Source organism: Schistosoma haematobium, chromosome ZW (genome assembly GCF_000699445.3).
Source record: "Schistosoma haematobium chromosome ZW, whole genome shotgun sequence".
Taxonomy (NCBI): domain Eukaryota; kingdom Metazoa; phylum Platyhelminthes; class Trematoda; order Strigeidida; family Schistosomatidae; genus Schistosoma; species Schistosoma haematobium.
The window spans coordinates 36,075,882-36,144,158 of NC_067195.1; the positions used below are offsets into that span (position 1 = coordinate 36,075,882).

Consider the following 68,277-nt stretch of genomic DNA (forward strand, 5'->3'; position numbering starts at 1 on the left):
AGCTCTGTTGTATGGAGCTGAAACTCGGGGAACTACTACATCAACCATCAAAAAATGCATGTATTTATAAACAATTGTCTACGTAAGATGCTCAACATCCGTTGGCCGTATACCATCCACAACAGCCTACTGTGGAAGAGGACAAAGCAGCATCCAGCTGAGAAGGAAATCAAAAAAAGACTTTGGAACTGGTTAGGATAAACATTACGGAAATCACCAAACTGCATCACGAGGCAAGCCGTAACTTGGATTCCTGCTGGGAGACGGAAAAGAGGAAGGCCAAAGAACACATTACGTCGGGAAATAGAAGCAAACGTGAAAAGGATGAATAGCAACTGGGAAGAACTGTAAAGGATTGCCCAGGACGGAGTTGGAAGGAGAATGCTGGTGAGCAGTCTATGTTCCTCCAGTTGAAGTAACAAGCGTAAGTAAGAAGTTTATTTCCTCTTCATAAATTAATGCAGAGTTAGTATGTGAATTCACAGTTATTTATTTGTTTGGTAAAACTATTGATGAGTAGTCGAATGACTCATGGTTTATTGGTTATGTTGAAGTTTACTTATCCATTGACTCATAAATTTTAGTCAGTTTTTTTTACAACGTAACCGCACCAAATGAGTTTCCATTTGGTATTCCAGCAAATGCTTTATTACACAAATGTCACTTACTCTAATTTGCTGTCAGACCCAAGAATAAGCCTAATTAGTACTCGACAATCATAGTTATGTATATTGATTCATCAGAATATTTCGGTCGCGCTCTAGAATATATCATTATTCTAATACACCAGCAATTAAAATGAATTTGAAAGCTACTGTGGCATTAGTTTTTCAAAATCCACTTTCTACTGGTTCATCTTTCAAAAAATCCAGATTCTTACAGAGATTGTCATGATAATTGTCGAATGATAAATGTTACTTTTATTAGGAAAAGAAAGGTCATCAAACTACCAACAACTCACCTCTCGGTCCAAACAGCGTATTATAACAAGGTTCAGTACAATATAGTTTTCCATCACGCTGAAATGTAAATATGATGTCGTCAGGATTATTAGTCTTTGGGATGGTTTGTTATCGTATGATATTGGTTACTACTGGTTTAGATTATGTTGTTGTTGAAATGTAAATCATTACTAAGCAGTCTTAATAAATCATTCAAACATCTTTGTTTATTCATTTTGAAACTTAATCATCTTACTCTTAATCTAGCCAGTTACAAATACTGAAATTCTTGAACTCAGTCCTCTGTACCCTACTTTATACATGTATACAGTGTCTTCAGTTTTCTCCAGTTCATTGAGAAACGTAGTCGGAAACTTTCATCGAATCCAAACTATGGCTTGAGAGAACATGTTACTAAACATCATCAATGGTGTGCTTATGTTATTTATTTCGTGTCGAGAACCAATTCAGTATCCATGTCAATTAAAAAATAAGTTATTAAAAAGCGTAAGTAAATACTATGACTACGTAAAGTGAATCATAAAACTGGTTTGAATCCCATTAGCGAAATCATACTACTCTTGAAACGAAACGGTCTATGTCGTTATAAGAAATCTAGCCAAACCACTCAATCGTCAAATGAATGCAACATTAGCTAGTACAATGTGAATAACTGTTTCAAACACGCTTCATTTAAATATAATTCACCAAACAATACTTTAGATACAATTTCGTTAGTTAAAGCAAATATTTAATAATTCACTTACTTCTAGGCCACAACCGGGAAGCATGGTTTTACTACATCTGCTGCACTTTAAGCATTGGCGATGCCAGTCACAACCGAATGAGCTTACCCGCTCAGCTGTTTAAATAATATTTAAAGTATTGTGCTCACCAAAGTAAACTTCTCTATCACATCCAGGACACCTCATAGTTTCAGATGGCAGATGCTTCTAAAATTAATCAAGAAAGCTATTGAACTGATTTCTATTTATGACAATTTACAGCTTGAACATTACTTCTGTTTGACGGTTTTATTACTTGTCTGAGGAATTGATTTGAATATTCTGTCATATGTCCCAACACTTATTGTCATTTAGAGTACCAATTGCCAATAAACTTCTTGTCTGTATAGCATGGTAATCCAATAAGATAATCACAACTACCAATAAAAATTAGGAGGAGGGGTGGATAATTAGGTCCTTCTCAAATGGTTTGGTTGAAATTCTCATTAACTACTAAAGTATACCTCACGTGCTACAAATGGGTGGTATAGAAAATTGAGAAACATGAGAATAGGCAGAAGTCGTGTGAAAAAATCACAAGAACTACAACAAACGGCCCACTAGTTTACACATGTCAGCTGACCTGATGAAAAATGAAAATGTTCTGGATTATTATGTCGAATTTCAAAATAGATCCATGGTTCAAGAATGGGCTATGAAACCTGGTTAATTTTGACTTATTTCTATTTCTTTCTGTTGAACCGATTTGTTAGGTCCATGATAAATTTGCTTTGTCTTTTAAATAAATGACTGACTGACGTTTCTCATCACAGAGAAGAGAAAAATGTTTGTTAGCTGAATAGAGGTGAGAATAAACTATGAGTCAACATCCAACAGGTATGGTTATAGCGGCTTGATCGTCTTCCCATCACATATTTTTGATAAGAGGTAATTAAGTTTATCAAAAGAAATAATAAATCCAAAATAACGTAATTGATACCATTGCCTCTATTTAGTCAATTGAGCATACATCTGACATTACCTTACGAACACGAAGCATTAATTATCACAAACTGGCTAGAGTTTAGTAGAGTCATAAATAATCGGTCTACGTAGACTAGTACATGAAGTGTTGTAAGCTAACCTTGGATATATGATATACATGCTTATATCATCCCAGTAATGTCTAAGCAGTAAATGGGCTGATATTTTTATTTCTGAAAACCAAATCGTTGGTAAACGCCATTAGGGCTTAACTAAGCCTATTTTTGTTCATTTATTAGATTTTATTCAAGTTTTAAGTTGGATTTGTAGAACAGCTTACTATATGTTAGACTAAAACTCCTAGTTTTCGTCTTTTAGTTAATAGTTAATCTTTTTAGGCCTTTCGGTACACCAACCATGTGACCTTCTCAATAAAGAACTTGATCTTCATTTCCATGGCGTTATATTGGTCAGTGTTAATGAGCTTGAACTTGCGGTTAGAACTCCACATTGATTAGGTTTTTACAATCAAACATCATACTTCTATTGTAGCTATGTAGTTTTCATCGTATGAAAAATCAAATCGTGCATATAGTTTAACCGGTCAAAATAATAATCGATGGTGAAGTCGGTAGGAGCATCAGGTATACTCTTGTGGATATCGTCTACCCTGTGTTTATGATCTGTCATTCCAGATGATGCTATAATGTCTCACAATATTTCATCTAGCCAAAGTATTTATCATCTATCACTAGACAACCGGCCACATTAACCACAAACGATAACTCAGATGTACTGCCAAGAACCTATGATATCGCTAGTTTGTTCAAAAGTTACCTATTATTAAAACAACAAATGAAAGTTGCCAGTGTTCAAATCTCATGTTCCTTTTAGTTTTGAAATCCAAATGACTCCCACTAACATGTACCAACAATGCTAAATTCAGAATCGGCAAAATTATTTACAGACGAAGCTATGAAATACCAGGGACCAATTCACAAATTAGTATATTAGCCGATAGCCTCATGGCTAGTCTAGATAACAGTAGGCTGAACTATGTAATAATACAAACTGACCTACTTCATAAGTCTCTTCAACAATGTAAACATTCAGTTTATGATACAGTAACAAACCTGATCTCTAATTAGCTACTTCTACGGTAGGGTAGGCGTTCCAGTAGTGGTGACATAAAGTGAACAATAATAATTGCTAGTCAAAACACACTCTTGCAGAAAGAACAGAATGTGTTCAAGTGATGAGCGAGTATTATCATAAATCAATATGTATTCTCTTCTTGTTTCCTATAGCTGATCCTACCACTCTGAGTGTATCTAAAGCATGATTATCACAAAAGAATAAATTTTAGGAAAGATTTTGAAAACACATGAGAGACCCTAGACATAAATCTTGCAAAGTTAATACTTGAAACCTTTAATAAAGTTTACCTTAAAATCAGATTTACAGTGAAATGTAATAGGAATTATGCGTTCTATTTCCTGCATCTAGATATTTCCCGACGGAATGATGTGACTTGACAGAGGCACATAAATAAGAAACTCGGGGCAGGCAGTGTATAAACTTTTGTCGCTTCTTTCTTATGAGCTATCAATATCGTCCAATGCAAACATTCTAACACAACCAGAGATTTATGTTTAACATGAAAGATAAAAAAGAGTATGAAGTGATAAATAATTGTCTTGGATTAAACGTCTATCCGCACTTATAATCAAATGTATTGTTGAATACCAAAGACTGAATACACTTTTAAAAAGTACACTTGAAGCAACTAAATACCTCGATGCTCAATAATACAAAAAAAGTAGATAAATATCTGTCAAACTTTAATGAAAAGTTAGGAAGACGGATATCTGCACGTTTTGTTAATCATATTCTCAAGAAGCAACGTCTTAGGGTACAAGACGGTTGATAACATGCCACATCCTGGAAACAGGACATTAAGTGAATTCAATAAATCCATTCAACAACAAGGGATACATCTTTTTTATTGAGACTCCTAGGACCCATAGGAATTAGAAGGGTTAAGCCTATCGTGGAGCACAGGACTCTTCTCTTTTCGCCTTCAGGATTCCAAGTTTGGGCTTGCTTCGTGATTCAGTTTGGTGATTTCTGAAATGTGAGTCCTATCCACCCCCAGTGTCTTCGTAGTTTCCTCTTCAGCTGGAAGTTAGTATGTTCTCTACCGCAGTAGGTTATTGTTGTTGTTGATGATGATCATGATTGTATTAGTTCTCCAAGTTTCAGCTCCGCAAAATAGGATTGTTCTGACATATGTATTGAAAATTCTGACCTTGGTGTTGGTTGACAGTGGTTTTGAGTTCCATCTGTTCTTCAACTGAGGGAATTCCGCCATTGTTTTGTAAACCAGTGCCTTTACATCTAAATCAGATCCTCCTTGTACACCAATGATGCTGTCCAGGTACGTGAAAGCTTCCACTCGTTTCAGAGTTTATCCATCAATTGTGATTAGGTTGGTGCTCACTGTGTTATATTTTAGGATGTTGTATCCCCCTTGTACATGTTGAGGCCTACTGCTGCAGAGGATGCTGTCACATTGTCTGTCTTCACTTGCATTTGTTGGTGTGTATGGGATAGAGGAACCAGGTCATTTACGAAATCCTAATTGTTTAGCTTCATCCAAGGTGTTCACTGTATTCCGTGCTTTCCCTCAGATGTGGCGATCATCAGTATTCAGCTAATTACCAGAAGAAAGAGGAAAGGTGAAGGTGAGTAGCCTTGTCTGACATCAGTCTTCACTTTCAATATATTTGGGAGCAAGCCCCGATGCACGACTTTGCAGTGTAGTCTGTCTCATGAATTCCGTGTGATATTGACGATCTTCGCAGGTACATTATAATGTCGAAGATGGTTCCATAAGTTTCGCCTATCCACTCTGTTAAATACTTGATCGCAGTCGAGGAAGTTGATGTATAGTGATGAGTTCCATTCAATTGATTGCTCAACGATGATCCATAGTGTCACAACTTGGTCTGTGAACGACCGATCCTTACGGAATCCATCTCGTTGATTTCAAAGTTGGGCATCCACGGAGTCTTTCATTCGGCTCATCAACACTGTGGAAAACCTTTCCTGGTACTGATAGTAGTGTGATGCCTGAGTATTCCTCACACTTGCAGAGATCTCCTTTCTTTGGTATCTTGATGACGTATCCTTTTTCCAGTATGTTGGCACTTGTCTTTCTTCCCAAATCCTTCTGAATAGAATATGTAGCATCGCAGTTACTTCTGTCTGATTTCAGTGCTTCAGATGGTATGTTGTCTGACCCTGCTGTTTCCTCACTCTTAGCTTGTCTTACGGCCACACTGATTTCTTCCAATGTTGGTAAGTTAATAACTTTGGGGAGGTGTGTACGTGTTGTTTTGATGTCCAGTGGGTTCAATGGAGCTGACCTATTCAAGAGTTACACAAAGTGTTCTATCCATCTGTTCCTCTACTCTTAAATCTCAGTGATTCGCTTACCTTCGTCCTTGACTGGTCTCTTTGGTTTACCATATTTCCTGTCAGTTTATTCGTTATATCATATAACTGTCTCATATTTCCTTCCATTACAGCTTTTTCCACTGTCGATGCTAGATCTTCTACGTATTTCTGCTTGTCAGCTCTAATGCTTCTCTTCACATGCTTGTTTGCTTTTGTGTATTCAGCTTGTGCCTTGACTTTCTCTGCTCTTATCCGACTGTTGTTAATTGATATCTTCTTGTTCTTCCTTTCTTGAATCTTGTCCAGGGTTTCGATAGAGATCCGTTCCTTATCATGTTGCTTGTTGCGGCTCAGCACCTTCTGACACGTTGAAGTTATTGCCTTTTTGATCTCATTCTAGTTGTCCTCTATCTTAGTTCCTTCTTTGAGTAGTTCTTGTAAGGTTTGGAACCTGTTGTTGAGAGTTATCTTGAATTCGTTGAGTTTGCCTGTATATCGAAGGAAGGCTGTAATGAACCTTTGTTATGATATTTCTTCAGTTGTACAATGTTTCTCCGGCTTTAGTTTCATCTTGACCATCACCGGGTGGTGATCGGAAGTTGTGTCATCTTTATTTGTTCTTCCATCTTCCATCGGGCTTAACTTTTTATTGATGCATGTGTGATCGATCTTGTTCTCTGTAGTATGGTCTGATGAAACCCAAACGGCTTTCTGTATGCATTTCTGGGAAATATTGTACCACATATAACCACTTTGCTGATTGCAAATCTCTCACCATTCACTTTGCTTTCTCCCATAGTTAATGATAGTTAAATTATCGTAACTGTGTTTGGTTGTCAAACACTACTTGTACTTTACTTGCATTTGTTATTATTTAGAATAAATTTAATGTAAATAACCTCTTTTCTATATTGTTCATTGTAATTCCTAATTCTCTCGCTTAGTAATTCAGTATTTTCCTTCTCATCTATTTATTTTTTACCTTCAGTATCTAGCTAAACGACAATTTCAACGACCCAAATCTTTATTCACTACATTATTTGCATCTGTAGCGTCAAATGGACAACCATATCGTCGAATTACTGGCATGGCTGTACCATTTCAATATTCTATTGGTAATAATGATTTGTCACCGCCGTCATCATCTATACATTATAAGCCTGCATATGTAAGTGTAAGCTTACATGAAGGCAGCGTTGAAGCGGACGACCCAAAATTGAAGAATGTGCACCAAACGGAAATACTTGTAGAATTAAAACAATCAATTCAGTTGGTATGTCAACTAATATTCTTTATATCGTTCTTATTATTTATCATATTTTTTAACGTACGTATACTGCTTGTAACATCTATAATTATCAGTGTTTCATCTGTTTGTGTACAATGTCATAGTGAATTGCTTTTAGATGCCAGTAGTATGATTCCGTTTTTTTATAGTTTACTTACCTTACAGTTTAGTGTAGACAGATACATGACTGGTGAGTTACATTCATTCAGTTAGGTTCCTTGTACTTCTGACGGTAGATACTTTACATCATTGTGCCTATGTCAAGACTTAATGCGGTCTAATTGTTCATGTATTACATTACCAAATGCCGTGGTACGGCCGAGAGTGGGGAGAGTCCGCTCTCCCCCTCCAAATGCTCTCACATGGTGTCACAACTTGGTCTGTGAACGACCGATCCTTACGGAATCCACCCCGTTGACGGATTTATTCCCATGTCACCCAGCTTCACAGTCAGACACGTTACCACTAAGCGACTGATATCCTGTAGGACTAAGATGTATTTACAATCGTCCGATCGCTGGGTAGTGATCAGTGTCATGTGTGTCAGTTCTTTCTCAAGGAGTATCGATTCCCTTAAGATTGCAGGTATACCATGCTGACGAGTGCCAAGTAGCACGAAACCTAGGTCCAGGGTTTCTTGTTGACTACCTTCAACCACCATCTTATCTCAACGTAGTGCACGAAATGTCGAGTCACCTAGACCAGTGGCCATATTGTATTTTGGTCGATAGGATTCTATGTGCACTAAGAAGGACCAGACACACACGACATTGATCACCACTCAGTGATAAATCAACTGTAAATAAATCCCCTATTTAGTAAAAGAGATAAATTTAGTTCTTTGTTTGCCTTTGTCTTCTTAGTTTTAGTTAGTTTGAACTACTGACCAAAGCTTACTGGATATTCAAATTAATTTTAAAGTAATATATTTTAGAATTGTGGCTATTAATAAGTATTTACGAGAGTTTTAAGTAGTCCCCAACTAAAAAAGTGTGATGTGAAGGGCACATGATGTCGGATGTACGGCTGAATATTTCGATTATGTAGTTTATCAAATGTTCACGTCGCTAATACCTACACAAGTTTCTTCAATTTTCGTCGATGAAACAACGTAAATAATGTGTAATTGTTGTTTAAGGAGCTCATCGATATCCCAAGACGTTATCTTCACAAATTAGCATTACATCTACTTGCTTTTGGGTGCCCCAAATCTTTCACCTTGATGATTCTGAAAAACTAGTTCCATTTTAATATACTGTCAATCTTTTCGGCTTACAGCCAATTTGCGTAAATAGATTAACCAAGGAGGTTTGGTTGAGGAAGTCTACGGTAGTTTTAATACTTATGAATTTTGAAGTTGTTCTTAAGATTTTGCTGGTGAGACAACATTTTTCGATGACAAATATTTGTTATTTACAGATATTTCTTGTAAGGAGAATAAATTGCTTATTGCCAAGCTATGCGATTACATTAAAATCTACTAAGTAAGCATGTAGAATCCTATTATTGTGTGTCTGAATTAACCAATATTATACTACTTATCCACAACCATGACTTTCTGCGTAATATGTTTCAAATGAATCTTTTATAAATGAAAGAGGCCGGGGCTGATGAAGGTACTGAAGATTATGAGGAGACGCTGGTAGTTAAAAGTCAGATCTTAGAAATAAATATCAAATAACCATCATTCTCATGGGTGACTTTAATTGCAGCATACATTTGAAGAATGAAATCTTTTTAAATGGTCGGTGATCTTCTAAATAAGACCAAGAGGTCAAATATCGGTACAAAAAGGTTTCGCACAAGATTGAGTCCATCGTGTGTGGTAATTTTAAAGTGGCCCTTATTAAGTTGTTCATTCATTGTTGGTTCAGTAAATCAATAATATCGTGTTTTAGGAAGTATCTCGGGGATATCAGTAAAACAGAATACTTTGAAGTGATGAACACAGAAAAATCATTAATAGTGAGGCATTACATTGATCGAGCGTTTTCACTAATTAACTGGAACTTCCTAGATTTGAGGCAGTTGAAATATATTCACATTACCAGCAAATAATTAGCATACATCTAAATGCTATTTTATTAGAAAAAATATCTTGAATGACCAAAATATTTGTTAAAATATAGAGTTCCAAACACGTAAAAAAGAACCGTTGTGTAGACCAGTGAATTCTGTAATGAGTTTAGCATTGTATCAAAGAAAATACATATGAATGTAACAGATAAATAGAGCATAAACAATATTCGTTAATGATATGTTACCGATTTCATTTTCAGGTGATAATCCTCATGAAACGAAACTACACATTTTTATCTAATTAAAAATCTCAAAATGATCAGATGATTTAAATGAAAAATACGTTTTGCCAGAAAATTATTTGAAATAATTTTTTTTAAATTTCAATCTCATATCTATTCTCATGGAGCTAGCAATAAATTAATAAGGTACTTTAAGAATAGATGGGGAAATACTTGGTTAGTTTTCTTGCATACAATATGTCTTCACTGTTAAATGTATATTTTAAGGCAAATAGCTAAGAAAACTCCTAGGATAAACAGTTAGTTCAGTATGAACAAATCACCTAATTTACACAAAAAGTATGTGTTATAACCCGACGGGAACTATAAGTGGTAGATTTTGAGAACTATTTATGGACCAATATGATGCATATATTTTTATTGTATAGTTGTTATGTAACTAAACTATACATATTCGATTTCCTCCTATTATAAGCTTTGTCTTGACCCATAGACTATTATTATGCGATTTACTGTTCTTGAGTTATGCTCAGTCTATTAATTACAATCTCCCACATTCACAGCCACTTTTGGCCAGATCTTGTACAAATATTGTTTTCTATTTTGTGGTGAGATGTGGTCTGTTTGGTTTGTATATAAATACAGTATGTTTGAAATACATGACTCATATTTTAGAGGCTGAGATTGGTGTTTTGGACTCAACAGGCATTGCTAGGCAGGGAGACGGTCTGATAAGGATTCTAGACCACTCGTACGGGTTTACGCGTCATTGGTCTGGTCGATAAGTCGCTGTTCTCTAATTGGTGCTATCATTACGTTATATATTAATAGAACACAAGTTATAACTTTATTAGTGCACTCTCCAGAATATTTCGAAAATAAGACGAATTTTTACCACCCCGTGAAGATTTAATTATTTTACTTATTTTTAATAAATTATATATGGCATGCCTAATGGAAGAAATGAACTATCTGAACAAATCAGCTACACAAGAAAGATTAGCGTTATTATTTGGTTCAGTCAATACTGAATTACAAGCTGCAAAAACTACTTTTCTTAACCACAGAGAAACCTGCTGATACGTTCAGTTCTCAGCAATGTCGACGTAGTATGTAAGGAATTCTCAAGCAACCTAACAAATTATTCAACGGTTTAAAATTGAATTCAATGATGATTATTATTATTTTTGACGAAAATGATGATTACGAATGCGAGTCTCAATCAAACTTGGATCCCTGTTAGGAAGTATGATTAAACAGATATATGTATTACACAATATTTGTTGAATTCAACCTCAAAATTTCCAACACTAGTTCAAATATTTTATACTACCATACTTTAGTATGTTTTACTCAGTGTTCACAGCCGATGGAAAAAAATCGGAAGCGATGTCTGAGCTTCAAAACTAATAAACTACTATTTGAGATGTTATGGCTGTTAAACAGGGAAAATACAGGAAAGTTCAGGAACTCTGTCGTAGATATTGTAACTACATATTTGCTATATTGAGTACTATTTTTTGAAGTTTGAAAAGTGATTGCTACAACAACTGATTCCTGTACGATTATGTTAAGTCTAGATATACCTAAATAGTAATAAAATTTCAATATTAATATTGATAAAGTATATGATAGAAACTAACAGAAGATCAATGTTACCCGATCCTATGTAAGACCATAACATGATGCTAATGCTAACAGATGGATACTAGGAAAACATAAGTTACATTGCAATTCATAAACCAATGGAAAGGCTGTAAAATGTTGAGACATGCTACGCATTTAGCACCAACCTGCATCACCCTACTAAAATAGTCTTATGGTGAGACTGTGGTTCATATCACCTACAAACAGAACTTTCTCATCATAACTGGAAAACAATCTTTATTTTTCATCAAAACTCCATAACCGCATGTAAACGATTACATCATATTCCTAATGTGTGTGCAGCTAAACATACATAAAGGAGCAATCGTAGTGTGCAAGTTAGTGAAATCTGGTTGCAAAAACAAATAAATTCAAATAATCCGATAAAGCAGGATGATGCGAAACCACTCTTTTCTGCTACTAAATATACGGTTGAAACAATAGAACCGATCGAAGCTCAGCCTTCATAGTATTGTATAAAAATTGTGTGAGAATACTTTGATCTGTTGAAGTCGTAGGCATATAAAAATTCGATCTACCTTAGTGTATCGAAGATCACTTTGTTTGCTAAACCTATCCTGATTTCAATTTAACATCTAGAATAGTGTGGTCAGTGCTTTTTCCTTATAGCCCTTATCGTTCTTATGTTAGGATTTATCTAGTTTGATCGATTTATTTCTTATTTATATGTTCCACTAATTAATATCCAGTTAGATTATTCTAAATATATTGCTCTACTACATCCCATAGTTATGATAAACTTCGTTTTCTGACTGAATTGCCTAACGCAGTGAGTGAGCATCCTGCTGACCAATCACATTTTTGTAGCTTGGATACGGTAAGTTTACCATTCATATGTCCATGATAAGGTGGCATCAAAAATTTAACAAATCACAGACTCCTAATACGACTATAGGAGTGCCTTATATACACACCCAGTGTAAACTGTGATTCATTTTGACGGCTTGAGGAACTACTGAGAAGCTGCTCCTTAGAAGCTAAAAGCTGGGTGGTTCTTTTAATTTTCATCTGTTAACTTATAATAGAAAAAACTGCGTCACAGTTATTCAGGAGATCAAGGTTTGTTTTCTTATCCTCAAAGTTGAAACATCGACTAATGAAAAACAGTTTTTGGATGCTAAAAACATTTATATCGGTTTACAAAAGGTAGAAAAATGTAACACAATCATATTTAATTATTTAATTGAATCCGCAACTGATTTGTTAATGCTCATATCTTTCTTCATCCGACGACGACATCGAGTACGTTCCCAACGTTTGGTAATCGCCTGTAGTTTCGATAGTTCATTTATACGATTCAAGTATTCTATTGGTGCGCCTACCATCGGATCCATATAACCTTTCACATTGGTACCTGAAAAATACAGTGAATAGATGTTTTTGTTGAAGTAAGCAATAAATATTAATATTTCCATAATTATTTGACAATGAAGTACTTTCATATTGTGTATGTTTACTATGAAATGGAAAAAACTATTTATGTGTATAATGGTATTTACTTAACAAATATACATCATTATTGGTTTGACATCACAAATGTGTAAAACTGCAGCTCAACCTGAAAAATCATGTAATTTGTAAGAGATTCAATGTATGTCACCTGCTCAAAACAACGTGCACTTTTACTTGTGCTGTATTTTTTTATTGAAAAAATTGTTTGAAGAATGATAGACGTTTATGAATTACCTGTCAATCTGAGAAAAAGTATGATGATACAAGAGACTGAATAGGATGCCTACAAGATTATCAACATTCATGAAATTGTGTTAACAATGAACAGTAATAAAACAAGGTGTAATCTCTAAATACTTTTATTTTAAATTCTATTGTTACACCATATTATTGTATGAATGTAATGACTGATGTAGGTTTTATTTATGACCAAGTTCTTGTTGTTGTCTTCAAAGTCATTCTTCACTTTCTGGTCATTTTTTCTCAACATCAAGATAAATTATCGAAGATAAAACCATGTCTACTTCGATGAAACTATTAGCATTATAAACGAACAATATTCTTTTCAGTACATGTTCTACAGTTTTAAATCTGTATTAATGTCCCATAGTGATAGGCAAGTTCTAGGCAAATACATCTTAGAAAAGTTAAAGCATTTAAACGTTATCCACTGAACCAGACTAATTTATTTAATTCTGATATACTGATCATAGAAATGAATATTACTCGCAGAAAATTCGCTGTTGAGAGGCTTACAGATGGCTTTAAGAATCCGTTCATAGACCTCATTACAAAAGTGACTAGATAAAAAGCAGATAAAAAGCTTATCCAGTTATTCAAAAGCGTGGAAAATCAACCAGTTGGAAACAAATTCGCAACGGAACCTAAAAGGTATACTCGTAGTTTTTCGACTACTGAACTAAATAAATAAAGAAAAAATTGAAGTATTAACTTTAAGTATGAAATTTGTGGTATTCCTAACCATTTACAACATTTAGATCCAGATATTCAGTTTGAGAACCTGTTTGGTCAAATATTAGATCTTGTTCCGACTTTTGATGAAGAATATGAACGGCTAAGATCAAATCTAGTTGACCGTTGCTGTTAATTTAACAATAAATATAATTACCGAAGCATTTTAACCAAAAAAAACTTAAGGAACCTATCAATGGACTTATTAAAAAAGAAAAATTAATTATTACGAGACCATATAAAAGTAAGTTTTTTTTATAAAAGCCAAAATGTTTTTAAACTCATTGGGTATCTCGTACCTACTGTTTTACGTTGTTATACGACAAACCACATGATGATGTTGCGTTAATTATTCTTAATAGGCTGACTTACAAACTACATGTCGGGTTATAAGTTTAATTAGACTGTCAGATATCGTCTACATGGCACGCTTTTATAACCCAGGACTGATCTTTAGATCACTACTAGATGAATATAAAATGCAATCTGTCAGTAATTCAAAAAAAAATTGTTTCAACCTTCCTGGACACATTTATTCATCTTAATTTTTGTGGTAAGTCATTAAAGGAATATGGTTTAACAGTCTAAAAGTTTAAAACATATTATTGAGACTAAAAAATTACAGTAGATGATGGATTTCAGTAGAATGAAGATTCCATAGGATTGTATGGCAAATATATTCATTTACAAAAGGTTTTTCTGGAGAACAAATACAAGGGTTTGGAGATGGCAGAAGGAAAAGATTAGGTAAGTAAATCTCTCATGAAGTCTCTTTTAAAATAACAGTGTTTGTCGGTGATTTATATCAAAATGAAGAATTTATTTCTCTCATAAAGAGTTATTTTCAATAATAATACTGATAATAACAATAATTATTATTATTGTAATTATAATTATAATCGTATTACCACTCAAGTATGAATGTATATCCTAGCTGTTTTTTTATTGTTTCCCAGTTAGTTTAGTAAAGTGTATACCAGTTCTGACATAGTATCATAAACATTCTACGATAAAAAGGATTAATCTGATTTCAATTCATAGAACTACAGTTCAAAAAAATTTATCGTTTCACTGTTTTTTAAACATCATAAAGTGATTACTGTTTTTCAAATGTAAAACTACTTTTTTTCTTGCTCTTTCGACCTTAATTGGTTATTTTAACGCGTTATGGGTTATTACCAGGATAACTAATCATAAACTATCTTTTCGTGAATAAACGTGAAGCAAGTGTCCCATACACATATATATGGCACGTTTTTTAATAACGATTACACGTATACATTAATTAAATCTTTTTGAACTCATGACAAAAATCGTGACATTAAAGTAAGGGAAGTAATTATAATCAACTAACACATGTTGATGCTCAAAGAAATTGTCACATGAATCTAATTCTTTGGAAAATAATGATCACTTTTGATGTTCGATTACTTAAATGTACGCAAATCTGTGGTAATGCGAATAGATTACAATTAAGTGAACGCTTGATCAGGTTGGTTAGATCTTTTAATCCAGTTGATTAAACATAAGGGGAATGAGTTAAATTTCTTGGTCAAGTCATTTGTTGAGACTCAAGATTTCTTGAGACCTATCAATTCATCACAGTATCTATATACCGTAATACCATCAGAAAATATGGGTATTATTGGTGCCGATAAAATTAAAATCTAAGAACGAGGCAATAAGAATTGAGATATCGACTTTTGGGGTTCTTTTGAGCAAACTTCAAGGCGTACGTAAAATAAGCTTTAACCTTTGTATAGTACCGAGAACACGTAAATGGAAAACAAGAAATTATTTTCTGTTAAAATACAATAAAAATGACAGCTTTGGACGCATCAGGTCCTCAATTATTTCTTCGTAGATTTTATAAAACATGCAAATCAACACTGTTTCTAAATCAGAACTCTTAATCATGAAACAAACATTTACCTGCTGGAACCAAACCTTCTAGAACAACGAATCAGATTTAAGAGAAAGCTTTGTGGATTTTTACACGAAATTCACTCGTCTATAAGGCTACAGAGCACTTTGAATTATAGCCTATGTCAGGCGATGATGAAAACCATAACCTCAAACCCTTAATCTTAACCCTAACAAAGAACAATGTAGGAATTCTGAGAATAAAAATAATCACAGAATAAATTCCCAGTGATGTCTAATATATATTTTGGAGACTAGGAAATGCAAGCAATGATTAGGTAGATGTATGTTGAATGTAATATAGCAGGTCCAATAATACATAATACCTAGATCTGTTAACTAGATATATTGATTCTGAGTGATTTTAAACTGACAAGGAATATCAGTGAAAATTACAATTCTCAACATTTTAAAAACCAATCATGGTGCTTAATTGGTTTGTAAGTATTATTACTATGGTTTGACTTGACAATTTCAAACAAATTGAGGATCTAGTAGATAGTTAGAATAAAAATTACGATAAACTCGTAGTATCACAATGAATAAAAAACTTAATCTCTGACGGTCTGCGTCATAATGAAAGCAATCCCGTTGAATAAATAAATGTTTAAATAAGAAATAAGAAACAAAGCAGAGTATCTCTAGTTTAATCAAAATGAGTTTGATCATTTTAATGCTATGTGATAAACAGTCCAGGTTGTATGAACAGTTAGACCTTTCTATCTAGACAGCACTAGGAATTAGTGATTTATAAAAAGCTGCAGCCACTCACCTTTCTTTATAGTTGAGAAAACATTTTCAAATTACTTTCATATTACTAATATTGATTTGATGGTTTTTGAGATTAGCATGTACTACAATGAAGGTTTGACTTAAAGGTCCTCGAGTGCCGCAGTATCATTGAGAAGTCCTTTTGTGTGGCTTAGATGTACCTTGGTTATAGCCACAACTTTAAAACATTGGTCTCCAACATAAAAAGCATCTGATTCGACACGTCCTGATATGTAGACACCATTGAATTGATGTGTAAAGGATTTTTTCTTTACTCGAACTAAAGCATTTCTAAGTGTTAGTTATTTTATAAAAACCTATAATTCGGTGTGATTTAATTTGTTGTAGTTATTCTGTTGTATCATGGGAGTGTTTTAAAAATACAGTACCAGCTCATGATATTTCATTTGAGTTTTAATTATTCAATAATAGATTATTTCGCCTTAGTAAATTTGAAATTATCTTCTTGGGAAAATTATCAAAACTCAAGTGTTGATGATATTCTTCTGTTCCACTTGTTTTACTCCTGGTGTAATAATTTCGGTGGCTTGTGTGCATGAATTTAGAGCCAGGGGAATTTTCGCATCAAATGGATGTGAAAAGTTGTGAACGATGAACCGAAGGGAATAAGTAGTTTTTCGGTAAATGATTAGATTTCTGTTAGAATTCCTTTTGACTAAGCAGTCTAAAAATGATAATTTACTTAGTACATGTTCCTTCTCGAAGGTGGATTTGATGTGATCTGAGAAAGTAGTAATTAAGTTTAAGAAAGTTTCAGACAGTACCTTAAGTGATGATAAATTTATCGTCTACATTTTAGAGGCGGATGAGTGGTCTGCAGACAATGCCAAAGATAAATGACAAATTAGGCTTGTAAACCAATAGATGTTAGCCCAGTGGTTTAAAAGCTAAGCTCTTGCTGCGAGAGCTGGCGGTTCCGGGTTCTTACTTAGTAAAAGTATTCTGCTTTGTTTCCTATTTACTATTTAAACTTGGCTACTTATTCTCTAAAAAAGCAACTGACACTAAGACTCGAACATCAAAAATTGAATTTTTTACTCATTGAGATATTATAAATGTATCGTCATTTTTGTTATTAATGAACTGGTTGTTGGTAGTACTGGGAGTAGAATACGTACCTCGCCTTCTTTGTTGTGTGAATAATGAAAGACAAATAATACACAATGTCTCAAAATTCTTACAGTACTTTAGTTTGGAATCTGCTAGAAACAAGTTTAAAATCTACAAACCGGATTAAATATAGTCACTTTGTATGCCTAATTTATAATTAAAATTATACATGGTTGCTTAATTTAATCTCACCACCTCAATTCACCTAAATTAAATTAGGTGAATAAATTTGTTGTTTTACCAAATAAGCCTAAACTACGTTACAAAAATTTGTAATTGCATTCTATCTGATACATTCTCCTGCAGTTTAGATGACGCATACATCTGATGGTTTTTGGTTATTATTGATTGAATCATCTTGTGCCAATCATGAGGAAAATGTGATAACGTCATATGAATTAATATGTAGCCTTTAGAAATATCTAATTCACATGTATATGTAATCATATTGTGTGCTAAGCCCTTATTTGTGAAACATTAGACCTTAGTAGAATTAACAAATATTCTTATATCAAGTAGGCATAAATGAGTAGAGAATATCTCAGATACTTTTAAGTGTGTCAAGTAGTTGTTGAGGCGTCATATTTCTATAGTGCTCAAGATGAGAGCACGTTGACTAATGTATTGGTTTGTTTGTACAACATCATATGATTGCATTCAGAAGATAATTATGGGGATCTTGAAATAGCTTAGTATTGCTACGCATAAGGATAGCTGGAAAAGTAATAAATAAATTAGGCTTATAAATAGATTTAAGTTTCGTACACTTTTTAATCGATTGATCATTTCAATTTATTCTGACAATATCTGAAATGTTTGTTCAGTATTCCAGGAATCATATAGTAGATAAATCCACGGAATATTCATTTAAGTGAGCATATAATTATTTTTATTGAAAATTCGTATTTTCATAAGTTATTGAATATTGTTAATAGTTGAATTCATGAGTCAACTGAAGCTAAACCATCATGGAAAACCTGAAAGCACTGGACGGCCGTTTCGTCAAAAAAGCCAGCAACACCATATGATCATGTATGATAAGTCAATTAATTGAGATTTTCAGTGATATAATTCAAAGTAGATGTCAACAATACATAAGTATATATTTGGAAATTCATTTCCTTCTCTTAACTCGTTTCTTCTGTACATTTTCCTTGTTTTTACTGCATTCAATAATATTTTAGGTCAGTACCAAAGGGCTATGAAAAAGAGCATTCATATTCTTTAAGAAGTCGGAAAACATATTTATCTTTGTTGAAAAATTCCTTATACTGGAAAAATAGGTTAATAGTATGGTATTTGCATTCTATATTTCATTGGTCATTAATCCATTTACTCCATTCACATAATACAAATCAAGAACATCTGGACAGAAATCACACTATAGATTCATCGTAATAAAAGATATATTAGGAATGTAAACAGTAAACTAATCATTACTCGAAACTAAAACAGCAGCTGGAAAATTTGCTGAAACTTTACATAGAACGTATACGGTTTATAGTGTTCAAGTAAATTTATAACACTTTCCATGCCTATGATAATTTCGACTGTGCCTGGGATTTAGACATGTTTGTATTTAGTATGCCTTCTAATGTCAAAGAGGAATTCCACATTAATTTGTGGATCTTCTTAGTTATGAGAATTATGTTTGATTACAGAAAATAAGCACATTCTAGACGTTATTCTTTAAGTAGGTTTCAATTAACGGTTTAATAAATCACGAGTTGAAATGGATATTTTCTATGTTTGACGGAGTTGAAACAATGTTTTATTCGGTTACACATTTACAGATCTAAAGATTATTCCCGTCTAAATCACTTCTTTACAAATATATTCACGTATTTTTAACTTAATTCATTTGCGGTTCTCTGTATGACAATTTCAATTGGTGTTCAGGTCAACAATCAAACAAATTACTTGCTAGTAGTATCAATTATTTTCGACAATATTTCAGGTTAGTTAACTACATTTGTATTACATTATTTCAATAGTTCAAGCGAACATAATTATGACTTCCTAACACGTTAATTTTTTTATCTTATCAAAATCATAGCACATTTATTTTCGAAAACATACTTTTCTTCAAATCTAATGTTTTAAACTGTAAATTATCTAGTAGTGTTACTTGTTATGATACTTTCCAGTAAATATGAAAATAAAGAATAATATAGGTAACTTTAGCATCCGTGTTATACCGAGCAAGCATTAACCGGGAAGGCAAGATGTATCCAATGTTGATAGCATATTATTACTTCTTGTTTATTGTATTAAAAATAATGTTCAATCAACACAAAATAGTGTTTGATGTTTTATACATATCAAACAAATAAGTTTTAGGCAACTAACAGTTTCTCGCAGTTTGATAAAAATCCACAATCTCGAGTTAAATGTAGATTTGAATCAGAATATGCTCGATCTTGAACATAATGAAACAAATTTATTTTATCATGGAAATTTAGTTTGTCTTAAAGTTACTGGCAAGTAACTTAATGTCTGATATTTGTGCACTAGTTGAAATAAAATTACATTAAAATGTCTGATCCATCAGAGAAATTGTAGTTGTCCTGATCATGTTTCTGTCTTCCCTTATCATCGTTTCATGAAACTTTAAAGATTGCATTACAGAGGCTTCTAAAACATTTTTTTAAACTTTCGAACTGCTTGAATTCTTCAAACAAAACAATTTCCAAAGAATGCTCTTTTATCAAAGAAGATTTCAGTTTTAGAACTGTCGAAAATCAGGACAAAATAGCTGAACAGTTCTAGGTTTTCAGTATCTCCCTAACTAAAGTCATTTCGTGATTTAAAGTTACGAAATTCAACAACATCCACAACTTCCCATACTAACAATTTACGAAGAGATTTTTATTCTTCAGATTTAATCAAAGATATTCTGTATCAATCTATGAAGTAAGAGCAATGTACATAAACATGGGCTATCTTTGTTTTATTTTTTCCGATCATCCAAAAAACTTTGCTAATCTTGTGAATATTGATTAATTTATCGGTTAACTTAGTTTCACGTTGTTTCAGAAACATGAATGAGATACAACCTAACATAGATAAAGCTAATTTTGACCTCTTACGACATAAACAAAAAATGTATTAGTAGAACTGCAAACTTTGATTGGTGACATAGCGTAGTTGTCGAGCCAAGAATTTGGGTTGATCATGAAAATAAGGTAGTTGGTTTTATATATAGTAAGATATTATGGACTCATTAAAACGGTGAACGAATATCGAGTTTGACGTAAACTATGGTTTCATTCAGCTATCTCTACTCATATGCCAAAGTAAGATACACTAATGGTTTAAACTTCTCTTTATAGTCTAACTTACCAGAATCAATTGATATTGTGCAGTTTTCTTCTTTTCTGATAAGAGACAGTTGTGCCAAAGTTTTTTCTTTGATATCTGGAGGTCTATTAACAGGATAAGAATTCCCCATTATGGTTAATTTATTTGAATTATCAGGGTGCATTAGGTGTACATCTCCATTTTTATGAAGATTATTAGAAAGTCTGGAATTATTTGTGTTACTATTATTATTGTTATTAATAACGGTAGTAACATTGTGACCAGCAAAATGAGTGTTCGACGCCCAATAACTGTTGGATGTCATATTCATCTGTGGTGAGAGCTTTTGGATTGTCTTCAATGTCAAATTACTACCCAGTTCTAGGAAATTTATATCAGGAAAGCTAATTTTATTTAGTTTTATACTGCTCGAAGCCTTGCTCAATCTACACTGAAGATGTTCGCAACCTTGTTCAGTATACCGTCTAGGTAACCATACAGTTAACTTTTGCTCTGGAAGGCCACTACGCCATAAATTTGACCATGAGTTTTCAACTGAACATCCGTTTGAACGAACTGAAGATGTAGTGGGATCAATAAATTCATAGTTGTTATCTGTTGAACTTTCGGAAAAAGGCAAAATAATGCGACGTGAATAATCAAATGATTTTGAAAAGTTTTGCTGCTTAATATTGACTGTAAAAATGTTGTCAGTTAACGGCGAACTGCCAATATTTTTCTTTAGAGATGACTTCAAATATGACTGGTCTGTGAAAAATTAAAATTAGAAATCGAAATATACTAAATTTTATTCTTCAGCTTAACCATAAAATACTGATAAACACTGATAACTAAAGGATCTAGTTAGAGAGGTCTATATGTACTGGCTGAAAATTTTCAGTGCCTAAATAAGTGAATCATGACATCAAGTTACCTAGCGTGATAGATCTTTTGACAAACAAATTATTGTATTGTTCGTAAGTCGGAGTAGATCAATGTACTTTTACAGTACATGATGTACAATAAAATAACAATCATTAGTACATAATATAGACAAATTACATAAATGAATTACCCTGCAATTATTACTATGAACACCACTGATTTATTCACTGTTGTATATTCTAAGATCAACTTAGTTCAAGGCTAAATGAGTTTCGTAGAAAAAGATTCAAATCAGCAGATTATATGGAAATTATGGTCAAAGGTGGGAAATCTGAACTACTAGCATTCAGTAAGACCAAATGCTAAATAATTTTCAGCAAACAAGAAATCGTCCTGTAAGCAATTTCATTCAGTGTTTTGGATGTGATGTCACATCTAACATTCTAATCGAGATGTACACCGATATCTTATTTAATTCACCTATCTGTAAGCATTTTTACCGAATGCTTGTACGGGAATCTTATTCCAAAAATGTAAGGAAATTTGAATGGTTATAATACTATAGTATTTATGTGGTAAAAATATAAAACACAGACCCAGATTAGTAATGCCTCCTTTTCTTAAAATGACGAACGAACTTTCAGTACTACTCAAACTGCGGTCATCAATAAAGGACAGTAACTATTCATAGCAATTTGCATACAAAGGTATAAGAATTAGTCAAGATCTCAGTGTCGTTTGACGTCACAGTACAACACTCAGTTGAGGAATCGGAGGTACATTCTACAACTGGAATTCCAGGACCCAGGTTCCGTGCTCTTTAACACTAGTCAGAATAAATTCTCTGCAATCCTGTAGAAATCGCTGTTGTCAATCAAATTCCGACCGTGTCATAACCTAGACCTTTATCACTAAATGATTTTAGCCCGATTGATTTCATGTGTGACTGATGCATTTACACTGATGGACCACTGACGAGTGTTAACCAACTAAAAATCTAGATCCAGGGATCCTAGCGAATTGTCGCCAATCAACTAACATTAAAGAGGACATATATATTCGTTACATGCAATCTCAAACAAACCAGTACTTATAATAAATCAAGGCTAGGCTACCGATGATGGGCTCCTCTATGTGTGTATATTACCGGGTAAATAATAGTGAGGTTAGACGCAGGGTATTAGGGAATGATGGTAAATCAGTTGATGAGGTTGTGAATCCTCATCGACTGAGATGGTTGGGCCACGTGTTACGTATGCCTGAACGCCAATTACCACGACGTGGAATGCTGACTAGTGTTGGGAATGGTTGGAAGAAAGTTAGGGATGGCCAAACCAAAACGTAGCATCAGTCATTGAAGTCACTAATTTCTAGTCTGAGCCATGTTGGTAGATGCAGACAACTTGGTTGGGGTCCACGTGACTATCGTAACAAATGGATGGAGACTCTGGGTGACATGGCTCAGAATCGATCGCAATGGCGTAAGTGTATACACCTTCTGTCTTCCCTTAAACAGTGAGATTAAAATTGCCTTATACCTTTATTTCTACGAACTAACTCTTTCTTCCTATATTATATCTTTATACACAATCTTTTATATATTACTACCATTGAAGTGACTACTTTTATGAATCCGGTGTTCATCTTGTTGTGTTAATGAGGTATGACAACTTGAACCGATGCATATATGTGCATGGTTCTACGTCGCAGCTGACTGACTGGGGCTTGTTACAACAGCCGTACTCAGAGGGCTTGATCCTTGAGAGCTTGTGAACATGTAATAAATATATTTTTTGTTATACCCCAAGGAGTAGAAAACAGCCGAATTAATTCGGTTATTTATTTACCCTGAAGAAGCAGTTTACATCAAGTTACGAAACGTCAGAAATACTATTTTTCTATTCTTTGGGATATAACAAAAAATATATTCATCATAAACTTTCTACCCAGTGCTCAATTTATTTGGAACTATCAAGTCTAACCACAGCATTAATATCTATGTACCATCATGGTTAGGGAAAGGAGTCACTAAATCCAGAAACAGTACCACTCCTTCTCGCTTGGTAGATAATAAACATCATATCGAAATAGATAATGCTTTTCCGCTTTGTGTCAAGTTCCAAATAATCTACCTAAAGGAGCTAGATTACTACTCCTCTGCATAAACGAAGCCATCTGCATCAACTCCAGAACCTCACTTATGTATTCAGAAGAGGTACATGCAGCCTCTGTGTTTACCTTGGTTCACAATTGGATCACTAGATACCTAAATTGGACATTATGAACCCTTTAATCCCCTCTTCCCAATTCCTTTTGTGTTTTTATCTTTCTGAATCTACATATTCCTCATTTTCAATTCACATGAATTTTTTATCATAATTACCTTGCAACACCCCCATTATAATATATTGTATTCACAAGTTATTATTGTTATTATTATCATTATTATAATTGCTATTATTATTACGTCGACTAATAAGACGAAATTCTCGTACTATGCATTTTATTGACACGATTTATTGTGTGATCATCATATTGATTATGACTTGACCCTTTACAATAAATTATTCTGACCTTTACTATATGACTATAAACAGAAATGGATGGTGGCTAGCAGTGGAATCCAGGACGTTCGTTTCGTCTTATTCGGGACTCGCCAGCTGGATGTACCTACATCTCTGAGTTGATGTCCGCTCCAGGACTCGAACCCAGCACCGTTCACTTCAAATGCCATCGCATTATCGATTTACTTACTCAATTCGGATAACCACTAGCTTATGCAATGGGGTGAAGTTTAGATTCACTTGGTATTGTTTGCTTGAGTCTTCCGAATGATGTTTAGGACTGCAATTGATGAGTCTTATTGGCATATGTACATCCAGCTGACGAGTCCCAAATAGGACGAAACGTGCGTCCTGGATTCCACTGTTAGCCACCATCCACCCTTGCTTATAATGCTTGTGACTTAAAGCAATATGGAGGCAATACACACAGTATGAACATATGAAAATAAGAGACTGATCAGTTGCAGTCCTAAACATCGATGGGAAGATTCAAGTAAACAATACTAAGTGAATTTATTAGATGACCTTCCTAATTTACAAATAGCACAATTTCGGGGTATATGTGTCGTAACAGATGCAAACGTTCACCATTTTTAACATATAACATTGTCGAATTCATTAATTCATATCTTATTTTGGCCTTTGTAATATATCACAATAATTATGGACTTATAACTGTAAAGCCTGATGATGAAGTTATTGAAAATAATTGTTCACCCTAGTATTCTTTGTTGTTAAATAACTATTAGTTAACATTAAAGCATTGTGGAGAGATTTTTGAATAAACTTACCTAATTTGTACATATTTTTAGATGAAGTAGAATTTTCACGATGAACACACTTTGTTCTCCTGCTACTATTACTCCCATTGATTTGTCTACTAAGATTTGAGGTAGACTGGGAGTTTTGATTTTTAAAATCCAATTTATTTACATGATCCTTTCTCGATTCACGCAATGAGTATTTAGAATTGATTAAATCACAGTGTTTTAATTTCTTCATGTAGACATAATATTTTGGCTTGCTCTTTATGTATTAAATTTTAGATTCTAATGTACTTGAATATGAGTCGGAACTACAGCAGTTTCTAGAATTGCACTAAATAATAAAGTCAGAATAGCAAATAACCAGTATTGCTTGTCTTATTATAGTGGGATCGAAAAATTCGCTGTTGTGTATCTGAGTTACTGTCAAGTGTCTGAAGATTTTCTTGTTCAACTAGATTAAAAACAGTTAAATAACAAAATTAAGATCACTTCAAATGTATGCAGGATTCTAATAAAAGATGAACGACAGGAAAAATGGAGAATTATATGAATCCATCAATCACTCAATAGACGATTAAATCGATTGCTAAATCGAGGGTTGGATCAGAGGAAGAATCTATTATCCACACAAACCATCAACCAACCAACCAACCAAATATTTATATTTTCGGATTATGCCAATGAAAAACTTTTGATGTGCATAGTCCGTATGACTGGTCCAAAAACCAGTTTTAGTTTGATACTTTTTTGTCTCTTCGAACTGACTTTGAATATTAGCTACATTTCATTTTATTCATGCTGCAAGTGCTTCGTAAACAAACAGCGGCATTTATATAACTGAATCGGTCCTTAATGCGTATACTGTGACATAAAGATCTGAATACGTAGATTCTCAGAGATCTTACGTAGACACTTTTCGCCTAATTAATTATCAACTACCAAAGAGAAATTCATATTAATTCGTTTTTCAGTGCAGTTAGGCAGTTTTACAATAAAGTGAAATACCTCTCTATAAATAACAAGTTTGCTTGGTCTGTCTTCGTTCATCAATCTTGAATTTTTAAAAATTGCTCAAAACTACTTACATAGCAATTGAGTAGCATCACATAACTTGAAAGTAGTTTTGGTAGCTGTAGATCCCTAGAGATACTCAACCCTCTTGGGAAAGAGGCCGCTGACCAGGCACCTTCAACAGGATCTATCCAGGACTCTCTTTTCAATTTTTTGCCATGTTATATTCATGCTTTTAATGTCCTTTGGTCTGCAACCTCTTCTGTTCCCCTAAGGATTCCAAGTTAGAGCTTGCTTTGCGCTGCAGTTGCTTGGTTTCCACGATGTATGTTTTATCTAATAATCCCCCAGTAGCTTTTCCTAATTACTCTCTCAACTGCCGACTGGTTTACTTTCTGTCCGAGTAGGTTATTGCTGATGGTCTCTGACCAATGGTTCTGGAGTATTTTTGGTAGACAGTTGTTTGTGAATACCTGTACCGTTTTGGTGATGGTGGTGGTGGTTCGCCAGGTTTCAGCTCCATACAATAGGACTTCGTCAGTGTTATTCCCAATAATTTTGAATTGATTTTGGTGCTGGTGTTGGTATCGAATGGATTCTTCTGAGCTCTAGATACACTTTAACTACAGTTACTCTGCCATTGTATGGCCGATTTGTGACTTGACACCTGTATCAGATCCTCCTTGTTTATCAACGATGCTGCCCAGGTACGTGACGGCTTCTACCACCTTGAGAGATACTACATCAATTGTGACTTGAATGGTGCTTTCTGTTTCGCACTTTATGACCTTATTTTTTTCTTTGTGAATATTCAGACCTACTTCTGAAGAGGCTGCTGCTATACTACCTATCTTCCCCTTCATTTGATGTTGTATGTGGGATAGATGGACTGGGTCATCTGCAAAGTTCAAGTCGTCCATCTGCATCCAGGGCGTTCACTGTATTACATGTACCTCCTGAGATTTGAAGGTCTTCATTATCAAGTCAACAGCGAAAACTAACAGGAAAGGAGAGAGTGAGCAGCCTTGTCTCGCATCAGTCTTCACATGGAATGAATCTGTAAACTACACTCCATGCATGACTTTGCAATTTAGCCCCTGATGGGAGTCCCATAAGATGGTGGTGATCATCCTAGATACTTAGTAGTGTCGATTCCACAAGATTTTTCTATGCATATTGTCGAATGATTCCTCATAATGAAGGAAGTTGATCTACAGAAATAAGTTTCATTGGATTAACGGTTCAACAATGATCCATAGCGTTTGGATTTCGTTGGCACGCGATCAACTTATATGAAGGCCAGCTTGCTAATCCCTAAGTTTGGAATCTACTGGATATTTCTCTTCCTTCAGCAACATTCCGTTGAAGAGTTTCTCCAGTACTGATAATAGTGAGGTCCCATTGTAGTTCCTACACTTAGTGAGATCTCTTCTTTTTAGTACTTTGTGAGGTCTGGTAGTATTTGTTGTTCTTCTGATACCCTTCTGAAGTGATGTGTAGCATCTCTGCAAATAATGGTCTGAAAAAAATCAGTATCGGTTGGACGATATTCAGTGTCAAACTATTCTATGGCTGCTTGTTCAATTGTCCAATATTTTTCGAGCTTTAGTTTCAGTTTGGCAACCACCAACCAGGTGGTGATATAAATCTATATCAACTCCTCTCTTTAATCCCAGGTCTTGGATGGACCTTTTGAGTTCTTAATTCATGCATATGTAATCAATCTGGTTTTCCGTAGTGTAGTCCGGTAAAACACATGTAGGTTCGTGCGTGTACTGATGGGATAAATACTGCCGCTTACAACTATGTTGTTGAAGGTGCATAGTTATATTGTTTTCTCACCACTCTCGTTTTTATTCTTTCAGTCCATATCTCTACATGAGGCGTTCATATTCTATGTTGTCCATCTCGACCTTGACGTTTACTTCTCCTATCAGGACGATCAATAAGTTGCAGCTCCATAGTGTAGAAATGTCGAGTTTTGAATTTCATAGCTCTATTATCACTCAATTTTCAGACCTTTGTCTTTAGTCACTAAATGTCGATCTTATACGTTCTTTTCACATAAAACGAACACCTAAAATTTTTGATTAAAGCATTGTTAACAGAGACCATGAATTCAGCTTTCAATTAGTACGGTGATGATTCATTAGTAACTGGGGGAGTAGTATGGATAATATGAGTTTAAACCAAATTTGTTCATTTTTGATGCAAAATCCTGGTGGAACATTATGATGGTATAACCTAGAAAGCAATATATCTAAAATCGAAATATATGTAAAAAATTTTACTTTTAAAATTTCCCTTTGGACGGAAGTTACAGTGATATCTATATGTTTTTTTATGTGACCAAGAGATTACCACATGGTAGATATTTTGTAATATCTAAGTGGTTTATCTATCACTATGGATAAACAATTAAATATAAGTGTGCGGATGTGAGACACTATTAATCTAACCGGTCTTATTAATCTAATTTATGAATGGATTTATAAATGTTATATACCGATAAGAATAATGAATGGTAATTTTTAGGATCCATTTATGGGCCAATACTATGAGTACATTTTTAACGTATGATTGTTAAATGACTGAACTATTCATATTCGTGTTCCTCTTATTATGAGCTTTATTTTGACTTATGAACTATTATTCTACGATTTACCATTCTTGAGTTATGCCCCGTCTATCACTTGCTATCTCCCTTATTCACGGCCACTTTTGGCTAAATCTTGTACAAATGTTGTTTCCTACTTTATGGTACGATGTGGCCTATCTGGTTGGCATATAAACCCAGTATGTTTGAAATAAATGATTCATATTGCAAAGGCTGAGATTGGTGTTCTGAACTTAACAGGTTGGGCTAGGTGGGAAGCAGGACCGATAAAAGACTGTAGGCTACTCGTACGTGTTTTATGCGTCATTAATCCGATCGATAATTCACTGTTCACTAATTGGCAGCGTCATTACTTTATACATTAACAGGGCATATAGACCACAAGTTATAACAAGTGGCGACTACAAGCTATAACAATAAATGAATTAGATACTGAAAACTATTATGATTTACTTCTCTCGCTCTTTTTCCCCAATCCTAGTTAACTTATATTCTCAAAATGTCACAGCATCTGTTGTAGACATTATAGTATTAAATAATTTATGTGAGCGAATGCACGAATACATTTAGGTAAAAACAAAAATTCCATAATTTATATGGAATGAATAACTCTTTATGTAGTATGAACTGGATTCTTATATTGAAAGAATGAACTGTTTAAAGACATTTTTCAACAATAATTGACGTCAGCTGAGGAATTAGTGTAATTCAAGTAGAACTTGATATTACTTTGAGGAGAAACTTTGCGTCAGGTTACAATAAGAGTTGTTCTGAAAATATTCTGTGTAGTCATCTAGCTTGTAAATCTGATTTAAGCCGAAACAATTGTTTAAAAATTATCACTCCGAGGATGTCAAAGTGTTTACTCTTTAAAGTGAAATTTTTTCAGCTTATTTCTTAGAACCGAAAGATAATAAAATATTATGTGACAATAGTTTGTAAATAAGACAGCTTACAATGGTTAGTAAATGTAGTTGCGTTTTTAGACAATAAGGATATATATATATATATACTTAGTTATTTGTTGGAAACTCGCAGCAATCATCGATTGGCTGTTAAATCAATGGATAAATATTACAAAATACAATATAGAAAATGTTTTGAATCTATCACAGTACTTTTTTTTTACTTTATACTTATTCGCTATTATTCTTTTATCTCATTTACTACACTGATACAGCAGCATAACTGGTCGAATCAAATGTTTGAAGTTATACTTATTTCAACTAATTAAGTGTTTAATAAACACAAAGTCATAACGAGAAATAATAAAGTATGTTTTCCTTTCACGTACCAAAAAGGAACTGTGCTCTCCCTAGTAACTGGTTTTTAAAAGAATCTCTCGATGTTGTTTTGAGGAAGTACGACTGATGATGATGATCACGTGATATGACGGATTAACTGAAATTGAAAAAGTATTCAGCTGACGAGTCCCAGAGAAGACGAGACATGCGTTTCCTTGACCACACTACGAGTCATAGTCCAAACATATCAAAGAATCTTTTGGTGTTTTATTATTTGCACGGAAAATGTAATTAAACTGGATATCAGGATAAAAAGCGGAGAAAGTGTTTACAATATAAAGTTGAGAAAACAAAGTGAAACACTATAGTCTTACTTAATTTCTATTAAACTGTAAATAATAAGATCAAGAGTTACATTCAACTACAATTTAGAATATGGCCATTTTACACTTTGTCAAATCTATCACACGCATTTTAACTATTCGTCTATTTATAAAATACATTCTAATTATAAGACTGATATTAACTAGTTATAAAAAACAGTGAGGACAATTAATCAATATGAGTTAATTATATTGCATACAATCTAGACACCATGTTCACTGGTTTAGGTGTTTTTTTCATATATCTGCCTATCCAAACATTTATTCATCTATTTACTCATTAAACCAGTATAGAACTAACATTTGCTATAAATCTGTGTCCACAATAAGTAAGGAAAATATAATAGGCGAAAAAAAACTATCAACTGGGCTTTAGATTGTGTAAAGTATTTGGGAACTCTATCTTGTTGTCACTGTCATGAACTCGTTGCAGAACGCATATGTGGTAAGATAAATAATGAGATAACATTAGATCTTTTTCCCCTCCGAAATCATAAATTTCCTTATCGTTAAGCAAATAACGTGTAACTGGATTTGTATAACCATCTGAACTTGAATTAAGAATTAAAACATAATATGTGAATGTTAATAAATAGTTGTATTTAATCATAGAAATGTTAGTAATTCATTGTCACCATAAAGAATAAATGACATTGGTTTTTCAGATGTATTAAGCTCCACTATATCCTAATAGCAAGACTTTATATCCACAGTTATCATATTAGTATCATGCAATAGAGGTTTAACTACAATAAACGACAGTTCTCTCTTTTTTTGACAAATAGCTAATTACTAAATGTCTCTCTTCTGTATTGATCGTTTTGTTAGAGTATATACTACATATCAGCCATCAGAATAATTAAACATTATGCATTGTGTGAAGTATTAGCCATTGGGATAAACATGACAGCTTAACATTTTAATGTTTGTATTGCCATCTTCCATTTGATTCAAATCACGTTTTAAACTGGAAATACCTTATACGACTTACTTCTCACAGGATATAACATTTGAAATTGTCTCATGGTGTGAAATAGACACATGAGAATTATTTGACGATGGACTGCTTCTAACATACGACTGATATCGCTTGTTAGTAATACTAAATTTTGCATATATATTTCTTCCGTATAGCTATAACATGATTCATATGTCCTATGCTAATAAGGCTATTTGTTATATTCGTTATCTTTATACTTGATGGCCGATAGCAGATGAAATAAATACGAACTAGAATATGAACACTTTCGGATGTATATTTAAGTACTTGAATTAGTTAACAAGTACAGTAGCACTGAATAATTAAAGCATAATGGGAGTGAGGAGACGCAACTGGACTGAATTATTAACCCGAATTAGACCTCTTTGTGATTGAGTTTAATTTATATTGACATTGGCACTTGGAATGACCATAAGTGGTATTGTAGCGAAATAAATAGAAGACTGGGTTGTGCACATAAAGCATTCAGATTGGTTGAACAACTCAGCACAAGTTGACCAATAAAACTGAATGAATGCATCTAATAGTCATACGATCAGTCAAATATCCGATTCAAAAGTGAGTATACAATCATGTATATTTGAATTGTCCGCATCAAGCACCATAAGAATACTATCTGAGTAGTTCATATGAGTAGGTTTGCACCTTGCATAATGAACTAACCACTAGAAAATGACATTTCAATCTCATCCAAATCTTTTAAAGTATGAAAACGGCCAAACTATTTAGTCTACTAACAAATTACTTTAAAAGTGTCTTAATAGTAGGACAATAAGGCGAACATTGAGGGTTATGGTCACAACCTCACTAATTAAACACTGAACCGTCTGCAGGCATCAATGAGTGGTTTTTCTGGTACACGATCGTGCACCAAGAAGTATGTCTCGAAATGTTTTCTCATTAACCCACCGAAATTATTTGGAAAATTTGAAATATTAAAGTTAGGAAATTATGATCACCGTGCATAGAGTATATACTCTAGATTTGATATATAAATATATATATAGATCAAATTGAAAATAATCAAAGGATAGAATCGAAAGAGGGAATCAAGACGATTAAATATGTCGTATGACTATTGGCAAAATAAGCCATTCTCCTGGAAGTTTATTGTCAAGTGTAATTGTTGCAGAAAATATGTATTTCCCAACGAAAACACAACTGTATACAGTATGTGACCGGACACAACATAAGATGAAGTACTGAACTCACTTTGGATTTCATAATTAATTATAAATTTATGTATGATCACAACATGATTAAAAGTACACTCATACTTTCTATGTTTTAGGTGAATAGGAAAACCTGTATGAAATAGGGATTGAAAAGACGGGGTTATAACTTATTAGCCAACTGTTCGTTTTATTGGTTAAAACAAGCTTTTCTGCGCTTGGGTGTATATCATGTTTGTAGATGTGTTTTTTTTGTTAACAGAATTGTCAGATTTTCGAAATCGTAAGTCATTTTATAGCACGTGTAGGAGAATATGAGCGAATCACGGTCCATTCAGGGTTTTCTTGAAACTAATGAATAACTAGTTAGTTACTGATTTCAGATGTCATGGGTTTAAACACCATTTTTCTAACATACATCCTTGACTTTCATCTGCTATTTCGCTAACTATCGTAAAGTTGGAGAACACTTGTCTCATAGTAGATACTGCATGTCACTTTTGGACATAGACTTTTGATTTCACTGGGTGGGCACGATTCGATTATAGAAGGCACACTGTTTGAAGTGATGTCTAACTACGAATACTTGTACCATCTTCATCGGTAAGCCGACGTGATCTGGCATATTAACTAGTAAATTGAGAGTTTGCTCCTTTCTGGAACTCTATGTATAATTGCTTTACTTTAATTTTTGAGGATTTTTCGATGTTTTTTCTCTGTTTATTCCTGTACTTCATATTCGCCACGACAGAACCGACTCCTAAAGTACTTATGTTCAAGACTATAACGACACCTTCGTTCCACCTAATACCATGCTGGCCAGACGACACTGAAGCCTGGTTCTGCTACGCAAAGGCTGACTTCTACAAACACGGCGTGACTGGTCCCTGTGCACAATTTCTCGAACGGGTAAAGACGCTACCACGCTAATTAAGCAAGTACGCCACACCTAGGATTTTTACTAGTGATGTTTCGGAACCTTATGAAACTCTAAAACGGTCTACTCTGAAACGCAGAGATCTAACCGATCGGCAAACGTTAGATCAACTTCCCAATAACATCGATCTACAACGTGGCTCAGCAGCAGACATATTGTTACAAATGAACGAAGACATCGGTCAACGGGCCTTCAACGATGAACTGTTTACACAATTTTCCCTGTCTAAACTTCCTCAAGCAAGCAGTGCTTGTCTCGTTTCAAAGCAACGCCGTAGACGAGCTCTCTGAATCTGCTCAACGTATTCTAGAGATCACCAAATCTTCTAACGCCGAAGTTTTTTCGGTCAAACCTCAAGTTACATGAAGTGACGTTACGGAACTATGACTTACTCTGACACGTTACCATCCAATTCGTAATGACGTTAAATGATCAAAAAACCCCTTGAAGTAGTTTTTCACGAATACAATGTGTCTTTAGACCACGAGGGACGGATAACCCCGACTGGTGTTGGTATCATAATCACTTCGGAAAATCTTCCCAAAATTGCAGAAAACCCTGAAATTTTCCGAATTCTAAACCGACTGACACGAAAAACGTTTCGAGAAACTTCGTAGCCGGTATTCGATAACGACAACCGTAGCCTGAGGATATAGCTGTCTGTTTTACATCACTGAAGTTCGCTACCTCGTTGATACTGGCGCAGAAGTTAGCAGTAATAGAGGGGCTGTACTCGTTACGTAGTGCGTTAAAGCAAGCTTAACACTGAAAAGCCGGAAATCTGCTATCAGTGTGTAGTGTATGCTTGCTGTTTTGGCCATAAAAGGAAGCCGAAGGGTTATGATCAGGGAGTAAAAAGGTAATTAACTGTTATTAAGCCAACTGTTTTACAGATCATATTTCACTAGCAAATCTGTTTTTTTTACGGTATGACGTTAGCCGGTACCTAATATGTTCACCCTTACGATGAAAAGTACCTGCAAATTTTCACCTTCATATTCGAATTATTTCTGAACAACTGTCTTCCGGTTTGAGTGCTTCGTACGCCCTGGGAGTCTAGATTCCTACATTATTCGTAGTTCCAGTATAAATTTCTCACGCAGTAAGTTCAAAGTAGACAATAGTCTTTCTAAATAAACCTGTTAAGCTAATATCCATATTCTCTATTCCAGTTAATCGATGAAGACATGTACCACGTGCATCTGCTGTATACTGTCATTTTGCTCCAATTCTAACTGTTATATCTTCTGAAAAATAAAATTGCTATATGCAGCAAATACGGACTTATTTGTTTTAACGGAGGTAGGGGAGTTCATGGGATTTTTAGCAGGACTGTAGTAATATTCTCACTAAAGAGCTAAGCGAGTGGGTAGACTAATGTAAGGCACCATACAATGTGCCATTGAGTTACTAGCGTTCCATTAGTGCAGGTAGAAGCATTGCTTGCCTATCATATGGCATTTGAATAAGAAGCTATGAGATTAGACACAGGTACGGTTAGGATGTATAACGCGTGTCCATCAGCTGCCGTGACAACTCATGGTGGTTAGAATAAGTTATGAGAGGACCCGAATCTGTGGGTTTCCCAAGAAAATGACGAAGATATGTACTTAATCACTTAAATTTACTACATATGAACTAGATGCTGCGAGGCTCGTGTATCGCAAGTTTCTTGCAAGGAATAAGTAGGTAAAACAAAGTAGCATTAGATTTAAGAACGTATTCAGGAACTTTCATTAAGAATCGAATATCAAACAAAGGTTTAAACGAAGTTCCCGTTTAAAAGTTGCATTGGTAATGTTGAGCTTCAGACTTTGTTGTTTTTTCCCAAACGAAAGGGTAAAAGAAGTAACTCAAAAAGTCGTGGAGGTGGTTGTGAGACTAAAATTGACGTCCAGCATCCTATTTATAATCTGCTGTTAGTTGGGTCTCCCGTAAACAGTTCCATAGGGCCATAGTTCTAGGGGCGAAACAGTTCTTAGGATCTGCGAAGGCTCACTCCTGTTGCATTCTAAATGAAAAAATAGTAATGAATTTAGTCAGAAATGTGGAATAGATAAATGACCAAATTACATGTTTTTTAGCAAAGAATTTGTGCAGTTGTGATTTACCTTGAGTTCATGAATATTAGATCAGGTCAGCTACTATTACTTGTGCAAAGCATAACATGGGCTTAGTGCCGTATCCCAATGCTTTTATTATTTTGCCCCCATTTAAGTATTCCCATGCATCTGCGTCTAGTCTAACAGGAAGACACACGAGCAGAGTTAGTGTCTGATAAACTAAAAGTCCCAGTTGTCAAAAAGATTCTTTACACTTATTCACAGCCAGCTACATCTAATTGAGACACAGAACACTCATCTTCTAAGACTGTATACTGCTGTTTGGGGGCAACTAAAAGCTCAGACGCTTAGCCATCCTGCTACCGATGTTATTGCTGGGGAAATTGTTTAATGACAGTGATCTTGAAATATGGTCAGTGATAGATGTACAGTCTAGAAATAAACACCAAACATACTTAAGGCCATCTTATAATGTATGACAGCAACAGTGCCAGAGGCATTTTTTTCCTATTTTCAGTCGGAATAATTTCAATCAGTATACTCATTAGAAACAGGTAGCTCTACTTACTAAACTGTTCTGTTTCGTTACAGGCTTCAAGCACTATACTTAAGTATACCATAATTCTTCCGGCTAAACTGAACTGTACCGGAACCAAGAATACTAAACTAAGCAAGTGTCATAATTATTGTTTCATTTGCACAGACATGTTGCTCAAAGTAGTTAAATGGATATAATTAAGCCGATAAAACCAAAACACGAAATATAGGCCAGTCGAACTTACCTAACAGAAGATAAACAATATATCAATTGCCTTCTGACTGAAGACATCAGTCACTTGTTCATAAAAACATAGTTCACAGTACAACAAACCTTTCCTCAGTAACATTATGCACTCATGGTCTATCTGGAAACAATCAACTATGTGATTAAACTCACTATAACTTCGGATATCATCCCAGCGTGCAATGGACGTTCCGTGTAACGCAGTCAGACGTGGCGAATAAAAATTAAAAAATGAGCAAAATTAACAACATAATCTAGTTAATTAATTAAAAATACATCATGAAATGACAAAATTTGTGGTTACTTGAACGCACAGATGACCGTTATTACACTGGGCGATACATTAAGTTTACATGGCTGCGTTGTGGATAAATTCATCCGTTTGTGTAATTTCTTTTTCCGATTGCAGATTATCTCCAGTCATATTTAGCACACGACTGATCCATTCTATCAGCAGTTACTTGTTAAGTACTCTAGGATAAACCAAACGCGACCGAAATCGCCGTGTGTAACCACCAACGTTACACATCACATCACGACTACACGACCACCTGCATTCTCGAAAGCTTCCGACTGGCCCCCAAAATGCTGAGGTCGGCTAAAAACGAATTCGATCATATGATAGGCCTAAGAGTCATTCTTCCATCAAACAGGCCATAGGGATTGTTGTGACTTTAATTTCCGACTAGTTATCACGTAATTTATTCGTCAATCGAAATACGACTTATTCACTCTTACCCGTTGCCCCACAATCACGACTTGACAGCTACATCAAAAGGTACAACCGTCTTTTCGAAAATCGACTTGGTTAAAGCCTATAACCGAATCCCCATGGCCACTTGACGACATTCTTAAAACCACTACCATTACTCCTTTCGGTGTCTACGAAACTTCGCGCAAGCCTTTTGGCCTAAGAAATGCTGCTCAGATCTTCCAAAGATTCATGGATGACGTTTCCCGAAGTCTCAACTTCGTACATGCGTATGCTGATAACTGCTTGATTGCGATTCGGGACAGAGAATCTGATTTCCAGCATCTAAACCTTGTTTTTGAACGACTACAAAAGCACGGTATTACTGTAAACATTCGGAAATGCCAAATCGGATCTGACTCCTTAGATTTCCTCGGACATACTATTGTTGCTCAAGGCATCCGACCTCTGTGAAGCAAAGTGGCGGCTATTCTGGATTACCCAGCACCGACCACAATTAGGCAATTACTCGCGTTTAACGGCATTGTAAATTTCTATAGACGGTTCATGCCAAACTTCGTTTCCCTTGTGAAACCGTTAACCGACCAACTTCGTGGATATTTGAAATCCATCAATTTGGACGATAATGCTCGAAAAGTATTCTCCACAATTAAGGAACTTATCGCAAAAGCAACTATGCTTGCACATCAGGACGCCCAAGCATCCATTAGTATCACAGTACACTCATCCGACGTATAAATCACGTGATAATTATTCGGGCCTAAAGTCGTAGTAATCATCAAACCAAGTTGGGTTTAAGACTATCAGTTTGTCCAATGGAAAGAGTAGATAACCATTTAGTGAGTTTGCATGCCTCTATGGAAATAATGAGTCATGTCTCTTGTTTGTTTTTGAAACGTTCTATTCATAAATAGTAGGTCTCCCCAGGTACCTTATAACTCATTGAGGAACGTCGGTTTAATCCGGTAAACCACAACTTTTTGTAATAAAAGTAGGTTTGAATAAAGTCAAAAGTACTGCCTCAGTCGTTGTTTTGGCTATATTTATATTCGTCAAGGGAATAAGTTGCATGAAGCATAAATTATTAGGTACATAAACTTTAGAAATTTTGCATAAAAACTGAGAGACGTGTTCCTCGGAGAGTTCTAATGATTTGGAAACAGAAGCTGCATTTGGCAACTGCTGAAAGATAGTCTGAACATAACTTATCAAGGAACAGTCCAGTTGGTCTGCTGATACTGTAACATCGACTAGTTTGTTCTGATTTTATAGACAGCGACGACTGATGCACACAACAAATTGTAGCGGTGGACGGTATTTGACGTGGTAAGGTGGTAAGAAAGACAGATGTATAGGACGGTCACCTGTACGTCCAAAGTGACTTCCCGGTTGAGTTCTGTGGTATAATGCAACTCTCACTGGTTTGACATGTTATTAGATATTAGCTCAGTATAGAAGCCAATGATAATCCTACTGTATTTTTATTTTGTATTCTTCATAAAAACCTAATGAAATCACCAAAATGAAGGAATTCTTCCTATTTATGTTCTTAGTTGAAATTTACCTCCTGTTTTATGTTACTCTCGTTCACTTATTTCTCTTGGTTCGTCAATTTTCGATCATACTCCCTCCTCATTCCACACTTTCATTTCCTTATTTGTGTGACATATATTTATTTTGGGACCTATATGTACCAGTATTTATGTATTATAAATACATTCAAATAAATAGTGAACTCATTGTATTTGAAGATAAAGAACTATTTATGAAAACTGACCTCTTCATCCAATGACAGACTAATGGACCCATCCTCAAATAACTCTTTTTGCAACACTGTTCACGTTTCAACCCTATATTTCAAGTGTGATGTCTAGTGAGATCTGTGAAACTATTTTAATGTAATCAAAATCCTTGTGTAATTTTTCAGTATAAACCTAAACTTATATGTTATTGTTTAAAAACTATGCAGAAGTTGTTTTAGACTTTTTTCCGGTTAGATTAAATTAACCCCTTGAAGAAAGTAAAATGAATCTAGCTGTAAGATGATTAAACTTTTAGTAATCGAAATTCTACGAACTTACATTATATAATTACAGTCGTGTTAACACCAAAGTCTGCCAGCTCATACTCAACATTAAGCGACAACATAAAGACGCTAATTAAAAAAATATGGGTAACATCATTCAACTTCGCTGGATGTAATGGATAAACACGTTATCTGTTTTTCTTTGTTCAGGCAAAGTTCTATACAGCCTAACTAGGAGATTCATTATATCCTTGAAATGCATTATGTTAATAAAACAAACATCAAACTAGTCTCATTTTTAATTCATTATTATTAAACTGCTTATCACATTAATAATATCCTTTTTAAAAAATAGTGGATTATAGTGGAATGAAATGTAAAAGTAGTCAACCCCATCTTAAGAGTAATATAGGAATGACTAGGTGAAATAGCAGTAATAGAATGGGACTTATAAAAAGTGAGAGAATAAAAATTTAAAAGTAAGTAGCTTTACATGCAATAGCTACTGAGAAAATCATCATTGTTGGAATAAACTGATAGAATAAACTGGTTCTGTGAAGTGAGTCACATAAAGTTGAAATATTCATATCTTTCATAAGCCAGTGTTTCTTCAGTATTATCATGTATATTTAAATGACCAAGTGATGATAAATCTCCATTCTTTTTTACTTGAATATACCAATCAACAAAATCTGCTCCCAACTTGTTCACAAGTATTTTGTCATCCATAAGACTATGTAGAGCCTGTTGAATTGTATTGGGAAGTACTTTACAGGCACCAATTTGACCATTTGCTAGTTTCAAACCTGAAGGTGGAGGGTGTATCTGACGTTCCAAGCCATCTAGTCCAGCTGCTATTGTGGCAGCAAGCACATGGTAAGAACAAGATGCGGACGATGGTATACGATTTTCTATGTATGTCTGTTTCTCATTAAAGTTTTTTACACGAACTGATACATACCTATCATGAAAATCCCAATTCACACAGGAGGGAGCAAGATGTTTATGCAGTCTTCTATAGCAGTTTACTGTTGGACAAGAAACAGCTAACATAGCTGGTAAATGTTCCAAGATCCCTCCAATCCAGTGACGAGCTAGAGTAGATAATCGATCAGGATCTGACGTGGCAAAAAATGTGAACTTTAGTTTAAATTACATTATTCATGTTCAGTTCATATTATACGCATAAAAATTTAAATAACATTAAAACATCTTATATATATATGGAGAGAGAGAAAGTTGATAAATTCGTTCCAGTGCATGCATTTTTCATGTGCTATCTGGTTTTCTTATCCTACTATTTTAGGGTGAAATATATTTCTCAGATGTATAGTGAAACGGCATAATAATCTGTTCTAAAGTAGATAATAAATATTTAAGCATCAAAGTTAACACAAAAGGATTTTGCAAACTACAAGATAAGTAGAAGAAAAACTCAGTTCGGATGAGAGATCTTTGCACATTGCATAATGATAAGTTTGAATAGTTAAAAGCACGACATATGTTGACAAACAGTTTTGTTTGTCAAATTAACTACACCTGTTTTGATCAAAATCCTCTATATATTCCAGAAATCTGTCGTCATCTGAAAGAAGGATATTTCGAGAAAGATATTCGTTATACCAGATAAATATTTAGTGGCGGAGATTTTGAGTAAAATGAAATATTTGCAAAATCAATCGATCGAGACTTACCTTTATCATCGTAAAATGCATTACGATTATTATCAGAGTACCACAGAGAATGGTTGTAATGACACCCACTAGAGCTGGAATCCAGTAATGGTGTAGTCATAAACGAAATTTCCATCCCATGTTTAGTTCCAATTTCTTTTACAGCCTGTTTCAATATAAAATAATTATCTGCAGCCGACAACCCCCATGTTGGTATTAACGGACATTCTAACTGTCCTTCGCCATCTTCATTACTGTAATCTTGTATATCGATCCCTGCTAGCTGCATATTGTAATCAATATCCGCAAAATAGTTTTCATAAACGGACAGTAAACTTGTTCTGTACATGTCTCTAAAATTTGTCCAAGGGATTGGCTTTTTAAGGTCGATAAATTGGATAACGTCGTTCGACTTTGGTTCTAAACACGATGACTCATAGCTTCCCTTTACAAAAGCCCTAAACTCCGGTTCAAAAGCTGAATATAACCGTAGATTATATTTATCCTCCAGCTCTTTGATAAGCCTTTGAGCAACAAATCTTGGATAGGCATACATTGGCTGGTTATTAGGCCAGTATATATCGCACAAAACGGAACAAAATGAATATTTACCATCTTCTTCTCCGTTCAAAAACATGTTATTGTCCTTTTGTGTGTAAGGATAATTCTTTTGTGAAATCCAATGACACGGATGCAGAGTCGAGAAATCTGGCTTCAAAACACTGTTAATATGTTTCCTTTCAACCACTTCTGGGATGCTGATCATCTAAATGTGAAGACAGCTCAAATTTATTGTGACTGATAATTTTTCGCAAATAGAAAACAAAATGAAGTACACTTTTATTGAAATAATGAATTATAAAATTTGCAGATGAAGTAAATTATAAAACTGAAACAAGAAAATACGAACTTCTAAAAATCTACTGTGTATTGAGAATTAATTCATAACTGTGGATCACATATCTCTAAAATGCTGCTTAAACCATCATTTCAATTTAATAGAAGTGTGGTGTGTGTTACTTACGCGGACAGTTATAAGTAGAATGTATCAAGGATTGAAAGTATGATTCCCACTGACAGAAGAGAAAAATAACAAAGAAATTTAACCGGAGTGGCAATAGGGATAAAAGAACGATGGAATTTGTGAAAAACAATCCAAGGAAAATGTGCAAATGATGTATTCAATGTGTTGTTTTCATATTTTGCAAATGCTGGGTTCATAGTGAAATTACTTCAGTTAGTAAACAGGATGTAACAAAGTTATAAATTGTCGACAAATAGATCAGTTGAGAGGAATTCTAGCATGATTAAGTAGGCTTTTAATCGGTGCAGATGGAATTTGATAACGATATTACATTTAATTAGCTTAATTGCTTGTGTAGTTTCCATTGAAACCGTAAGTGTTCGCAAAAGCTGACTGATAATTTGTTGAAAATTAAAAGTTTTGGTTGACTTTGTTTACTGTCCTGAAGCACCACTAGGCCTTACCATAATTATTACTTTGATTAATGAAGTATATCTTTTGTATGAATGATACACATAGTAAATCCCTATTCAGTAGTCTGTTGTGACCTATCAGTCACAACTCATCACACTTATCCAAATAAAAAACTGGAATAATGAGAATCGATGACTATGATGCTGTACAGAACTAAACAGATGGGATATAACTGCTATTATGAACGAGATAAAACTGCTTTGTTAAATCGCATAACAATTTGTTTAAAACGAAACAAAATATTTTCTCACTAAACTTTCTGATCATAACCGATTGAATGTATCCTTGGATTCTATTTGCCTGCCCCTTTATTTAAGCCGATAACAGTGTTATCCTTTAGGATAAGGAAAATTATGTTTATATTCTTAATTTCTACTGTATTTCAAGGAAGTTCTTATGAAAAACGGAAACAATATTGCCACCTGAGGCTCTATTTTCAGGAAAGTCATAATCACGGCCGTTCAGAAACTGGTTTTACAAGTGACAATATATTCTAAATATAGCCATATAATAACCAAATTGTTCAGTAAGTGGTTATTTTTCTTGAATACAAACTTTTGACTGTAAAGAATATGGATCTGAAGTATATTGAGTTTTCAAGTGAGTATTCTACCATAGACGTTTGAACCTAAGCGAAATATTTAAAAACATCAACAATTTTTTTAATTTTTCCCATCAAATAAGGATTAAGCAGCCAAGAGCTTAAATTGTATATACATAAGATGCATGTATTTTTAAGAAAAATCGTGATTTATCTTCACTTACTTCAAATCTTGGTCCGAATGCTATAGACCCTGAATACATTTCCACCTGGCCCATTGCCAACTTCTTAGCAAAGCGGGTAGGAAGCAACTTACTCAGATGGATTCCATTTATATCAGGAAGACTGAGTCTAATGAAGTCATACTTCTCGACATCTTTAATGAATCCTTTCACTTCATCTGATAAATCCACTTCATTTTCTGATTTCAAAACAATTTTGCCAAACTCTGATTTTATCTAATAATAAGGAAAGTAAAATGTACTGTTTTCACGCTAATCGATTCAACCGTATGGTAAAATGAATATTAAGTGATCTTAGATATCATCCTAGTAAAATAAAGTACATTAAATTTAAAAACTGAATTAGTTGGATCTTTAGTATGAGCTATCTCCCTTATGTTTTTGAGATTGTTTTTTTTAATTTTTTGCAAGGATAATAAAAGTCATTGATTATATTAATTTTGGTAAATTTCATAACATCCCTTCTATGTAAGCCAATAAATAAAACATTTATAAATTATTATTCAGACACTGAACGAAAATGAATCACTGGTTATTCATAAAGTACTCTTATACTTGGAGTGTATGATCAAATAAAGATTCCTAATCTACTAATAAGCGATTAACAAAGAATGTTTGATATCTAAGTTATTCTTAGGCTACTTAATTAGAAATTTGTAAAATGATATAATATACTGTGACCAAGTAATAAGTTGTGAAGTGATACATAAAACAATGATTTCTTGAAGATGACTAGTTCATATAAGATCTGTTAGAAAAAACAATATTCCAAACCGTGATTTAAATGTATCAAAGTGTAACCAAATAGCTGAGAAATATATTTATTGGATTTTACTCCATCTCCATCAACTAATGTCACCTGTTTTTTACGTCACAGTCATAATCACAACTATTTAATGCATCATGATAAAAAGAGGTCACTTTTAGTATTGCCTGTACCACCTTGTTCTAATCAGCTTACATCACTACAAAACTTAAGGAATCATGAACCAGTTCACATAAATAAAAAATATTTTAAATAATAACCCTTTTATCTAAGTTGTCCAAATATATAACATGAACTTTTAAAATAATAGGTGGAATCACAATGGGGGTTTGCGGAGATTGTAGTAATTTTGATAGTTGGATTCATGAGTCGATGTAAGCTAGAGTTCTGGTGAGAAGCCGTAACCAGTGGAGTTCAATCCGTATCGGGTAGAGACAGGTATCTAACTTGGATAATGGATGAATGACTGCGCAAGGTCGTGGGTTGATTGTAGTTAGACATTAACACCGGTTGATACCGGCCCAATGGTCTAGAGCTTAGGCGTTCGTGCGCGAGACCGAATGTTCTGGGTTCGAGTCCCATATACGAGGTCGTGGATGCGCACAGCTGAGGAGTTTCATACTAGGACGAAACGGCCATCCAGTTCTTCCAGATTATAAGTGGTGGTCTAGCTTACATCGACTCATAAATTCAACTTTTAGAATTGGAACCCCTGAAATTGTATTATCTTTCATCATATTCATAGGAAAAACTTACAGTTCACATCAGTGAGCGATAATGATGTAAACAAGGTCAAAGCAATAAATGCATGAATGCTTGAGAAATTATTGCTAAAACTTGTAAATTATTCAATTTACGTTCGAAACCGTATGTGCGTAAACTCATCTAAAAGTATGGGAAAGCTGTATTTTAAACAAGTTATTCCTTTATCACATAGGTCAGACAACAACAAGATTACAATATAAGAATAATAAGATCTATGTAATAAGAAGAGGCCTGACGGACAATTTGTCGATTAATATTTTCCAACTAATGGGTGAAATGTAAGAATAACTGCAGAATCAGTAGACTATTTTTTTAACAATAGCAGCTACTCATAGTCTGTTTTTAAAGTTATCTAAACACAACATGTTCATTTATCACAAGTTGATGCTCGATACCGTCGTATATAATTTGATATTTTTGTGCCAAATTATCATGGATTCACATTTTTCTTGTTACCAATATCTTCTTGGAAAACAAATGGAACTTACTTCACTTAACGTGTTTATTAAATTTTAGCGGTTTTAATAACAAGACTAGCGTACAAAGAAATATAGCTTATGCTCATTGAAAATCAAGCACATTCATTGAATGAATGGTTTCACTTAAACAAAATATGATAAAACATTTCAATATCATTAGAAAACCTGAATTTGGAAAAATACTTTATTTTAATTGTTCAGGATAAGCTCTGTACATATAAAATTCAAGCCTCATCTCACCTTAAAACAGTCATCATGTAGTAGTTGACTGCATACACAACTGTTAATCTGCTTTTGACAACCATTTTAATCCAGTTTTCTTCATAAATATTTATGTATCACCCGATTTTTCACCCTGTTTTCAGTAGTCTTCTAAAATAAATTTCCTGTCTTGTGCACAGTTCTTTCGAGTTATACTTGAAAGTTTAACATTAATTTTCTTAAGGAAGAAATTCTCTCTTTAAATAAAATTTGCTTACTATCGAAAGGTGAGAAATAACTGAAAATAGGACAAAAGCAACTTATTTCCTAAACGTATTTTAATAACACTCTAGTGATGAGATCCTCAGCGGTCACTTATGAAAATAATGACAAATCCTGTTTCATAAGAAGTCACAAGAAGTGGCATGAATATTTGTAGGAAAAGTGCCACTTATAAGAGCTTCTGTTGCGTGTTACTGTGAGAAAAATACATAAAAAAAGGAGTTGATCCTAACAAAAGTTTATAGAAAACTTATATTCAAACAAGTCATGATAAAAAACAGAACCTTTTGCGATCGTATGATTATATAATTGTATTTATTCATTGTGTGCATTTAAACATCCTTCCAACAAAATTGGACGAGAGACTTGCAGTAAATGTGGCAGATACACCTAAATTATTGTATTTATCATTAATAATTTAGTTAACTAGGGTATATGAAACAGTAAGAATTCACGGCTAATTCACTCAAAATCCAATGAAAGTATATAATTTTTATAGATTAATCTGAAGTTTTTCTTAAAGGGAAATGTTATTTAGGATAACGATACTTATTTAAGTCATATTAAGATTGAAAAAGCATCTGAAGTTCAATTTAATCCAATTATTAATGAGATTATATCAAGGTTTGAAATGATAATTTCAAATAAATTGAGCATTATATAGATTGTTATTAATAAAAATAAAATATATTTATAATAATCCAATGAGTAGAAAATTTGAAAATTTAATTTTTCTACTCATACATTATTTTTATTAACATCTGAGGTAAACTTCATTGGGCAATAAAGTGAACAAACTTCAGTTTCTTGAAAGACTTGAGGAAAAACCTGAACTCTTTCACACTATAGATTACTCAACATACACAACATATTCAAGGACAGATCGGAACTTATGGTCGTGTGAGTGTAGTACTCAGAAAGTATGACGACATAGGAAAGTTTAATGGATTAGGTCTTGACAAAAAAAATTAATTAAACATGATTGTTTACTATTTACTATTATGACCTACGATTACACTTTGGTACAAGCATCTATTATGTACATAACCATACGCTAATCATACAAAAATAAACAGAATAATGACCACGGTCACATAAAACACGATAAGAGCATCGATATTTCAATTAAAAACACATACAAAAACTACAAATTATGTTTCAAGTTACGTACATTATACTGAACTTCAAGCTCTTCAAATTACTCAACTTAGTGATGTGAAATATAACAACCTGGACGTATACATATTTATGTCAGATTCCATACAGTTCATGAAAAAAATGCAGAAAAACCGGAAAACATATTACTAGTAACAATTATGACCTCCTTTACAGTATACTATGTGTTACATGTTGCAAGTAAATCAGAGACTTTATTTTATATACAAAGTATTTCTTAAGCTTTTTTCTAAATGACTTTCCTAGAGGCATGTGTATGTTACTGGATCAAATATAATTATATTGAAAGCAGGGAATGATTCGAGTTACATCATCAACGGTTTATGATTTCAATGAAGTTCAACAATCTCCACAACTTTTTAATGGTAAATATAATTACATTTTTAACCATTAAAAAAGTGGCAATATAAAACTAGATAAAAAATCAGCATAAATAATAAATAATTATGGTAGTGAAGTCAATTAATCCACATTATATTTTGAACATCAATATTGACGGAAATTGAAACACGCTTTTACATGGAACTAACATTCAAACGTTTATCTTTTATTTCTATTTCTCCAGTTATCTTGGAAACATACTAACTAAATACCAAAAGATAAAATAAGTACTAGAGTAACTGTCAAATAAAAGGTCAATTTAGATTAGTTTCAGCAAATTAAAAATCAAAAAACTTTCCACATGACAAATATTTATTTTCTATTTTTTATGTAAACACATAAACTTCGGTACAAGGAGGCATCAAATGTATATGCGAGACACTTGGTCATTCGATTTGTGTGAGGGCTGGAATACTAACCGGGTGTCCAAACCGAAGCGGGTTGGTTTCTTAAGTGGCCACTCCCTGTGCCTTTGAGCTAAAGGTCAAATCCCCAAAGTAGTGGAGCAACATTGGGAGAGGACGATAGGTTCATACGCCATGTGCACTACTGGTTTGGAATCAGGATTTTCCATTCCCCTAGGTGGATCCTCGGTATCCACCAACCCGTTTAAACCTCCAGAAATTCACTTTTCACACCCACATCACGCTCTCCTTGAGAAGATAGAATAGGAGTTCTCTGACAGTGGTTGTATGCACGTGGCCATTAGAAAGCATTTCGAAAGAGAAAGCGGACTCTCACCAACCTCCGCCGTACCAGGGTATTAAGAGATGCAGGATAAATAGATTGAAATTAAATAAAAAATACTATTCAAGAAAATAAAACCTATCATTGAAATCTAGGTAAATCAATTAATTAAAAAAACTAACGAAGATGTGATAACATAAGATAATGTACGAGCATGGATAGCGTCGACAGAAATAATTAGCATTTAACAATAATCAAAAGTTAAATGGCTAGAAGCAAATGTCTAAAAAGATCGAATTGAAAAAAGCAGAGAAGGAAATAGAAATAAATAGTGAATTTGAAGAATGAGACATTTAAAGTATGATTCCCATATTTTATGAAGACATTGCGTAATTTTGTGTTAAACAAAATATTGGATGAACATACCTGAGATCTCGTTCACTACACCAGACCAAATAAAATAATAAACAGAAGGTCGATATGCTTAAAAGCACCACAAGTTCAAAATGAACAAATTTCGCACAAAATGACGAACGGTAGATATCTCCAATATGAGAACTGATTCAGCCCCATTAAATTGCAATACAACTATTAAACAACAACATTTCAACGAAAATAATCACACAAGATGAGAATAGAGGAGGATAGAGGTTTGGAAGAGAGTCTTTATGTCTCAAGTAGAGACAACTAAATGAACAACACTGAAGTATATAAAGTGTGTCGCATACAATCAGTCAGTCAGTAACAACGTAGAACTTCGTACGTACGTACATCAGTTCGAGTTGCCACACCACATTAGCACAGAGATGCAGTTGTCGATTCAAATCCCATAGTGGTAGAGGTAATAAGAGTATAAGCAGTAATCGGGAAGATTAGGGTTTGGAGATGTTATTTAAAGAGTATAATCCAGTGAAATAAATTTGGAAAGAGGAAAAAAGGGACATAAAGAATTCAGAAGATTAGAATTTGGGAGAACAATAATAACCAATGAAAATAGGTGTCAATTACGTGGCTCTGCCACGTTGTAAGGCCAACAACACTAATTCTTGTAGCGAAACCAACACTCCGCAATAATGCTGATTTGGGTCAACCCTAACTGGTACATCAAAATGAACATTTTAATATCCCAGTTCAGTTCAGAATAGTGAAAAGATATTTTGAAAGAGTTTATACTAATCAAACATTCCATTTATTTCACGTTATGTACAGAATATACATTCCTATTTCTGCAAATTCTGAATTCGTCAAAACTCGAGTAGTCGTTAATAATAATAAGTTAAATATTGAGGCAACAAACTATGTAAATAGCATAACACTAGTTCACTTGGCATATTTTGTTGAGTCACAAACAAGAAAATTGTGAGTGATTTGTTTTCGTCAATATCATACTTTACACTTGTTTATTTCAGAACAGAGTATCGATCAGAGAGTAAAGAGAAATTGTTATAAACAAACTTCTGTGGAATTTCATCAATGATAAACAGTAATGTCCGCATTTACCACCTTGTGTTTAATGGTGAAAATTCAGCTTCGACCTTCCTTTGAAAATCTATATCCTACTCAGTCCAATGGTTTCATATTAGCAACGAAACTGTTTACTTTGGCCAGTATAATTACAGATTAGTACTGATCAAGCGTGTTGAAATTTACTGCTCAGATGCACGGAAACAGTATTTCTACACGTATTATCAAGATCAAACTATTGAATTTCAAAACCATTTCATTCACACTCACCCGTCCCATCATGTGTTCACGTAAATTGTAGTTCAATTATTTGTAATATGTTGAGGTGTAATCTTTTCGAATGGCGTATTAGTTAGTTAATAGTTTGAGGTAATAAATTATCTTTGATTTTAGCTGGATGGTTTATTTGAGTTTTTACACATCATGCCTTTTTATATATGAGGAAAATATTAATATATTCCGATAGCCAATCAGATGTTCAGAATTGAAATTCTATTCAGTATTGGTTGCAGTTTAATTTTCACTATATGTATATTGTATGCTACTTATGTTGATATATGTAAGTAGTATGCAACACCAATCAGAAGTATAATACTTATCAAAAAGAGATTGAGAAGATTGAACTGAAGAGAACAGAAAGGAAAATATAAAGGGATTAGAATAAAAGCAGAATTGGAAGAATTATGAAGGGTGTAAAGAATAACTGAAAGATGTGTCAAAGATATATTTGATGTATATTTTCACATTTCAACAAATGACTGTGTGATGGTTCATTAGACAATAAATTTGTTTTCCCTACCTGAATACTTCCTTCACTCCATATGTATTTGAAGTATTACAGTTAAAACTCCTTAATTTAACAAAAAGTATGAAAATTAATTAAGAAAATATGCACTCTGGATTATTTAACATTTATTTATTTGAACACATAGATACTGTACGAGGGAGCACCTGGTTCATATGAGCCACACAAATCTCATTTGAGTTATCTAAGGGCTGTGATACTACCCGGGTGCCCAAACTGAAGCAGGTGGTTTTCTTAGAGGACCACACCCCAACCCTTCGACCTAAAGGTCTGATCCACAGGGCAGCGGGATATCGTAAAGAAATGCAGTCCCATGGTAGCCGGTGACCAACAATTGCTTCATACACCATTTGTTCCCGCAGGATACTGGAGCCCATGTGCACCATTGGTTTGGAACCAGGGTTTTTCAACTCCCTAGGTGGACTCTCAGTGTCCACCAACCCGGTTGAAGCACCGGACATTCGCTTTTCGTCCTCTCAATTCCGTAAACAACACTCCCGCCACGAGAAGGCAGTGAGTAGGACTTCTTTGGCAGAGGCTATATACGTGTGGCCATGTGAGAGCATTTCCAGAGGGAGAGCTGACTCTTTTGCTGCGAAGAACTCCAGCTTTGAGGCGTCGCTTGTATTGTAGTTTAGTGCCTTTTTGAGAGCTGACTCTCCCCACTCTCAGCCATACCAGGGCATTTGGAGCCATTAACAAATACATTTTGTTAAGAAGAGATATTTGTCGATATTTCATAGAAAAGTAATTGGATTATAAAAACAATTTTTGTTCAACTTAGGAACAATTTAATTATTTTAATACTGAGTCAGATTAAAACAATAGTAAAATAATCAAGGATATTTTTACTTTTATCAACCATGTCGTAGCTTTTCTGGATTTCAGAAACACTATTCTGGAAAATACTGGTGAGCTACGACGAGCGGTAATAATTTGAGTGTACTTTGATTCTAAAGCATTAAAAGCATAAAGTCAAAAATTTTGCATCCGTAGGTTGATCTGTTGGTTCTAGATAATGTGAAGTTATACAGTTGTGACTTATTTCTGTTAGAATTAATCTCAGTTAAGGGATTGATGAAACACTTGGACGTTTTGTTTGGTCATCTGAGAATTATATCCATCTATTTGGAATGGTCTAAGTTTCTTCGGTATTTTTATTCAATAAATACAGAAGGCAGAGTTAGAAAGCCATTTGCCAAACCAACGAATGATTTGGAAATCACAACTAGTTCAGTTTTTAAATCTCGTTAAACCGAATGATAATGATCCTAGATTATGTAATTATTTAAACTATTTTAGCATACCAACTTTCAACTCTTTTTGGGTATGGAGTTCTATTGCATGTGAGTTCTAAAACAAACGTATCCATAGTGTAAAATAGATAAATATATCACAACTGTCAGTGCTTTAGTTTGAATTCACATGAACACGTTTCTCCGACAACTGATCTCCAAAAACGAATTAAATATTGAAATTTATTGCTTAGATACATGAAGATAGAACAGTTGTTTATGAAGAGAACAAATATCTAACTGTTTTCTCAAGATACCTTAAATTTACATTCTACACAACAAACTGAATTTTGTAACTATAATTTACAATAAATCTACTTAGTCCTAGAAACACACTTTTCTCAGAGTCAGAAAATGTTCGTATAGTAATTCTAAGGAAATCTAATTTTGATGAGTAAAAAGACCATTTGATATTCCAAAATTATTCTAGTCATTCTAAATATCAAAAGAATAGAATTTAATATGGCTTATAAGTATTTTAGTTTTCTAAAAGACTCCCAGAGATGCTGTAATCAAAAAAGATCTTAGGTGATAAACACTTAACATTCTTTGACCTGTTCTAACGCAGTTTCTTAAAAAGAAAAAAGAATCTAGTCGAATAAATGTGGATAATGAAGAATTAATATGAGTTTTTTTAATCAACTATTCCCTATGTGCAAACACAGACAAAAATGCACTATTTGAACAGTTAGTTAAAAGCCTTTAAAATAAACATAAAAATTAGAACGTTATACTTCGATTCGCTGAGTCTGGTTATTAAGAGTCGGGTTGCTCTATCAATCTCATTTTTAGTTTATTCTAGAAGTGGACAAATTCCAGCCGGTAAAGCTCATCTAAAGTTACAGATAAAAATGATCAGAAGATAATAAAATGAAATCAGTCTGAATAATAAAAGGACTTTAAAGTGAAATATCAAAACGTGAGTTTAAAAATTAAAATTTAGCCGAAGTAATCAAGAAAACATAATTGTGCTGATTTCTCAACATTATGTACACCAGTTGTTTCTCCAGCATCTGTTCAAGAAAATAGTTTTCAACCATTGTCACAACAATAATTGAAGATTCAAAGCGTTTGGACAACAATTTAAAACGTTAATCACCATATTTCAAAAATGAAAGGCTAATTATAAAATATAAATGGAACCGTAAGACAAGATACACGAAAATGAAACATAACAGAGGTTTGGAAGAGAGTCTTTATGTCTCAAGTAGAGACAACTAAATGAACAACACTGAAGTATATAAAGTGTGTCGCATACAATCAGTCAGTCAGTAACAACGTAGAACTTCGTACGTACGTACATCAGTTCGAGTTGCCACACCACATTAGCACAGAGATGCAGTTGTCGATTCAAATCCCATAGTGGTAGAGGTAATAAGAGTATAAGCAGTAATCGGGAAGATTAGGGTTTGGAGATGTTATTTAAAGAGTATAATCCAGTGAAATAAATTTGGAAAGAGGAAAAAAGGGACATAAAGAATTCAGAAGATTAGAATTTGGGAGAACAATAATAACCAATGAAAATAGGTGTCAATTACGTGGCTCTGCCACGTTGTAAGGCCAACAACACTAATTCTTGTAGCGAAACCAACACTCCGCAATAATGCTGATTTGGGTCAACCCTAACTGGTACATCAAAATGAACATTTTAATATCCCAGTTCAGTTCAGAATAGTGAAAAGATATTTTGAAAGAGTTTATACTAATCAAACATTCCATTTATTTCACGTTATGTACAGAATATACATTCCTATTTCTGCAAATTCTGAATTCGTCAAAACTCGAGTAGTCGTTAATAATAATAAGTTAAATATTGAGGCAACAAACTATGTAAATAGCATAACACTAGTTCACTTGGCATATTTTGTTGAGTCACAAACAAGAAAATTGTGAGTGATTTGTTTTCGTCAATATCATACTTTACACTTGTTTATTTCAGAACAGAGTATCGATCAGAGAGTAAAGAGAAATTGTTATAAACAAACTTCTGTGGAATTTCATCAATGATAAACAGTAATGTCCGCATTTACCACCTTGTGTTTAATGGTGAAAAATTCAGCTTCGACCTTCCTTTGAAAATCTATATCCTACTCAGTCCAATGGTTTCATATTAGCAACGAAACTGTTTACTTTGGCCAGTATAATTACAGATTAGTACTGATCAAGCGTGTTGAAATTTACTGCTCAGATGCACGGAAACAGTATTTCTACACGTATTATCAAGATCAAACTATTGAATTTCAAAACCATTTCATTCACACTCACCCGTCCCATCATGTGCTCACGTAAATGAATGTTAAACCAACGACTGGTTGTTTTGTAAGATGTTTTATCTATGGTTCATTTTGAGAATAAATCTGTCAACGTCTGCAAGCAACCAAGAAATTTCACATCACTTTCGAATTGCCACTGCAGATGATGATATTCTATTAGCGCTCGACCATTTCAATATCACAAACACTACTGGTGCAACACTGTTTATTATATAATCCGGTATTGTTAATAGCGAAATAATAATAATTCATAAGTGATGAGTAACTGATAGCTAAGTAATTAAAGTCGCGTGTAAAGCTGCTAGACAGAACATCCAGAGGACAACGCAACAATAAGGTTACTAATAAAGGTAGTTCTAGTGAAAATAGACTCATAAAATAAATGATTATACTTTTTACTGATTTCCGATTCTGTTAAGTAGAAACACTTCGAATAACTTTAATAATCATTTGTGTTTCATATGTGCAAATCCATTGATCGTGTTAATATATTACCCTGAAAACAGGGAAATCTACTCTGAATCTGAGGAAAGTAATAATTGCCCATGTGGAATTTCTCGAATATATATGAATGCTTTTTAGGACTGAGGTCTGGTAAAACTGTCATTCTGAATTTACTGAACTGTTCTGTTTGTGAAAAAGTTGCGATAACCTGAAGTAACGGGATCTCATTACCGAAATCAAGGAATGTAGTAAAAAACGCTCACAAATACTTTCAAAAATATTTATGATTGTTTTAAGGTGATATAAATGTTGTTGACTGAAATTAGTCAATAAATGGCAACCGAAACTCAAGTGAGAACTGATAAAGAAAATAGAATTCACTAATTTAAAAAATTAAAAGATATACATTTTCCCAACTAGTATCGTTGCAATGTATACATTTTTTATTATTTTATACCTTGTCTATAGTTATTTGCTTATTAACATTTACAATCCACAATCATTTCATTTCAACACTTATAGATATTCTCGATCATTACGTATCTGCAGATAGCTTATTCTATTTTAAAGAACATATGGATATTCATTCGAGAGATTATTTTTGTTGACCATAATTATTCACTAAAATCTCCATTTTAACGAGTATTCTGAACTTACTTTCACTTAGAATAGATTTGTGATAACAAAAACAAATTATCTAATAGTGCGTTTGGAGTTGTTTTCGAAATGCTGTCGATTTCCTGTTTATGATATTGTTTACTTATTTTTCATATATTAAGACCTTTATTAAAGTCCTAGTTATCCTCACAGTGACCTATAAATTCTCTAAAGATTTTTGAATCGATTATTTAGGGACAAGTTAACGTAATATATTTTCATTGAAATACTATTTTGAATTAAATTAGAAAAGAACATAATTTACTAAAAGGCTAAGATGTTTGTTTCTGTATAGTTTTTTATATTCTATTTTCAAATGCATTGGTTTCCCGTAATTATTTAAGAAGTAAGCTTAACTAGGTGTATTTCTGTGATATTTGTATGTAGTGATAATTACTTAGCACATTATTGCGCACCTAATTCGAACTACGAAGTGAAAAATAAAATAATTATATAGCTCAGTAATGAAGTAAATTTTCCAGTTAGTCCAATTGCTTAATGATTTTACAAGTTGTATACACATATTAGATCATACATTAGCGACTAGATCAATTTATTTAAATTTATTGATCGATCATAACATTTAAAATGGTATGTGGTTTTGTGGGTGAAGTGAAGTATGTAGATGGACCAATCAGATTTCGGTACGGAATTTATCTGTACATTATAGTTGGTGTCAATTCTTGATGAAAATCCCAATAATTCATACTTACATTTTTGTCATTCATGTTAAATCTGTTTACCAATTTCCTCTGAAAAACTTTCTTACCACAAATCATTTTATCATCATACATTGTTTACTCGTTGACCAAAAAGTAGTTCAAGGTCATCCATATGCCTTACTCTAACCTAATTTCTTTTTATTGTTATTCTGAATGTTGTTTAATTTGTAGTTGATATATAAAACGGTCCACTTATACATTCTTGTTTTCTTTCTTAGGTCCACTACTTAGGTTCTTTTTGTTGCAATGAATAGCAGGTAGCAGCATTTGGCAGTCATACTAACCACTTGTATGTTTAGAAGAATCATTGTTTACCTCAAGTCACAATCTTAATAAATTAATGCTGCTTCAAGAGATAACAAATGTATTAAATTATGTTTAATGCTTTCTCTCTGACTTGGTTAATAGTGCATTTATGGTCAATACAATTTGTGGTGAACAGCTCTGAGAATTACTAGTTAGAATATCAAATTCTAAAACCTCTGCTTCGCACAATGCTTCACTCTAAACGTGATTCTTCAGAATAATATTAGTTCGTTAATTTAACACATTCTCATACAGCAAGTCAACGGTGTTTAGAGAACTCAATAAGTTCATTGAGTTTCCCAGCTTTCTACTCAACTGTATGCTGTCAAATAAGTCTAGTTAACTTGAAATTATAATAAACAGTCAGATAATCGGTTAGTAATAAGGATAATCTGTCATTAAATCAGTGAAATCTTTGAAAGATTCAACTGTAATGAGGTTTAAATTTTTGCCATATTGAGTTGTGTTATAGCCCATAGCCGCCAATCAGAAGCAGTGAATTGTCGATCTGACCAACGACACGTGCGAGCAGCCTAGAGTCCTGATTGGTCCTGCTTTCCGCCTAGCCCAGCCAGTTAAGTCCAGAACACCAGTCTCAGCCTCTGTAATATAAATCTTTATATTTCAAACATACTGAGTTTACATACCAATCAAACAGACCACAACGTAGCATAAAATAGAAAATAACATTTGTACAAAAGTTGGCCAAATGTGGCTGTGAATGTGGGAGGCAGTGACTAATATACAGGGCATAATTCAAGAGTAGTAAAACGTATAATAATGGTTCATAGGTCAAAATAAAGTTTAGAATATGAATAGTTTAGTTATTCATCAATTATACGATAAAAATATACGTTTAGCATTGGTCCATAAAAGGATCCCAAATTTACCATTCATTATGTTTATCGGGACCTAACAAGTTGAGACAAAATTAAAAATAACACTCATACTTACTGATTCTCCTGTTTTTCATTTTTTAAAAAGATACAGATAAGTGAGTTTCTTGATAGTGCAGGCTGGATCAGGAACGTGGTGTTGAATAAGTTATGATGGACGGTAAAAGTATTGAGAAACTCATAAAACAGACAACGACTATCTAGAACTTTGTTAATCTACAGTTCACAGTATTTCTTTTGAATCATGACCTCCTACGTCTATAGACAGGTCGCTACACATAGTTCAAGTTTGTTTAGTACTTTCTGTTTGACGATTGTAACTGCTAATTTGACTTGGTTGTCAAACTTTCTTATTTTAATAACTTAATCCGTTTTGACTGAAATATTCGTTCCTTTAGGTCCTACAATACTCGGTAGGTCAGTTGGAGGACGGTAGGTCTAGAAGCGGTAATTTTAAGTCCAACTGACAATTTATAATGCTGAATGTAGATGGACGTGACGTGAGGTATTTTCCCCAGATGACCGGAATCTACAGAGATTGCTTTTTCTCACAACCGTAGAAATGAGTCAGAAAAGATCAGCCGTAAAAATGTCACACCTCAATTATTTCTGTCTTGGTCAGTAAGGCTTTCTGAAGAACGGAGCCAACATATCAAAAATTTCTCACAACATACTCTGTGTGATTGGCGTAGAGTAATTGTTCACTGGAATCTATGGTCGGGCTACAAAGTCAAGAGGAAATACCCTTCCATAGCGTGGGTAACTAAGAGGTAAAAACTACCTTCACACATTTAGTAGCATCCCGAATTACTTTGTTTAAATATAAATCCCATTTTCACATCTTAATATATCTTCTGTCCCGACTATCAAACGTTCTTCTATAGCTTAATGTTTGTCCACAAGCGGTACAAATGCTGAAGATTCAAGTTCACTAAAAGTAATTAATGTACTTTCGGGAGCATACTCTGAATTACTTGTTGGAGTTATCAGTGTTTGAACTTACTGTTAAATCGGCCAACAGAGTTTCTTAGATAGGGCTTTATAACCTCGTGATGTCGAAGTATACTATATCTCGAAAATACGAATAAAGAATAAAAAATTGTAGCCATTTAATTGACTTTATCTAGTCCGTATGGAGAACCGGTACAGTTAACACTGTGTATTGGGCGTATTCAGCGTTATTTCTAGTAACCTAGGTGTTATCGGCAAGGAGTATGGTTCAACAGCAGAACAAGATCTCATAGACTGCATTCCGTTATACAGTCACTGATACTCTGTCACATCAGACGAGAGAGTAAGAACAAGTGAAGATAATGAAAAATAATATCGCATAAACACTGACTGCATTTTAGGTAAATATAGAAAATGGTTAGTAGTGGAATCCAGGACGCGCGTTTCGTCTCATTTGGGACTCGTCAGCCGGATGTACCTGCATCTCAGAGTTGATTTTCACTCTGGGACAATATCGAGGCAGTTCTCACAGGATGCACATATGACAATATGAGACTGATCAAATGCAGTCCTAAATAACAATGCGAAGATACAAGTAAATAATATCAAGTGAATTGACTACATTGTTAAGAACATAACTTTCTGTAACAAACAGTGATGCACAAGTAGTCTTTATGTTATTGATATGATCGAACGCTAACAGAATATCAAAATTTAAAATGGTGATTAAAAACGATACATTACTGTGGACTCAAGAAAGAAAACAAGAATGTATAAGTGGACCGTTTTATATATCAACTACAAATTAAACAACATTCAGAATAACAATAAAAAGAAATTAGGTTAGAGTAAGGCATATGGATGACCTTGAACTACTTTTTGGTCAACGAGTAAACAATGTATGATGATAAAATGATTTGTGGTAAGAAAGTTTTTCAGAGGAAATTGGTAAACAGATTTAACATGAATGACAAAAATGTAAGTATGAATTATTGGGATTTTCATCAAGAATTGACACCAACTATAATGTACAGATAAATTCCGTACCGAAATCTGATTGGTCCATCTACATACTTCACTTCACCCACAAAACCACATACCATTTTAAATGTTATGATCGATCAATAAATTTAAATAAATTGATCTAGTCGCTAATGTATGATCTAATATGTGTATACAACTTGTAAAATCATTAAGCAATTGGACTAACTGGAAAATTTACTTCATTACTGAGCTATATAATTATTTTATTTTTCACTTCGTAGTTCGAATTAGGTGCGCAATAATGTGCTAAGTAATTATCACTACATACAAATATCACAGAAATACACCTAGTTAAGCTTACTTCTTAAATAATTACGGGAAACCAATGCATTTGAAAATAGAATATAAAAAACTATACAGAAACAAACATCTTAGCCTTTTAGTAAATTATGTTCTTTTCTAATTTAATTCAAAATAGTATTTCAATGAAAATATATTACGTTAACTTGTCCCTAAATAATCGATTCAAAAATCTTTAGAGAATTTATAGGTCACTGTGAGGATAACTAGGACTTTAATAAAGGTCTTAATATATGAAAAATAAGTAAACAATATCATAAACAGGAAATCGACAGCATTTCGAAAACAACTCCAAACGCACTATTAGATAATTTGTTTTTGTTATCACAAATCTATTCTAAGTGAAAGTAAGTTCAGAATACTCGTTAAAATGGAGATTTTAGTGAATAATTATGGTCAACAAAAATAATCTCTCGAATGAATATCCATATGTTCTTTAAAATAGAATAAGCTATCTGCAGATACGTAATGATCGAGAATATCTATAAGTGTTGAAATGAAATGATTGTGGATTGTAAATGTTAATAAGCAAATAACTATAGACAAGGTATAAAATAATAAAAAATGTATACATTGCAACGATACTAGTTGGGAAAATGTATATCTTTTAATTTTTTAAATTAGTGAATTCTATTTTCTTTATCAGTTCTCACTTGAGTTTCGGTTGCCATTTATTGACTAATTTCAGTCAACAACATTTATATCACCTTAAAACAATCATAAATATTTTTGAAAGTATTTGTGAGCGTTTTTTACTACATTCCTTGATTTCGGTAATGAGATCCCGTTACTTCAGGTTATCGCAACTTTTTCACAAACAGAACAGTTCAGTAAATTCAGAATGACAGTTTTACCAGACCTCAGTCCTAAAAAGCATTCATATATATTCGAGAAATTCCACATGGGCAATTATTACTTTCCTCAGATTCAGAGTAGATTTCCCTGTTTTCAGGGTAATATATTAACACGATCAATGGATTTGCACATATGAAACACAAATGATTATTAAAGTTATTCGAAGTGTTTCTACTTAACAGAATCGGAAATCAGTAAAAAGTATAATCATTTATTTTATGAGTCTATTTTCACTAGAACTACCTTTATTAGTAACCTTATTGTTGCGTTGTCCTCTGGATGTTCTGTCTAGCAGCTTTACACGCGACTTTAATTACTTAGCTATCAGTTACTCATCACTTATGAATTATTATTATTTCGCTATTAACAATACCGGATTATATAATAAACAGTGTTGCACCAGTAGTGTTTGTGATATTGAAATGGTCGAGCGCTAATAGAATATCATCATCTGCAGTGGCAATTCGAAAGTGATGTGAAATTTCTTGGTTGCTTGCAGACGTTGACAGATTTATTCTCAAAATGAACCATAGATAAAACATCTTACAAAACAACCAGTCGTTGGTTTAACATTCATTTACGTGAGCACATGATGGGACGGGTGAGTGTGAATGAAATGGTTTTGAAATTCAATAGTTTGATCTTGATAATACGTGTAGAAATACTGTTTCCGTGCATCTGAGCAGTAAATTTCAACACGCTTGATCAGTACTAATCTGTAATTATACTGGCCAAAGTAAACAGTTTCGTTGCTAATATGAAACCATTGGACTGAGTAGGATATAGATTTTCAAAGGAAGGTCGAAGCTGAATTTTTCACCATTAAACACAAGGTGGTAAATGCGGACATTACTGTTTATCATTGATGAAATTCCACAGAAGTTTGTTTATAACAATTTCTCTTTACTCTCTGATCGATACTCTGTTCTGAAATAAACAAGTGTAAAGTATGATATTGACGAAAACAAATCACTCACAATTTTCTTGTTTGTGACTCAACAAAATATGCCAAGTGAACTAGTGTTATGCTATTTACATAGTTTGTTGCCTCAATATTTAACTTATTATTATTAACGACTACTCGAGTTTTGACGAATTCAGAATTTGCAGAAATAGGAATGTATATTCTGTACATAACGTGAAATAAATGGAATGTTTGATTAGTATAAACTCTTTCAAAATATCTTTTCACTATTCTGAACTGAACTGGGATATTAAAATGTTCATTTTGATGTACCAGTTAGGGTTGACCCAAATCAGCATTATTGCGGAGTGTTGGTTTCGCTACAAGAATTAGTGTTGTTGGCCTTACAACGTGGCAGAGCCACGTAATTGACACCTATTTTCATTGGTTATTATTGTTCTCCCAAATTCTAATCTTCTGAATTCTTTATGTCCCTTTTTTCCTCTTTCCAAATTTATTTCACTGGATTATACTCTTTAAATAACATCTCCAAACCCTAATCTTCCCGATTACTGCTTATACTCTTATTACCTCTACCACTATGGGATTTGAATCGACAACTGCATCTCTGTGCTAATGTGGTGTGGCAACTCGAACTGATGTACGTACGTACGAAGTTCTACGTTGTTACTGACTGACTGATTGTATGCGACACACTTTATATACTTCAGTGTTGTTCATTTAGTTGTCTCTACTTGAGACATAAAGACTCTCTTCCAAACCTCTGTTATGTTTCATTTTCGTGTATCTTGTCTTACGGTTCCATTTATATTTTATAATTAGCCTTTCATTTTTGAAATATGGTGATTAACGTTTTAAATTGTTGTCCAAACGCTTTGAATCTTCAATTATTGTTGTGACAATGGTTGAAAACTATTTTCTTGAACAGATGCTGGAGAAACAACTGGTGTACATAATGTTGAGAAATCAGCACAATTATGTTTTCTTGATTACTTCGGCTAAATTTTAATTTTTAAACTCACGTTTTGATATTTCACTTTAAAGTCCTTTTATTATTCAGACTGATTTCATTTTATTATCTTCTGATCATTTTTATCTGTAACTTTAGATGAGCTTTACCGGCTGGAATTTGTCCACTTCTAGAATAAACTAAAAATGAGATTGATAGAGCAACCCGACTCTTAATAACCAGACTCAGCGAATCGAAGTATAACGTTCTAATTTTTATGTTTATTTTAAAGGCTTTTAACTAACTGTTCAAATAGTGCATTTTTGTCTGTGTTTGCACATAGGGAATAGTTGATTAAAAAACTCATATTAATTCTTCATTATCCACATTTATTCGACTAGATTCTTTTTCTTTTTAAGAAACTGCGTTAGAACAGGTCAAAGAATGTTAAGTGTTTATCACCTAAGATCTTTTTGATTACAGCATCTCTGGGAGTCTTTTAGAAAACTAAAATACTTATAAGCCATATTAAATTCTATTCTTTTGATATTTAGAATGACTAGAATAATTTTGGAATATCAAATGGTCTTTTTACTCATCAAAATTAGATTTCCTTAGAATTACTATACGAACATTTTCTGACTCTGAGAAAAGTGTGTTTCTAGGACTAAGTAGATTTATTGTAAATTATAGTTACAAAATTCAGTTTGTTGTGTAGAATGTAAATTTAAGGTATCTTGAGAAAACAGTTAGATATTTGTTCTCTTCATAAACAACTGTTCTATCTTCATGTATCTAAGCAATAAATTTCAATATTTAATTCGTTTTTGGAGATCAGTTGTCGGAGAAACGTGTTCATGTGAATTCAAACTAAAGCACTGACAGTTGTGATATATTTATCTATTTTACACTATGGATACGTTTGTTTTAGAACTCACATGCAATAGAACTCCATACCCAAAAAGAGTTGAAAGTTGGTATGCTAAAATAGTTTAAATAATTACATAATCTAGGATCATTATCATTCGGTTTAACGAGATTTAAAAACTGAACTAGTTGTGATTTCCAAATCATTCGTTGGTTTGGCAAATGGCTTTCTAACTCTGCCTTCTGTATTTATTGAATAAAAATACCGAAGAAACTTAGACCATTCCAAATAGATGGATATAATTCTCAGATGACCAAACAAAACGTCCAAGTGTTTCATCAATCCCTTAACTGAGATTAATTCTAACAGAAATAAGTCACAACTGTATAACTTCACATTATCTAGAACCAACAGATCAACCTACGGATGCAAAATTTTTGACTTTATGCTTTTAATGCTTTAGAATCAAAGTACACTCAAATTATTACCGCTCGTCGTAGCTCACCAGTATTTTCCAGAATAGTGTTTCTGAAATCCAGAAAAGCTACGACATGGTTGATAAAAGTAAAAATATCCTTGATTATTTTACTATTGTTTTAATCTGACTCAGTATTAAAATAATTAAATTGTTCCTAAGTTGAACAAAAATTGTTTTTATAATCCAATTACTTTTCTATGAAATATCGACAAATATCTCTTCTTAACAAAATGTATTTGTTAATGGCTCCAAATGCCCTGGTATGGCTGAGAGTGGGGAGAGTCAGCTCTCAAAAAGGCACTAAACTACAATACAAGCGACGCCTCAAAGCTGGAGTTCTTCGCAGCAAAAGAGTCAGCTCTCCCTCTGGAAATGCTCTCACATGGCCACACGTATATAGCCTCTGCCAAAGAAGTCCTACTCACTGCCTTCTCGTGGCGGGAGTGTTGTTTACGGAATTGAGAGGACGAAAAGCGAATGTCCGGTGCTTCAACCGGGTTGGTGGACACTGAGAGTCCACCTAGGGAGTTGAAAAACCCTGGTTCCAAACCAATGGTGCACATGGGCTCCAGTATCCTGCGGGAACAAATGGTGTATGAAGCAATTGTTGGTCACCGGCTACCATGGGACTGCATTTCTTTACGATATCCCGCTGCCCTGTGGATCAGACCTTTAGGTCGAAGGGTTGGGGTGTGGTCCTCTAAGAAAACCACCTGCTTCAGTTTGGGCACCCGGGTAGTATCACAGCCCTTAGATAACTCAAATGAGATTTGTGTGGCTCATATGAACCAGGTGCTCCCTCGTACAGTATCTATGTGTTCAAATAAATAAATGTTAAATAATCCAGAGTGCATATTTTCTTAATTAATTTTCATACTTTTTTGTTAAATTAAGGAGTTTTAACTGTAATACTTCAAATACATATGGAGTGAAGGAAGTATTCAGGTAGGGAAAACAAATTTATTGTCTAATGAACCATCACACAGTCATTTGTTGAAATGTGAAAAATATACATCAAATATATCTTTGACACATCTTTCAGTTATTCTTTACACCCTTCATAATTCTTCCAATTCTGCTTTTATTCTAATCCCTTTATATTTTCCTTTCTGTTCTCTTCAGTTCAATCTTCTCAATCTCTTTTTGATAAGTATTATACTTCTGATTGGTGTTGCATACTACTTACATATATCAACATAAGTAGCATACAATATACATATAGTGAAAATTAAACTGCAACCAATACTGAATAGAATTTCAATTCTGAACATCTGATTGGCTATCGGAATATATTAATATTTTCCTCATATATAAAAAGGCATGATGTGTAAAAACTCAAATAAACCATCCAGCTAAAATCAAAGATAATTTATTACCTCAAACTATTAACTAACTAATACGCCATTCGAAAAGATTACACCTCAACATATTACAAATAATTGAACTACAATTTACGTGAACACATGATGGGACGGGTGAGTGTGAATGAAATGGTTTTGAAATTCAATAGTTTGATCTTGATAATACGTGTAGAAATACTGTTTCCGTGCATCTGAGCAGTAAATTTCAACACGCTTGATCAGTACTAATCTGTAATTATACTGGCCAAAGTAAACAGTTTCGTTGCTAATATGAAACCATTGGACTGAGTAGGATATAGATTTTCAAAGGAAGGTCGAAGCTGAATTTTTCACCATTAAACACAAGGTGGTAAATGCGGACATTACTGTTTATCATTGATGAAATTCCACAGAAGTTTGTTTATAACAATTTCTCTTTACTCTCTGATCGATACTCTGTTCTGAAATAAACAAGTGTAAAGTATGATATTGACGAAAACAAATCACTCACAATTTTCTTGTTTGTGACTCAACAAAATATGCCAAGTGAACTAGTGTTATGCTATTTACATAGTTTGTTGCCTCAATATTTAACTTATTATTATTAACGACTACTCGAGTTTTGACGAATTCAGAATTTGCAGAAATAGGAATGTATATTCTGTACATAACGTGAAATAAATGGAATGTTTGATTAGTATAAACTCTTTCAAAATATCTTTTCACTATTCTGAACTGAACTGGGATATTAAAATGTTCATTTTGATGTGCCAGTTAGAGTTGACTGAAGGACTCAATGTCTCATAACTTGTTCACGCCGTATTTTCTTCATGAATTTTCATAAAATTTACGATTTCTCAGTGAAAGTGATGCGAGATCATACTATAAGCTAGTCTTATGCAGATTTACATCTTTGTGGTACGGCTAGAATGCCTACGGCCTATCTTTTTGCTTTACTTTTATGCTTCTGTGAAAGTCTAATCTTCTCTTAAATGCTTAAATCTGTCACTTGATGGTCTGGACCCCACTTCTTCGGGTAACAGGTTCCATGAATTCTTGACTGTGTGAAAACCAGTATGCCACGAATATTTTGTTCGTTCTATTCTTTTCTACTCGTCTACTATGTCCTCTGAGATGTCCCGACCCAGTGGGAAGAAAAACAAAAGATATATTGCGTCCAAAATAATTTCTCATCATTCTGTACATCAAAATCAGGTCACCTCTTAGTCTGCGATAGGACAGTAAAGAGGTCTAACTTTTCAAGTCACTCTTTTATGGCAAACCACAGAGTTCTGGAATTGCACGGGTATCTGCCCTCTATACTTTTCCCAGGATATCTGAGTCACCTTTTAAACAGGGGTTTGCAGACTGAACGCAGTTCTCAAGCCTAGCTCTTGTAGTGACTCACATTTATCACGAGAACACGACTAGTTTAATAAAAACAATTATTACTATAACCAACTGTACCAGTGTTTGTTTTAACGTGCTTTTGTTTGACTGTGCTAATGACAGCTATTTTGTGCTTCCATTCTTGTAATTACACTTTGATTGTAACTTCGCGCGAATTCGGTTACCTTCTGTAACCAAGGTTGTATCCTGGCACGATCTCGGTATTCTTTCGATGCCACGAGATCGCCAGCTAATAAACCTCGACTTGGTCCATTAACTGTCTTCTGATATTTGGCTTCTCGGGGATTTTATGGATCTATTTGGTTACGTCCAACCCTCGCCTTCTGATTTATCTGGCACGTGTTTCTTGGTAGCGGTGTTCACAGTTAATCTCAACACGACGCCACGCTACAATTGGTAATCCCAATCAGACTACACTCTCACTAAGTTTATGTATACTGTGGTGTTCTTGGTAGCATATAACTTGGTGAATGTCCGTCTTAGTCCCTAGGGTTTTAAACCCCTTAGCGACCTCCCGCCAATGGTCGTGGTCTTAAGATCATGACTCACTGTCACCAAAAGATCCTTGTGAGGCCAGACCTTGGGTACAGGCACTTCCCCTATGCTGTGCCTTTTTACCTTTGTTTCCTCAAAGTGAATGTAGACACACTTTTCTGCGTTAGTAGACATCAGCCACTATTTAGACCAGCTAGTAACAATATTTAAATCTGCCTGAAGTGCACATGCATCTGTGTCTCCTGTTATTTCTCGCCGAATGTTTACATCACTAGCGTATAGAAGCATTGGGGACTCAACTGCACTTGGGAGATCATTTACATACAGTATAAAAAGTAAAGGACCTAGGACAGAATTTTGAGGTGATCCACTAAGTACTGGTCTCCAAGTGGAGCACTTCGAATTTTACTCTTACTGTCTGTCTACGACCTACTACAAAATCCTTAAGCCACTTTAGGAGAGGTCCGGCAATGAAAAGATTCTATAGCAGTCTGTTTGTTGGCGTCTTGTCAAATGCTTCGCTAAAGTCTATGTAGACAACATTCACTGATTTTCCGTTGTCTATAGCCTCTATCCACTTTTTTCTTGCTATAAGGAGGTTTGTTGTGCAAGATAAACATTTTCTGAAACCATGTTGTTCGCTGTTTAACAAGTTTTTGGTTTCCACAAATGTTATTATTGGCCTTTTCGACTATTCTTTCCAGTATTTTAACTACGGCACTGGTGAGGCCAACAGGTCTGTAGTTCGGTGGAAGTTGTTTTGGTCCTGTTTTGTGTGTGAGAATGATGACTGCATCCTTCCAGTTCATAGGTAACACACCTTGGTCAAGTGACATTGAATATCACAGTCAGTGGGGCTGCGATATATTGTGCAGTATTTGTCAAGATTTTGGAGTGTAGTTCATCTGGTCCTGTTGACTTTTCCATGGATAAGATGCTAACAGTCTCCATCAAAGTCCATGGTGAGCAGAAGGTTTTTTGACTTTGTATTTGGATCTAGTTCTCCGATTAGAATAGGCTCTTGATTGAAAACTGCACCTAAATAGTTTGCCATAGCCTCTGCTTCTTCCTGATCATCCCCTATCATTTCAAATCTACTCACTTACTTAATTAGGTTGAGAGTCCAATGGTGCATCCTTGTTCTGTAATTTATATACGAGAATAGTCACTTAGGCAACTTGATTGCAGATTGTGCCAACTGAATTTCATATTTTCTCCGAGATTCCGGGATTTTAATTATAAACGTGTTTCTCACCAACCTGTAGAGTTCCCTAGTACTGGTTGTGTCAAGGCTGCTGGTGACGTTCTAACATTTCTCCTATCTTAGTAAACGTCACATGTCACAGCCTTGCTTCTTCTTCTTTGGGACTGTCCAGGGTATATATGATTGAGTCACCCGGTTGTATAGCTGTCTGAAATGAGTCCATACCACTTTTACCGATGCCGATGAGTGAATTACCCAGTTTTCAGCCGATGCTGCAGAGTTGATTGCCTTCATATCTGCCTTTCATATGTTAGGACGGGGCGGTGCAACTGTTTGACATGCCATCTCACCCATGAACTTGAATAAGATGGCTGCATGATCACTTCTCCCTGAAGGTGGGAGGAAAGTCATTTGATCGACATCATCACCGTGTGTGACGACTAAGTTCAAGAGAGACGAAGAGCTTCATAAATCATATCTGGTTAGATCTCTAATGTGCTATAATAAAGCTAGTGCAATTGTGGTTTCTAACAGTTTGCAATCAAATGACGCTGTCAACGACCCTACTTCCAAGTTTACCCAGTTAATATACGGTACATTAAAGTCGCCTACTATAAGGCTTTAACCCCTATTTCACCAGGACTTAAGTTTGCTTAAGAGAAAGTCATTCACTACACATTTTGGACTGCGATATACCATAACTATTTCAATATCTTGCCATCTACATTTCAGCCTGTAACGCACCAGTTCACATGTCCCTGATTCATGTGTCACCACTCTGATAGCTCGTACGGTTAAGGTACATTTTGTGTTCAGGATAACCCCAGCTCCCCTACGGTTTAGTCTATCAGCCCTATTAGATGCA

General features: G+C 34.0%; 3 protein-coding genes across 4 annotated transcripts; 1 reads left to right on the top strand and 2 right to left on the bottom strand.

Annotated features, from left to right (window-relative positions):
- Window positions 1-1,349: 1,349 nt before the first annotated feature.
- Window positions 1,350-12,411, top strand: SGSM3_4 (Small G protein signaling modulator 3; the record flags this gene model as incomplete). The annotated part of the gene is made up of 3 exons (XM_012943003.1): window positions 1,350-1,448; window positions 7,098-7,382; window positions 12,352-12,411. 3 exons carry the CDS (start codon window positions 1,350-1,352, stop codon window positions 12,409-12,411), a joined length of 444 nt encoding a protein of 147 aa, XP_012798457.1.
- On the bottom strand, window positions 12,387-33,106 carry MS3_00003422 (uncharacterized protein). Its single transcript, XM_012943002.3, has 5 exons — window positions 32,559-33,106; window positions 30,014-30,259; window positions 25,116-25,542; window positions 20,918-21,643; window positions 12,387-12,680 (listed from the first exon to the last, which is right to left on the bottom strand). The coding sequence occupies exons 3-5, from the start codon at window positions 25,324-25,326 to the stop codon at window positions 12,502-12,504; spliced, it is 1,116 nt and encodes a 371-aa protein (XP_012798456.1). The 5' UTR covers window positions 25,327-25,542; window positions 30,014-30,259; window positions 32,559-33,106; the 3' UTR covers window positions 12,387-12,501.
- A 6,154-nt stretch (window positions 33,107-39,260) lies between these two features.
- MS3_00003423 (uncharacterized protein) lies at window positions 39,261-65,162 on the bottom strand. Of its 2 annotated transcripts, XM_051211216.1 has the most exons (6): window positions 64,332-65,162; window positions 49,466-49,596; window positions 42,977-43,210; window positions 40,735-41,479; window positions 40,002-40,158; window positions 39,261-39,961 (listed from the first exon to the last, which is right to left on the bottom strand). In XM_051211216.1, exons 2-6 carry the CDS (start codon window positions 49,475-49,477, stop codon window positions 39,952-39,954), a joined length of 1,158 nt encoding a protein of 385 aa, XP_051071254.1. In that variant the 5' UTR covers window positions 49,478-49,596; window positions 64,332-65,162; the 3' UTR covers window positions 39,261-39,951. The 2 variants fall into 2 exon arrangements, with proteins under 2 accessions (XP_051071254.1, XP_012802185.3); XM_012946731.3 differs by having other exon boundaries at window positions 39,261-40,158; window positions 49,466-49,566; window positions 64,302-65,162.
- Window positions 65,163-68,277: the final 3,115 nt, after the last annotated feature.

Bases quoted from the DNA above. Each gene is read 5' to 3' on its own strand.
- MS3_00003423 (XM_012946731.3), bottom strand. The intron at 41,480-42,976 runs GTAAGTGAAGAT...CTTCACATTTAG, and splicing joins CATTCGGACCAAGATTTGAA to ATGATCAGCATCCCAGAAGT. The intron at 40,159-40,734 runs GTAAGTCTCGAT...TTGCCACGTCAG, and splicing joins TGCATTTTACGATGATAAAG to ATCCTGATCGATTATCTACT.
- MS3_00003422 (XM_012943002.3), bottom strand. From the start codon at position 25,326: ATGAAGAAATTAAAACACTGTGATTTAATCAATTCTAAATACTCATTG. The intron at 21,644-25,115 runs GTAAGTTTATTC...AATTTTTCACAG, and splicing joins TAAAAATATGTACAAATTAG to ACCAGTCATATTTGAAGTCA. The intron at 12,681-20,917 runs GTAAGTTAGACT...TGTATTTTTCAG, and splicing joins CACAATATCAATTGATTCTG to GTACCAATGTGAAAGGTTAT.